This window comes from Phoenix dactylifera, chromosome 6, assembly GCF_051530095.1.
Source record: "Phoenix dactylifera cultivar Ajwa chromosome 6, Ajwa_hap1_PhDact_Kaust_v1.1, whole genome shotgun sequence".
NCBI classification, from domain to species: domain Eukaryota; kingdom Viridiplantae; phylum Streptophyta; class Magnoliopsida; order Arecales; family Arecaceae; genus Phoenix; species Phoenix dactylifera.
The window spans coordinates 21282596-21354684 of record NC_143195.1 but is presented as its reverse complement, the minus strand read 5'-3'; the positions used below and the strand labels follow the sequence as shown (position 1 = coordinate 21354684).

At 39.9% G+C, this 72089-nt stretch overlaps 4 pseudogenes; all 4 read right to left on the bottom strand.

The window, feature by feature from the left end:
- Positions 1-15236: 15236 nt before the first annotated feature.
- LOC148703144 (uncharacterized) lies at positions 15237-21796 on the bottom strand (annotated as a pseudogene).
- Positions 21797-23129: 1333 nt separating this feature from the next.
- Positions 23130-27509, bottom strand: LOC108510771 (uncharacterized; annotated as a pseudogene).
- A 52-nt stretch (positions 27510-27561) lies between these two features.
- LOC149753346 (uncharacterized) lies at positions 27562-33726 on the bottom strand (annotated as a pseudogene).
- A 1043-nt stretch (positions 33727-34769) lies between these two features.
- Positions 34770-39473, bottom strand: LOC149753345 (uncharacterized; annotated as a pseudogene).
- Positions 39474-72089: the final 32616 nt, after the last annotated feature.

Here is a 72089-nt window from a genome sequence, read left to right as displayed (position 1 = left end):
TGGCTCACGGCGACATATGCCGGCCAGATCCGGCGTCAGCAGGGTCAAAGCACCAGTGTTGGCTGCCCCCTCCTTTATCAAAGGGCCAGAAGGTGATGAGATCGCCTCTATGGTGCCAAAGCCATCCAGGGACAACGCAATGGTCGACTCTCGGCACAGTATCCCGGCATCCCAGTGACGGCCGGTCAACATGGCGATGATCAGATCGCCTCTATGCTGGCCAAAACGATCATTGCCTTGTCCCTGTGATCTACCCTTTCACTGTGATCTGGTTCTAGGATGAACCAGGCTCTGATACCACATGTAGGAACATCTATAAAGAGGATCATGAACCAATAATGAAAGGAAGCATACCTGGATCCATGAGTAATCTGCACAACTACAGTCCTCGTTTCTCCCTCTTGACCCTGCGTTAATGACACCCCCTGATGGTTGGTTCTGTGTCGATCAATAGGCAGCGGGTGAGACCCATAAGCCTTATCCTTCTATCAAGGATTAAGGGAGTTTCCACTTCTCTAGGAGTCAGTTACGGGATTCATTCTGTAACTGACCACGTTGTGGTCATGTGGGTCAAAACCCAACAGTCTATTCATTTATTTTCATGCTTCACTAATAGATTTCATAAAAGGATGTCGTCCTCTGATTTTTATAATTGGCACATTTACAAAGAATAAGGATGGAGTCGTACTGCTTAGAGCCACTTCCAAAGATGGAAATGATGATATGTTTCCTATAGCTTATAGTGTTGTAGATACAGAAAGTGATGAAAATTAGGAATAGTTTTGTCGGTTTCTGAAAAAAGCTATTCATAATTGTAGTGAGTATCGTAGTCAACAGTTCACATTTATGACGGATAGACATTAGGAAATTATTAAATCCATGCCGACTTCCTGATTCTTACCACTCATATTGTATACGTCATGTGAAAGAAAACTTCAAGAATCAGGTTTGCATTGTCATATTATGAATAATTTAAACTACAAAGTATCTAAGTAATATAGCATGTGGTATATCTGATTTTAATTATCAATGCAGGTCCTTGTCCATTATCGTGCAGTTGAGAGAAAGAGGCTCATTGATTTACTAAATGCTGCTGCCTATACACCAAGGCTTAGTGTATTCCGAGAGCTAATTGCAAAGCTTACATCAGAAGCCCCTAGTGCTATCACCTTTCTCCTACATGCAAAGCTGGAGCATTGGGCAAATGCTGTATTTTCAGGTCCACGCTGGGCATCATGACATCGAATGTGGCAGAGTGTTTTAATAGTTGGGTTATGGAGGCTCGTCATCTCCCTGTGTCTCAGATGGTTGACCATATAAGGAACCAAATAATGCATATGATGCATGAACAGTGTAATCGAGGATATAACATTGAATCCCAACTTTGTCCGGATACTGAGAAAGTGTTGCATAAAAATGCTGAAGATGGTCGGAGATTAGCTGTATTTACGTCCAACATAATGATATATGATGTAAAGGATACGAACTACTCATGCAAAGTTGACCTGCAGATGTGCAGCTACTCTTATGGCGAGTGGCGAATCTTCCACATGCCATGTAAGCATGCTTGTGCATGCATCGAGAAGGTCGGCAGATCACTATACCAATTCATTGACAATTGCTTCCAAGCTGAATTATATAGAGTAACATATGTTGAAGCAATCAGTCCAATTCCTGACATGGAGAAGCCCCAAAGTGCCTCTGAAGAGATTCATATTCTACCCCCTATCAGAAAGACACATCCTGGCAAGACTAAAAAGAAGAGAAGACCTTCGCAAGTGGAGTCAGTACGTGAAACGAGATGTGGACGATGCGGAAAGGTTGGGCATGTCATCAACTAAAGAATATGGAGATTATGAAGAATGTATCGAGATACCTACCATGTATTTTCATGTTAGTCACAGCATATTAACTGGGAATCTCTTATATTGATGTTAATGAAGTGCAAACTGAATTATATATGTTGATTTTTTGTTAGATTTTGATTTTTGTACTTCAAACCGGAATGCAGTTAAAAAATTGTCCCATTTAATCAACAGTTGGCACACCAGTCCACAACAGCTCTCACAATTACAATCCTTTGGCACGAAACATGATGAATAGTTGTATTTGGCATGGAAAAATATATATTGACACCTAAAATCCCGTTTTCTGGCTTGCCTGCGATTTTAGCCTAACTGTGGAATTATCTGAGACTCGTAACGAGTCGACTCCCAAACTATTGGAGTCGATTCGAGCTATCCAGAGGTCGACTCGGTAGGAAAAGAGGTCGACACTTAGGCTTGGCTGAGATAAAGGCTTTTCTCTATCTTTGTTCTGTCCCACTTAATGGGGTGACTTGCCTTTCACCGGGGTCGACTCGAACTGCCCAGAGGTCGACTTAGGACTTTGTGAGGTCAACACTTAGGCTTCGCTGATTTCGGTTGCTCTCTATCTTTGCTCTGTGTCACGTAAGGGGTCGACTCGCACTGTACAGAGTTCGACTCAAAACTCCGTGAGGTCGATACTTAGGCTTCGCTGATTTCGGCTGCTCTTTGTCTTTGCTCTATGCCACCTAAGGGGTCGACTCGCCTTTCACCGAGGTCGACTTGCACTGTACAGAGGTCGACTCAAAACTTCGTGAGGTCGACACTTAGGCTTCGCTGATTTCGGCTGCTCTCTGTTTTTGCTTTGTGCCACCTTAGGGGTCGACTCGTCTTTCACCGGGGTCGACTTGCACTATACAGAGGTCGACTCAAAACTCCATGAGGTCGACACTTAGGCTTTGCTGATTTCGGCTGCTCTCTGTCTTTGCTCTGTGCCACTTAAGGAGTCGACTCACCTTTAAATGGAGTCGACTCAAAATGCCAGAGTTCGATCCTATTCACTATGGGAACACAGCTAACTTCTCTGGAAATATAGTTAACTTGCTTAGGAACACAGTTAACTTATATAGGAACACAGTTAATCGTCTGCGAACACAGTTAATATAACTATGCACACAGTTAAATGTTCTTCTAAAATTTGTTGTGGAAGTGGTTTGGATGACAGACTACGAGGGAAAATACGCTCAATCATGTTTGGGACATCCCAAAATCAAGATTTACACAGTTAACTTATCTGGGAACATAGTTAACTTGTCTGGAAACACAGTTAACTTGTTCGGAAACATAGTTAAGTTATATGGAAACACAGTTAACTTGTTTGGGAACATAGTTAAGTTGTCTGCGAATATAGTTAATAGCTATCTGGGAACACAGGAACACATTTAATAGCTGTCTGGGAACACATTTAAGTTATCTGCGAATATAGTTAACTTGTCTGGAAACACAATTAACTTATTTGGAAACACAGTTAAGTTGTCTGGGAACACAGTTAATAGCTGTCTGGAAACACAGTTAATAGCTGTCTGGAAATACAGTTAAGTTGTCTAGAAACACAGTTAAGTTATCTACGAACACAGTTAATAGCTGTCTGGGAATATAGTTAACTTATCTAGGAACACAGTTAATTTATCTGGAAACACAGTTAACTTATCTGGGATCACAGTTAACTTGTCTGGGAACACAGTTAAGTAGTTTGGGAACACAGTTAAGTGTCTGCAAGCACAGTTAACTTTTCTGGGAACATAGTTAACTTGTCTGTGAATACAGTTAAGTAGTCTGGGAATACAGTTAAGTAGTTTGGAAACACAGTTAATAGCTGTCTGGAAACACACTTAAGTAGTCTGCAAACACAGTTAACTTGTCTGGAAACACAGTTAACTTCTCTGAGAACATAGATAAGTAGTCTGCGAACATAGTTAAGTTGTCTGGGAATACAGTTAACTTGTTTAGGAACACAGTTAACCTTTTTAGGAACACAGTTAACTCGTCTGCAAACACAGTCAATATAACTATGCACACAGTTAAATGTTCTTCTAAAATTTGTTGTGGAAGTGGTTTGGATGACGGACTACGAGGAAAAATACGCTCAATCATGTTTGGGACATCACAAAATCAAGATTTACACACTTAATTTTGATGAATAGGAAGTTCGAGAAGTCATAAATACAGTTAAGTAGTTTGGGAACACAGTTAAGTTGTCGGGAACACACTTAAGTAGTCTGGAAACACAGTTAAGTAGTCTGCGAACATAGTTAACTTGTTTGGAAACATAGTTAACTTCTCTGGGAACATAGTTAAGTAGTTTGCGAACACAGATAACTTATCTGGGAACACAGTTAACTTCTCCGAGGATACAGTTAAGTAGTCTGCGAACACAGTTAACTTGTCTGGGAACATAGTTAACTTCTCTGGGAATACAGTTAAGTAGTCTGGAAACACAGTTAATAGCTGTCTGGGAACACACTTAAGTAGTCTGCGAACACAGTTAACTGAACTGTGTTCCCAGACTACTTCTGTATTTCCAGAGAAGTTAACTGTGTTCCCATGGTGAATGGGGTCGAACTCTAACATTTTGAGTTGACCCCATTTAAAGGCGAGTCAACCCCTTAAGTGGAACAGAGCAAAGACAGAGAGCAGCTGAAATCAGCGAAGCCTAAGTATCAATCTTACGGAGTTTTGAGTCGACTTCTGTACAGAACGAGTCGACCATGGTAAAGGCAAGTCGACCCCTTACGTGGCACAGAGTAAAGATAGAGAGCGGCCGAAATTAGCGAAACCAAAGGGTCAACCTCACAAATTGTCGAGTCGACCTCGGCACCGATTGAGTCGACCCGAATGCTATGTGGAGTCGACCCCATAACTCTCTCAGAGTATTCCAGAGAGCAGCTGCGTACGCAGCCAAGCTAGGAGTCGACCTCCCATCAAGAGGGTGTCGACTCCATTTCCTAGGAGTCGACTCGGGGAGTTATTCGAGTCGACCCCGAACTCGAATAACGAAATAAAACCTCGATTGAATCGACTCCTTCTTCCCTTCTATTTCTTTGAGTCGACCTAATTTCTTCCTTCCCCGTGCTCCAAAAACTCTTCGTTCCCTCCGATTCCTTGCTTCCCTCCTCTCTCTCTATCATCCATTCTTCGTCATGCCGAGGAAGCAAGTCATGCAGTCTTCAAAGAAGAGAAGCAATATTCTCGTAGCTACCGAGTGAAGGTCCAAGGCAAGAAACGATGTTCCTCCTCCTCCTCATGCTCCACCTTCTCCTCCTAGGCAAGTACCCTTGGTAACCCATCCTGTTTCTCTCGGTAGAAAAATAGATTTCAATTTCTTAGAAATCGAGAGTTTTACCATAGGTCTGAAGCTCAAAGCCATGGGATAGGAAATCCTATGTTCCCTTAACATTCCGACCTAGCCGAACCTTGTTCGCCAATTCTATGCCAATCTCAAAATCGGAATTGCTAGCTTTGAAAGTGTGGTAAATGGAACTCGGATTCTTCTAAACCCGAAAACCCTTGGGAGTGTTGTGAACATGCCAACCTCTGGTTCAACCCAAGATTTTTTAGAACATAGAGAGTTGGGCCTTCAATTTCTTCTAGGTAGAGAAAATGTAAGTCCAATTGAGAAAACTTCAGCCAACTAAATTAGTGTGAAAAATCGACTATTACATCACATTAATGTTAGCCGAATCCTCTTTTCCAAAACAGGTAGGTTTGATTTTGTGTTCGAAAGAGATATTCTTGTTATGTTTCACATTCTGAACGGTAGCCCCCTAAGTTTACCTCACCTCATGATTAGACACATGGTAGAGTCTGCCTCTAGAGCTAAGGCATCCTTGCCATATGGAATGCTCTTAACCTTAGTCTTTGAGGAGTTCGATGTAAATATTGAAAGGGAGTCATCTACAACTCTTTCACGTTGGGATACTTACAATGACCGATCTCTACATCGAATGGGTTTTTGTAAGAAAGACGGTCAATGGATAAGAAAAGATGAAGCGAAGACCAGTGTGTGCCATAGAGAAGAGCAGCGACCTGTCGAAAATGAAGAATCTTTTGATCCTCCCACTGAAGAACCAATTCTCCAACCTCAGCAGCCCACTGAAGTTAGACTTAGTGTTGAGCAGTTCAAAGCACTAAGGAAAGATATCCTGCAAGAGTTAAGAAATTCTAGAGATGTAGCTTCTACAGACTTGGTACATTCCAACGCGACCATCTCTCAATTATTCGCTGATATAAGGGCAGAATTGGTTAGTCTTCGATGTCTTGTTCAAGGATAGTACCAGATATTTGTGGACATAGAAGAGGATACAAAAAAGCTTCAACAATATGTCAGAAAGGACATCAAGAAACTGAATGAAAATGCAGAGGAAGTATGCAACAAACTTCTACAAAGACTTTATAAGAACAATCAGACTTTAGCTCAGCTGAACAAGTCCTATCTCCAGTCCAATTCTGAAGTTGCAGACATTCTACAGAAAGTTTCAAAGGCACTAAGTCTTCTATTGGGGAGACAGGCAGGACCTTCTTTGAGTTTTACTGCCCCTTGATTTCTTCTTTTCCTAGAAATTTAGGTTATTTTGTCTGCAAGAGTTTAATAGGTGTCGAGGACTCTCATTGTAATCTCTTTTTGTAATTTGTATAAGTGCAATGAAAAGTTCTATTTTTTGCCAACATCGCTTGTCTCACATATATTTCTTTGCTGGTAATTGTGTATTTGTAACATCGAGAAGATTGCTAAAAAGGAAAAAAAAAGAGAAGTTAACTTGACTAAAATTTAAAACTTAATTAGGCTGCTCATTACGGAGTCGACCCTAGTAACAGCCGAGTCGACCGCAATTTTCCAGAGTGAAAGAAAACAAGTCCAGTGAAAGGCTGACGAGTCGACCCCTTGATACTCAAGAGTCGACTCAAGCTATTATGGGGTCAACCTCATGCCAAGATGAATCGACCCCAGAAACGTCTTAGGGCAAATACAGAAATCAGCTGAAACAGCCGAGCCGTAGAGTCGGCCCCTCAGTCATTCGAGTCGACCTCAGGAGCCTTAGAGTCGACCCCAGTGAATGACGAGTCGACCCCTTAAGTGGCATAGAGCAAAAATAGAGAGCAGCTGAAATCAGCCAAGCCTAAGTGTCGACCTCAGGCAGACTGGAGTCAACCTCTAGATAGCTCGAGTCGACCCCTATTCTAAGGGAGTCGACCCTTAAGAGTCTCAGAGAAATCTAAAAAAGTCGTTGGTGTGCTAGAGTCGACTCCAGTCTATATATCGAGTCGACTTGTTGTGAACACGAGTCGACCCCAGAAGAATTCAGATGCACATAGTTTCTCAAAATCGGATGCGCTTTATGAACACAGATTTGTTGGTGCTCTTCATTGTTAGTTTAGTGAGGGTTGATAATCCTACCATGAACTGGGTTGGTACAAATTGATTTTCATCCATTCTGAGATTGCATTTGAGTGTGGAGAAATTTCCAAAATGAATTACATGACAACCTGAAAATATGTTCAAGTGGCTCAGCTATAATAAGTCACCATGAAAACACAGTTAAGCAATGTGCATGACAGGAAGTTGAAAAAATTGCCAATCAATATGGACTTAGCAAGGAATAATGATATTATCTGTTAGAATGTTATATTACACAGAACATGAAAATTACAGTTGGGCAAATATCCTTTACAACACATTTACAATCAAGTTTTACAACTCATTTCCAATCATGTGATACAACAAGTAGTCTATGATTTCTTTGTACATGTCTTTGCTCCGTACATTGACCAAAACCTATCAAAGGCAACGCAGCCAGAATGTAATAGAATACTCCCTTCAACCTAGCTCCTGTATAAAGAAGGATCCTTCAATTATTCCTGCAATGGTCTCGTGCTGCCTCGGGTAAGTCCCTCTACAAACATAAGTATGTATGCCCCCAGTCAACACTATCAGTTCGTTGTTGTGCACATTGTCGAATTTCACGATATGCTAATTCAAGGATACGAAATCCGACATAGTCGTTTAACCACGTTCGCACAAAAGATGCCTACAATAATGTAAAGAATGCAAAATTTTAAGAATATACGTATGATAAAGAAGGAAATCAGTAATATCATATTGTACAAGTGATACGAACATATCTAACAGCGTCGTCCGCAACATCGAAACTCCACAAGAAGTTGTAGCATTCGAAATACTGCTCCTTCAAGTCCAGAGAAAGTAGATACTAATGCTATCCCGTATTCATCGGAATGAAGAGATATCTACACTTTTCAAGATCGGCACTACTGAATTTCTGAAGCCATGTTTGAATACTGGGCAGCAATGACTCTATGATTTTTTTGGTAACATTAGTGGTAATTGAGAGGTAATCCAATGGTAGATGCTGGAGCACGGCAGCCTGTATACAATTTATTTGTTACAGCAGCGTTGGCACGCTGAATTTCAATTAGAAATATGTAAGGACGAGACATGATGAGCAATAAGTCAAAACCTGGATCTCGCAGCGCAAATATAAATATGGATTGTCAATAATCTCAGTATACGCTCGAGGAAGAAGCTCCAAAATGCGAAAGTACATATTGATTACCTGTACACAATAAAAGAACATAGCAGTGAATACCAAATTATATTCCTCCAGTAGAAGTGAGGCAGAAGCATACGTCACTCCATAGTGGCTTGTCATGTAGGAGCTGCACTAAGGCATAAGGGATGCATGCAGGTTTGGTACGATCTTCGTCCTCCCATATTATATCCCCACATAATTCAAATGTTTAATCAACTTTCAATGCGATAATTGTGAAAAACAGTAAGTTAATATAATTAACTTACCCAAACTCATGTTCTTCAAAAAAGAAATTAATAGCTTCTTCATAGTAAATAGGGAGTATACCTTCCCCCTACCCATGATAGCTACGTTTTAGTGCAACGCTCTCAAGATCTACCACTTTAGTGGACGACACTATATGCTAAGTTGAATAAATAGTGAAGACAGAAATTTTGGTTAGGAAACTTAACTTTATAGATTTAGCAAATTCAATATGGATACATAAACACATAAGGAGGAGACAACATTTCTATACCGCTCCCGGGGGGAGGTTTTCTCCCATGTTGGAGCAAATTTTTGGAGCTCCATTAATGAATTTGTCGGTGGGTCGAATATGTTGGTTGACCGAGCGGGCAAATCCTCGGTTTGAATAGTAATTCCCGTACAAACCTCACCTATTTGGGCAACTTTCACCTTTTTTTTAGCCCTTTTATAAGTCTTCGGAAGCTGTGATATGGCCTTCGCTTTCTCCGATGGCTTTCGCTCGTGTGCTCCCAGCTTCATGCACTTGCATAAGGAGGACACATATGAGGTCGGAGCTCCAGCTTTCTTCTTAGCTTCAGCATTGGTGGACTAAATAACCTGATAGAAAAATGCATTTGAAGACGATTTATACTACCATTCTAAAATCATATACACTACGTACCAAATAATTACATACCTCCACCGAATCAGCACTATGTTGCATATGATCTTTCTGAAGAGCATCGTCATGAATAGGTGCAGCAACTGTAGTATGCTCCTTCATATAACCAAGGAAGATTATATTTAAGTCAAGCGAGTTGATTCATACTAGAACTGATAGTTAACTTATCAGACCTTATGCAGAGGAAGCATGCTTACCTCAGCGGGAACTATAGCATGCTCCCCAAGTTTGTCATCAACCAAAAGGCCCTTATCTCGTAGGACCTTCTCTATTCTCGACATCCTCTTATAGAGCTGTTCTATGCGGGTATTCTCGACATTCCCAATAGGATAATGGTTAGTGGGTGCATGGAGGTGCAGGGATACATGCACCGGAGCGTGATGCACCAGAGATTGGAGACTCTATCCCTGAGCCTAAGATACCTGCGGATCATCCTACAACACCTTCAGAGGCTGGACCTTCGTTATCCACACCTACAGGATGTACAGAGGAGTTTTGGAGTAGAATGACTGAGCTTGTATCAGCTCAGGTGAGGACCCTCTCTGATGGCATGATGCGCAGGATGGACAGTATGATTGCTGAGATTAGAGGCCTCAAAGACTAGGTGACAGCATTAGAGAGAGAGAGAGGCTCATGGTCCATCTGTGCCCCGAGCAGCTGAGTCAGAGGTTTCGGCACAGAGTCACCCAGCTCACCGAGGTTCACGACAAACTCAGTCCCATCAGGCCAGACCTCCCCTCACCACTTATGCTAAGAGGATGAGGACTAGATCACAACACTTAGATTCCCCCTAGGCCCGATGATAGCACTATAGGAGTCCATCATGATTAGTGCTTAGGATTTATCTAGTTCTCATATGCATTTTGCTTTGTTGATGTACTTTGTACCTTAATTGAAGAATACTGTACTTTTGGTATTAGTGTACTACAATGTTTCATTTTGATCAATGAAATTTGGATTTTATCGTTTATTGCTTCTACCTATCTATTGCTATACATTCTTTTGATGATAACAAAAAGGGGGAGAAGTAAGAAAAGAAAGAAGTTGCGATATAGGGGGAGAAATAAGTTTGCAAATTATAGGAAGAGATGATATTCACTTAAGGGGGAGCAATATGTAACAATAAAAATTTTCAAAACAAGAAAGTCTGAATTTTCAATCAAAATTTCTGAATTTGACATATACTTCTCATGCCTCGATACATAACCTGAAACTCTTGCTTAATCTCAAATTTTTGAAGTTTCATGTTTAATAAAATACAAAAGAAAGGGGGAGAAAATCAAAAGTTCAAATTAGCAATATTTGGATGAAAGAGGGGGAGTCTTCACTTTCAAATTTGAAAAGCTGAAATTCAATAACTTGAGCTCTTTCTAGAACAAAACTCCTAATTTTAGTATAAGTGTCAATCTGCTTATGCTCAATGTTTTGTAATCATCAAAAAGGGGAAGATTGAGGATGATAGTGTTATTTTGATGATTAACTCAACCATTGAGAAAATATCAAATTAATAATATAATTTAACGTGATACATCACTAATGAATACGACACCCTCGATACATTCATAATATATTAAGAGAATGAGATCAAGACGTCTTTCAATGATTAACAACGAGATAAAATTTGTAGTAGAAAAGGGATAGAGAACTCTTAATTCTAATTCAGCAAAGTTTCAAGTGAAATATACTCTTAAGGGCAAAACAGTGATTTTCAATGTTAAGGGTATGTAGCTCTATCATGGCATACTCTCAAAATTGCTTGAAATATGTTTCATTGATTATATAAATTAGTCTAAACTTAAGATGCAGGAAAGTGTGGATTGAGTCGACCCCAAGCTAAGCGGAGTCGATCCTGGCACACCATGGAATCATCTGACACACCCCTGTAAGAATGGCACAGATAAACAGTAAGTGGAGTCGACCCCATGTATCTTTGAGTCGACCCCAGGAGAGGAGCCGACCACAAAGAACCTTGAACCGACCCCAGTTTCAAGCCTCAAGAAAATAACTCTCTGAAATTTACTGAGAGGGCCGACCCCAAGTTTTCTTGAGCCGACCCTAGGAACACTTGAGTCGACCCCAATGGAGCTGACCCTAACTGTACATGAGTCGACCCCAAGGATTTGTGCTAAAAAATCACGTCTCTGAAATCTTTGAGAGGGTCGACCCCAATGGAGCTTGAGTCGACCCCACTGTAGCTTGGGTCGACCCCAAGAAAGGTTGAGTCGACCCCAGTGAAAACAGCCAAAAATGCAAGGTTCTGTGGTTCCTGAGAAGGCCGATCCCACTGTAGCAGGGGTCGACCCTAGTGAAGTTTGAGTCGACCCCAGTGTGAGTTGGAACGACCCCAAGTCCAATGAATAGTAAGTTGAGTCGACCCCAAGAAAGTTTGGGTCAAGCACGGACAAGGGCATAACAGCTAGTTCTGCAGAAGTGCTTCTTGACCTCCCAATGGCTAGTTTTTCAAATCTAACCAATAAGAAGTGACTAATAGAGGTGGGGAAGTATTTAAAGTGACACTATTCATCAGAGAAAGTATCTTTTGCCAAGAAATCAATAGCATATTCAAGAGAAAGCAAGTCCAAGTGTTCTTCATTAAGGTTTTTCATTCAAGTCTCAAAAAGGAGGTGGTTGAGCAATCTGAGAGTGCATTCAACAACTCCACCGATCCATTGTGAAGTGAAGCAACCTTAGCAAAGAAGAGAAGAGGATCCTCAAAGCGATAACTATTTTTCTCCTCTCTTCTATTAGTGTAAAATTGTTTTATTTGCTCTTCTAGGAGTTTCAAACTATTTCTTCTTTATTACTTTGTAAGGTTTGTTGGTGAGCCCGTAAAACCAACGATGAAGGTTTGTTGGTGAGCTCGCAAAACCAACATAGGTTTTTGGTGATCCCGAAAAACCAAAGTGTAAAGATTTTTGGATTGTGAGCCCGAAAAACAATCCAACTGTAATCCGCAGGATTATAGTGAATTTCCAAGGGGACGCTTGGGGAGTGGACGTAGGTGCTTAGGAGAGCACTGAACCACTATACTTCTTGTGTGTTTCTAGTGTGTATTGTTCTAACTTTACTACACGCACTCAATTAATATTAACTAAACCACTCACTCATCAATTGATTTAATTAAAGGATTGAAAAATTTAGAAAAACCAATTCACCCTCTCTCTTGGCTTGTCACCTTGGGCAACAAGTGGTATCAGAGTAAGGTGCTCTCATAGTATTTGTTGATCTCACGATCAAGAGTCAAAGATCATGACAACCCAAGTAGGATGTTCTATGAGCGAGGAGCAATACACAAATAGACCTCCTCTATTTAATGGCACTAATTACACATATTGGAAAGCTAGGATGAGGATATTCATTCAAGCTCTAGAGTATGACTTGTGGAATATCATAACTAGAGGACCACACACACCCACAATTAGTATAGAGGGCACAATCATTCCTAAACCAGAAATAAATTGGAATGATAGTGATAGAAGACATAGCACAATTAAATGCTAAAGCAATTAATGTACTTTACTGCTCTCTAGATGTAAATGAATTTAATAGAATATCTACATGCATCTCCGCGAAAGAAATTTGGGATAAACTAGAGGTTACACATGAAGGAATTAATCAGGTTAAAAAGTCAAAAATAAATATATTAGCACATAGGTATGAATTGTTTAAAATGGAATCCACAGAGTCTATAACTGAAATGTTCACTTGATTTACGGAAATCATAAATAGACTAAAGAGTTTAGGCAAGTCTTATACTAACTCTGAACTAGTTCGAAAAATTCTCAGGTCACTACCAAGAGTTTGGAAGGCCAAGGTAACTGTAATTCAAGAAACAAAGGACCTCAATACACTACAATTGGAAGAACTTTTAGGATCACTCATGAAGCAAAATTCCGAAGAGGTCAAGAAAAAGAAAACCATTGCCTTGAAGTCTACGACTTCAAAATAGAAAATTGAATCAGAGGAGTCTGATGATGAGGAGGAATATGATGAAGAAGGAATGGCCATGTTCGCAAGAAAATTTAGAAAATTTATGAGAAAAAAGAAGAAATTTCATAAAAGGACGCCCTTCATCAAAGGTAGCTCGAGCAAGGAAAATGAAAAGGACAAGGAAAAGAAAAAGAAATGCCAATTTGCTATGAATGTAACAAGCCCGGGCATTTCAAGATAGACTGCCTAGAATTGAAATGGATGGCAAGAAAGCTTAAAAAGAGGAACCTCATGGCTGAATGGAGTGAAAGTGAGGAGTCGAGTTCGGAAGAGAAAAATCAACAAGAGACGGCCCAAATCTGCTACATGGGGTAGATTCTGAACTTTAATGTGATTTTACAGTAGAAGAATTACATGATACATTTTTAGAACTCATGGAAGAATACAAGAAGCTAATCAATAAAAATAAAGTTCTAAAAGATGAAAATCAATCTCTTATCAAAGAAAAGCTGAAACTATCTAATGACTATAAAACATTAAGTAGGAAGTTCACTAATGAAACTAAAAGTCTAATTACTGAAAATTTCAAACTAAAAGAAGATGCAGAAAAATATAAATCGTTAGTGGACAAGTTTACACTTAGCTCAACTAAATTAAATATGAGTCTTGATAGTCAAAAAGCTGTATATGATAAAGCAGGGTTAGGATATAAAACAAATAGAAAGCAAAAATACTTAAAGAACATATTTGTGAAAGCCAAAAATGAAAATATAACTTGTCATTGCTGTAATAAAGTAGGACACAAAGCATATGAATTAATTTCAGAAAGTTCAACTATAACAAATTGAGTGAAAAGAGTAAGCTAAAATCCAAGAAAATTTGGGTTCCAAAAGGAACATCAAGTACTAACCCTAAAGGATCCAACATAGTTTGGATACCTAAAGTACATTCTTGATTTTGATTGCAAGAGTGTCTTAGAGCTAATAAGAGGGATAGACGATGGTATCTAGATAGCGGCTATTCAAGACACATGACCGGTGACATAGAACAATTTGTCACTTTGGAATCTAAGGAGGGTGGAGTGGTAACCTATGGAGACAATGGAAAGGACTTATCATTGGAAAGGATAAAATTTATATTACTCCATCCACTTTTATAGAAAATATTTTATTAGTTAATTGTCTGAAACACAACTTACTTAGCATAAATCAATTTTGTGATAAAGATCTTAAAGTCACATTTGAAGCCTCAGTATGCATAATCACAAATCCTAAAGATAATAGCATTGTACTTATGGGACATAGGCATGGAAACATTTATATGGTAGATCTTCATGACTTAGGCAAGAAAATGGATTATGCTTAATCACTAATGAAGAAAGGAAAAGTGAAACAAGTTGGCTTTGGCACCGTAGACTAGGACATGCTAGTATGGACTTAATATCAAAACTAATCAAAAAGGATTCGATAAAAGATGTGCCAAAATTGAATTTTGAAAAAGATAAAATCTATGGACCATGCTCATTAGGAAAGCAAACAAAATTATCTTTCAAATCAAAGAATGTAGTATCAACCACTAGGCCTTTTGAACTCATACACATAGATCTATTAGGGCCTACTAGAACTGCAAGTCTAGAAGGAAAAAAGTATGGACTAGTTATAGTAGATGATTTCTCAAGATATACATGGGTTTCATTTCTTGCACATAAGAATGAAGCATTTTCAGCATTCTTGAAGTATAATAAAAATATCATAACTGAAAAGAAGCTCACTTTAATTGCAATTCGAAGTGATTCCTTTCTTCTTACAAAACCAAAATTATGAACCTAAAATATTAAATAAGGAAAGTAAATGAGCTGTCTTGAAAAGGTTGCTTGAAATTGCAGCCACTTATTCTCTTTGATGAGTCAAAACGGGAAAGCAACCAAGGATGGAAACGAAGCCCAATAACATGCCAATTGTGCTGCAATCTTTGAGGATTTCTTTCGGACTATCCCACAGCTTGAATTATGGAATTCCAACCTTGTGGAACATGTTCATCACCTTCAATGGACCTCCACAAATTTGCTTGAGCCCAAACTTCTTTAACCAGCCCGTTTAGTGCCTCCTTGAACACTTTAGCTCGTGCTCTTGTAACCGGCCCAGTTGGAACTTGAACGGGTTCTTTTGTAGTTATGCCATTATTTGCATCATTCCCCTCCTCTTGAAAAGGATTTGCCCTCAAATCATCACCTAAATCAAAAGGACTCAAATCAGTAATATTGAAAGCAGCACTAACATTGTACTCACCGAGCAAATCTAGCTTGTAAGTGTTGTCATTGATGCGCTCTAGACTTGGAAAGGACCATCCCCTCTTGGAAGTTTGGAACGTCTTTGCGCCGGAAATCTCTCTTTTCTCATATGCAACCAAACCCAATCTCCGGATTCAAAAATCAGCTTATGTCGCCCTTTGTTGGCTTGTTTTGTATATTGCTCTGTTCTCCTCTCTATATTGAGCTTTGCCTTCTCATGTATCTGCTTCACAAATTTAGCCTTTTTCTTTCCATCCAAATTAACATGCTCAGAAATGGATAATGGAGATAAATCCAATGGAGTCAAAGGATTAAAACCATAAACAATTTCAAACGATGAAAACTTAGTAGCAGAATGAATAGCACGATTATAAGCAAACTCAACGTGTGGCAAATAATCCTCCCATGTTTTGTTGTTCTTTTTAATCATAGCCCTCAACAAAGTAGACAAAGTCCTATTCACTACTTCGGTTTGACCATCAGTTTGTGGGTGACAAGTAGTAGCAAACAAAAGCTTGGTACCTAGCTTACACCACAAAGTCTTCCAAAAGTAGCCCAAGAACTTAGCATCTCTATCCGAAACAATGGTTCTAGGCATGCCATGTAATCTCACAATCTCCCTAAAGAACAAATGAGCAACATGCGAAGCATCATCCGTTTTGTGACATGGAATAAAGTGTGCTATCTTAGAAAATCTATCCACAACCACAAAAATCGAATCTCTTCCAAGTTTAGTCCTAGGTAATCCTAACACAGTCCATTGAAATATTAATCCAAGGCTCACTAGGAATGGGCAAAGGAGTATACAAACCATTGGGCTGCACTCTGGATTTAGCTTGCCTACATGTAACACATCTACAACAAATCCGCTCAACATCTCGTTTCATGTGTGGCCAATAGAAGTGTTCCTACAAAACAGCTAAGGTCTTAGCTACTCCAAAATGTCCCATTAATCCCCCTCCATGGGATTCCTGCACTAACAAATCCCTCAAAGAACAGTTAGGCACACATAACTTATTTTCTCGAAACAAGAACCCAACATGTCTAAAGAACTTACCACAAGCGTTTTTCTCACAAGCCTGGTACTCTTCACAAAATTCATGGTCATCAATGTATAAACTTTTAATGTGTTCAAATCCAAGCAATTTTGCATCAAGTGTAGAGAGTAATGCATACCTGCGAGAAAGTGCGTCGGCGGCCACATTCTCCTTACCTTGCTTATACCAGATGACACATGGAAACATCTCAATGAACTCTACCCAACGAGCATGCCTTTTATTTAGCTTGTGTTGGCCCTTCAAGTGTTTCAAGGACTCATGATCGGTGTGAATTACAAACTCCTTAGGCCATAGTGCTGCCATGTCTCCAAAGCTCGAACCAATGCATACGACTCCTTGTCATAAGTCGGATAGTTTAGGGCTGCCCCGCTTAATTTCTCGCTGAGGTAAGCAATTGGTTGTCCCTCCTGCATAAGAACTGCGCCTATACCAATACCTGAAGCATCACATTCAATCTCAAACGTTTTAGAATAGTTAGGTAAAGACAATAAGGGGGCGTTGGTTAGCTTCTCTTTGATTAGCTGAAACGCCTTCTCTTGTTCTTCCCCCCATCTAAATTCGACGTTCTTCTTGATCACTTCGGTAATCAAAATGGGAAAGTAAATGAGCTGTCTTGAAAAGGTTGCTTGAAATTGCAGCCACTTATTCTCCTTGATGAATCAAAATGGGAAAGCAACCAAGGATGGAAACTAAGCCCCAATAACATGCCAATTGTGCTGCAATCTTTGAGGATTTCTTCCGGATTATTCCACAGCTTGAATTATGGAATTCCAGCCTTGTGAAACATGTTCATCACCTTCAATGGACCTCCACAAATTTGCTTGAGCCCAAACTTCTTTAACCAGCCCGTTTAATGCCTCGAATACTTTAGCTCGTGCTCTTGTAACCGGCCCAGTTGGAACTTGAACGGGTTCCTTTGTAATCATGCTATTATTTGCAACATTCCCCTCCTCTTGAAAAAGATTTGCCCTCAAATCATCACCTACATCAAAAGGACTCAAATCAGTAATATTGAAAGCAGCACTAACATTGTACTCACCGAGCATATCTAGCTTGTAAGCATTGTCATTGATGCGCTCTAGACTTGGAAAGGACCATCCCCTCTTGGAAGCAGTTTGGAACGTCTTTGCGCCGGAAATCTCTCTTTTCTCATATGCAACCAAACCCAATCTCCGGATTCAAAAATCAGCTTATGTCGCCCTTTGTTGGCTTGTTTTGCATATTGCTCTGTTCTCCTCTCTATATTGAGCCATGCCTTCTCATGTATCTGCTTCACAAATTCAGCCTTTTTCTTTCCATCCAAATTAACACACTCAGAAACAGGTAATGGAGATAAATCCAATGGAGTCAAAGGATTAAAACCATAAACAATTTCAAACGGTGAAAACTTTGTAGCAGAATGAATTGCACGATTATAAGCAAACTCAACGTGTGGCAAACAATCCACCCATGTTTTGTTGTTCTTTTTAATCATAGCCCTCAACAAAGTAGACAAAGTCCTATTCACTACTTCGGTTTGACCATCAGTTTGTGGGTAACAAGTTGTAGAAAACAAAAGCTTGGTACCTAGCTTACACCACAAAGTCTTCCAAAAGTAGCCCAAGAACTTAGCATCTCTATCCGAAACAATGGTTCTAGGCATGCCATGTAATCTCACAATCTCCGGCTCAAGAACAAATGAGCAACATGCGAAGCATCATCCGTTTTGTGATATGGAATAAAGGGTTCCATCTTAGAAAATCTATCCACACCCAGAAAAATCGAATCTCTTCCAAGTTTAGTCCTAGGTAATCCTAACACAAAGTCCATTGAAATATTAATCCAAGGCTCACTAGGAATGGGCAAAGGAGTATACAAACCGTTGGGCTGCACTCTGGATTTAGCTTGCCTACATGTAACACATCTACCACAAATCCGCTCAACATCTCGTTTCATGTGTGGCCAATAGAAGTGTTCCTGCAAAACAGCTAAGGTCTTAGCTACTCCAAAATGTCCCATTAATCCCCCTCCATGGGATTCCTGCACTAACAAATCCCTCAAAGAACAGTTAGGCACACATAACTTATTTTCTCGAAACAAGAACCCATCATGTCTAAAGAACTTACCACAAGCGTTTTTCTCACAAGCCTGGTACTCTTCACAAAATTCATGGTCATCAATGTATAAACTTTTAATGTGTTCAAATCCAAGCAATTTTGCATCAAGTGTGGAGAGTAATGCATACCTGTGAGAAAGTGCGTCGGCGGCCACATTCTCCTTACCTTGCTTATATCGGATGACATATGGAAACGTCTCAATGAACTCTACCCAATGAGCATGCCTTCTATTTAGCTTGTGTTGGCCCTTCAAGTGTTTCAAGGACTCATGATCGGTGTGAATTACGAACTCCTTAGGCCATAGGTAGTGCTGCCATGTCTCCAAAGCTCGAACCAATGCATACGACTCCTTGTCATAAGTCGGGTAGTTTAAGGCTGCCCCGCTTAATTTCTCGCTGAAGTAAGCAATTGGTCGTCCCTCATGCATAAGAACTGTGCCTATACCAATACCTGAAGCATCACATTCAAACTCAAACGTTTTAGAAAAGTTAGGTAAAGACAATAAGGGGGCGTTGGTTAGCTTCTCTTTGATTAGCTGAAACGCCTTCTCTTGTTCTTCCCCCCATCTAAATCCGACGTTCTTCTTGATGACTTCGGTAAGTGGTGCAGCTATGCTACTAAAGTCCTTCACAAACCGCCGGTAAAAATTATCAAGTCCATGAAAACTACTAACATTGCCTACACTGTGGGACTCGGCCTCTCTTGGATTGCTCGTACCTTCTCTTCATCAACCAATAAGCCTTGTGCACTAACAACAAATCGCAGAAATACAAGCTTATCGGCGCAAAAAGTACACTTCTTCATGTTAGCAAATAACTTTTCTTTCCTAGGCACATCTAAAACCGATTTCAAATGTACAACATGATCATCCAAGTTTTTGCTATAAATGAGTATATCATCAAAATAGACAACAACAAACCTGCCTATAAATGCACGCAAAACATGATTCATAAGTCTCAGAAAAGTGCTTGGTGCATTAGTCAAACCAAAAGGCATAACTAACCATTCGTACAAACCATATTTTTTTTTAAAAGCAGTTTTCCTTTCATCTCCTTCTTTCATTCTAGTCTGATGATAACCACTCTTTAAATCAATCTTCGAAAACACACAAGAACCATGCAACTCATCTAACATGTCATGTAACCGAGGAATAGGATGACGATACTTTACCGTTATGTTGTGATGGCTCGGCAATCAATGCGCAATCTCCACGTCCCATCCTTCTTAGGTACAAGTAAAACTGGAATGGCGTGCGGACTCATGCTCTCCTTCACGTACCCCTTCTCCAACAACTCACCTACCTGCCGTTGAAGCTCCTTTGTCTCCTCAGGATTGCTCCTATAGGCTGGTCGGTTTGGAATTGTCGCACCGGGAACAAAGTCAATTTGATGTTCAATTCCTCGAATTGGTGGTAATCCATGTGGTGTTTCCTCAGGAAAGACATCCTCAAATTCATGCAAAAGAGAAACAACAGGACTGGGCAAAGCAGGGTCAGGTTCGTTAGTGTTTAAAAATGCCTCCTTGTACAAAACTACAATCATCAGCTGATTTGATTACATTAATCGCTTAATCTCACTCACTTTTGCATAGAAATTCTTTTGTCTTTTCTCTGAATTTCTCTCAATGGCTAAATTTTTATTTTTTTTTTCTCTCTCATTTTGCTCAGCCACTCTCCGATTTTCACTCTTTTTCTTTTGCTCACTCTCTTTTTTTTTATCACTCTCTTTTTGCAACCTCACTTGATCGTCATAAATCAGTTTCGGTGTCATCGGTACAAGAGTGATGGGTTTTTGGTCGAGCACGAACGAGTATTTGTTGGTGAAGTCATCATGCTTAACTCTCCGATCGAATTGCCACGGTCGGCCTAATAGTAAATGTCCAGCTTGCATCGGAGCTACATCACACAAAACTTCATCTTCATATTTTCCGATGCGGAATGAAACCAAAACCTGCTTATTCACCTTTACCTCGCCACTATCATTCAGCCATTGTAACTTGTACGGCCTAGGATGTTTCAGTATGGGCAGTCCTAATTTATCCACCAAGGTTGTGCTTGCAACATTAGTACAACTTCCTCCATCAACAATCATACTACATACCTTGTCTTTGATATAGCACCTAGTATGAAAGATGTTCTCCCGCTGCACTTCTTCCACTTCTTTTGCTTGCAAGCTTAGGAGTCTTCTTGACACCAACAATTCACCTTGGACCGCATATTCTTCATCATCCACGTCCTCCAATGGTGGCATAGAGTCGGTATCGGACTTGTCGTCGGTTTCGATCTCTCCATTACCCCTTATCACCATGACTCTTTTCTTCGGGCATTGACTTGCTATGTGACCCCCGCCTTGACATTTAAAATACTTAATGTCACGGTTTCGAGAAGTGGAAGGGTCAGATTTACCTTGAGTGCCATGGTTGGTTGTTTCTGGTTTTGGCTCGAATTTGGGTTTTGCGGCTGGTTTCTCCTCTTTCTTCACATGACTCGGTTTCCATAGGGAAAAACCCGAATTATGGGATGCACGTGTACCACCCCTCCTCTGGAGTTGTTGCTCCACCTTGATGGCTATGTGCACCATATCCTCCAACTCCACATAATGCTGCATCTCCACCCTATCATGAATTTCTTGATTCAAGCCATTCAAGAACCTAGCCATAGTAGCCTCTCGGTCTTCTTCGATATTAGCCTGGATCAAAGCAATCTCCATGTCTTGATGATAATCCTCCACAATTCGGTTACCTTGTCTGAGCGTTTATAATTTATTGTACGACTCCCGGAGGTAATGGCTGGGCACAAACTGCTTCCTCATCACTATTTTCATCTCTTCCCACGTCTCTACCGGTCGTTCCCTATTTCGCCGCTGGTTCAACACTGACTGATCCCACCACTCAATAGCATAGTCAGAAAATATAATGGCGGCAAGTTTTACCATCTTCATTTTGGAGTAGTTGTGGCAATCGAACACTAACTCTACCTTTTTCTTCCACTCAAGATAAGCCTTGGGGTCGTTTCTTCCTTGAAACGCTGGAATTTTCATCTTAATACTACCCAAGTTGTTATCTTCCCGATTCCTATCTTCTCTAACACGCCCTCCATATCTCCTATTTCCAACAACCGAATCCTGATCTTCTTCTTCATCAAAACCAGCCCCATAATACTCTCCATCTTCATCTCTCGCTCCCCGATGTTGGACTCTTTCCCTCCTACGCAAATTAGGAGCGTTTCGTGGCTGCTCCAAACGTGTATTCTTCATCGGATCCATCCGCTCATGAACCTGCTCTAACTCCAACCTCATTATACGCCTCATCTCACCCATCATCGCCTCCATAAACAGCTTTGGATCAGCCACTCCCGTAACACCTTCGGCACTATTGTGAGACATGATTCCATTCTTCCCTTTTTCCACTCGATAATCCTCTTTCCAGCAACAATTCACCAAGAACCAAGGGAATTCAAGTTCAAAAGTAAGAAAACAAGGGATATGTAATGATTTTTAGGAGCACAATTCAGCAAAATTTCCACGAATTTTTTTTTTTGGTCTTTGGGGTGAGATGATTTTCGGGCTTATTGGAACCAAAATGGGGGAAATCAAACGAAATTTTTTTTGTCAAATCTTTTTTTTTTTGATGATTAGATTCTTTCTTTCGTTAATAACAAAAAAAGATTTCGAAATAAAATTAGAACAAACAGATTACGATCGAAAATGGGTAAAGAAAGAAATTCGGCCAAACTATGATATGTCAAACCGAATTTGGAAAGCTAAAGAACACGGAATTAAGGCACAAAGAAACAACAAAATTCGAACTTAGGGCTAAAACCAATTCGGCCACAACAGATTCGGCCAGACAAGAAAAAGGAAACTAAATTTAAATGGGATTGGCAAACTTGAGACGAGAAATCCTTGGCCCTGATACCAAATGTTGCGAACCGCGTCAAGAATAACGAGACACGTCAAACAATAGGGGAACCCAAGAATGCCCTCGACCCGTTGCTTCAACAAAAACAAGAACCTTGGAATATTTGACCTCAACCCATTGTTTAATGCGAAACAAGAACCTTGGTATAATAAGGAAGACGCCACAAACGGTAGTGGGAATCCGCTTGATAAGTCGATGATGAACGCCACCGAAAATCCGATAAGTTTGAATAGTCCTTCAAAGAACCAAAGAAAATAAAAACTCATAAATTTTCTGAAAAAATATGATGTGCCACTTCCAATAAGCGAAAGGCTTTTTAAATACAAAAGGTCCACGAATTTGCAGCTGCGAAAAAAAAACCCCCCAAAATAGGCTGCCTTAAATTCGCCTAACCAACTAAAAAGGAAACAAGGAATTTTCTGATTCCTTTCTTCTTACAAAACCGAAATTATGAACCTAAAATATCAAATAAGGAAAGTAAATGAGCTGTCTTGAAAAGGTTGCTTGAAATTGCAGCTACTTATTCTCCTTGATGAGTCAAAACGGGTTCCTTTGTAGTCATGCTATTATTTGCATCATTCCCCTCCTCATGAAAAAGATTTGCCCTCAAATCATCACCTACATCAAAAGAACTCAAATCAGTAATATTGAAAGCAGCACTAGCATTGTACTCACTGAGCAAATCTAGCTTGTAAGCGTTGTCATTGATGCGCTTTAGACTTGGAAATGACCATCCCCTCTTGGAAGCAGTTTGGAACGTCTTTGCGCCGGAAATCTCTCTTTTCTCATATGCAACCAAACCCAATCTTCGGGTTCAAAAATCAGCTTATGTCGCCCTTTGTTGGCTTGTTTTGCATATTGCTCTGTTCTCCTCTCTATATTGAGCCTTGCCTTCTCATGTATCTGCTTCACAAATTCAGCCTTTTTCTTTCCATCCAAATTAACACACTCAGAAATAGGTAATGGAGATAAATCCAATGGAGTCAAAGATTAAAACCATAAACAATTTCAAACGGTGAAAACTTTGTAGCAGAATGAATAGCACGATTATAAGCAAACTCAACGTGTGGCATACAATCCTCCCATGTTTTGTTGTTCTTTTTAATCATAGCCCTCAACAAAGTAGACAAAGTCCTATTCACTACTTCGGTTTGACCATCAGTTTGTGGGTGACAAGTAGTAGAAAACAAAAGCTTGGTACCTAGCTTACACCACAAAGTCTTCCAAAAGTAGCTCAAGAACTTAGCATCTCTATCCGAAACAATGGTTCTAGGCATGCCATGTAATCTCACAATCTCCCTAAAAAACAAATGAGCAACATGCGAAGCATCATCCATTTTGTGATATGGAATAAAGGGTTCCATCTTAGAAAATCTATCCACACCCAGAAAAATCGAATCTCTTCCGCGTTTAGTCCTAGGTAATCCTAACACAAAGTCCATTGAAAATATCAATCCAAGGCTCACTGGGAATGGGCAAAGGAGCATACAAACCGTTGGGCTGCACTCTGGATTTAGCTTGCCTACATGTAACACATCTACCACAAATCCGCTCAACATCTCATTTCATGTGTGGCCAATAGAAGTGTTCCTGCAAAACAGCTAAGGTCTTAGCTACTCCAAAATGTCCCATTAATCCCCCTCCATGGGATTCCTGCACTAACAAATCCCTCAAAGAACAGTTAGGCACACATAACTTATTTTCTCGAAACAAGAACCCATCATGTCTAAAGAACTTACCACAAGCATTTTTCTCACAAGCCTGGTACTCTTCACAAAATTCATGGTCATCAATGTATAAACTTTTAATGTGTTCAAATCCAAGCAATTTTGCATCAAGTGTGGAGAGTAATGCATACCTGTGAGAAAGTGCGTCGGCGGCCACATTCTCCTTACCTTGCTTATATCGGATGACATATGGAAACGTCTCAATGAACTCTACCCAATGAGCATGCCTTCTATTTAGCTTGTGTTGGCCCTTCAAGTGTTTCAAGGACTCATGATCGGTGTGAATTACGAACTCCTTAGGCCATAGGTAGTGCTGCCATGTCTCCAAAGCTCGAACCAATGCATACGACTCCTTGTCATAAGTCGGGTAGTTTAAGGCTGCCCCGCTTAATTTCTCGCTGAAGTAAGCAATTGGTCGTCCCTCATGCATAAGAACTGTGCCTATACCAATACCTGAAGCATCACATTCAAACTCAAACGTTTTAGAAAAGTTAGGTAAAGACAATAAGGGGGCGTTGGTTAGCTTCTCTTTGATTAGCTGAAACGCCTTCTCTTGTTCTTCCCCCCATCTAAATCCGACGTTCTTCTTGGTCACTTCGGTAAGTGGTGCGGCTATGCTACTAAAGTCCTTCACAAACCGCCGGTAAAAATTAGCAAGTCCATGAAAACTACGAACATTGCCTACACTGTGGGACTCGGCCTCTCTTGGATTGCTCGTACCTTCTCTTCATCAACCTATAAGCCTTGTGCACTAACAACAAATCGCAGAAATACAAGCTTATCGGCGCAAAAAGTACACTTCTTCATGTTAGCAAATAACTTTTCTTTCCTAGGCACATCTAAAACCGATTTCAAATGTACAACATGATCATCCAAGTTTTTGCTATAAATGAGTATATCATCAAAATAGACAACAACAAACCTGCCTATAAATGCACGCAAAACATGATTCATAAGTCTCAGAAAAGTGCTTGGTGCATTAGTCAAACCAAAAGGCATAACTAACCATTCGTACAAACCATATTTTTTTTTAAAAGTAGTTTTCCTTTCATCTCCTTCTTTCATTCTAATCTGATGATAACCACTCTTTAAATCAATCTTCGAAAACACACAAGAACCATGCAACTCATCTAACATGTCATGTAACCGAGGAATAGGATGACGATACTTTACCGTTATGTTGTGATGGCTCGGCAATCAATGCGCATTCTCCACGTCCCATCTTTCTTAGGTACAAGTAAAATTGGAATGGCGTGCGGACTCATGCTCTCCTTCACGTACCCCTTCTCCAACAACTCACCTACCTGCCGTTGAAGCTCCTTTGTCTCCTCAGGATTGCTCCTATAGGCTGGTCGGTTTGGAATTGTCGCACCGGGAACAAAGTCAATTTGATGTTCAATTCCTCGAATTGGTGGTAATCCATGTGGTGTTTCCTCAGGAAAGACATCCTCAAATTCCTGCAAAAGAGAAACAACAGAACTGGGCAAAGCAGGGTCAGGTTCGTTAGTGTTTAAAAATGCCTCCTTGTACAAAACTACAATCATCAGCTGATTTGATTACATTAATCGCTTAATCTCACTCACTTTTGCATAGAAATTCTTTTGTTTTTTCTCTGAATTTCTCTCAATGGCTAAATTTTGATTTTCTTTTTCTCTCTCATTTTGCTCAGCCACTCTCCGATTTTCACTCTTTTTCTTTTGCTCACTCTCTTTTTTTTTATCACTCTCATGTTGCAACCTCACTTGATCGTCATAAATCAGTTTCGGTGTCATCGGTACAAGAGTGATGGGTTTTTGGTCGAGCACGAACGAGTATTTGTTGGTGAAGTCATCATGCTTAACTCTCCGATCGAATTGCCACGGTCGGCTAATAGTAAATGTCCAGCTTGCATCGGAGCTACATCACACAAAACTTCATCTTCATATTTTCCGATGCGGAATGAAACCAAAACCTGCTTATTCACCTTTACCTCGCCACTATCATTCAGCCATTGTAACTTGTACGGCCTAGGATGTTTCAGTATGGGCAGTCCTAATTTATCCACCAAGGTTGTGCTTGCAACATTAGTACAACTTTCCTCCTTCAATAATCATACTACATACCTTGTCTTTGATATAGCACCTAGTATGAAAGATGTTCTCCTGCTGCACTTCTTCCACTTCTTTTGCTTGCAAGCTTAGGAGTCTTCTTGACACCAACAATTCACCTTAGACCGCATATTCTTCATCATCCACGTCCTCCAATGGTGGCATAGAGTCGGTATCGGACTTGTCGTCGGTTTCGATCTCTCCATTACCCCTTATCACCATGACTCTTTTGTTCGGGCATTGACTTGTTATGTGACCCCTGCCTTGACATTTAAAATTCTTAATGTCACGGTTTCAAGAAGTGGAAGGGTCAGATTTACCTTGAGTGCCATGGTTGGTTGTTTCTAGTTTTGGCTCGAATTTGGGTTTTGCAGCTGGTTTCTCCTCTTTCTTCACATGACTCGGTTTCCATAGGGGAAAACCCGAATTATGGGATGCACGTGTACCACCCCTCCTCTGGAGTTGTTGCTCCACCTTGATGGCTATGTGCACCATATCCTCCAACTCCACATAATGCTGCATCTCCACCCTATCATGAATTTCTTGATTCAAGCCATTCAAGAACCTAGCCATAGTAGCCTCTCGGTCTTCTTCGATATTAGCCCGGATCAAAGCAATCTCCATGTCTTGATGATAATCCTCCACAATTCGGTTACCTTGTCTGAGCGTTTATAATTTATTGTACGACTCCCGGAGGTAATGGCTGGGCACAAACCGCTTCCTCATCACTATTTTCATCTCTTCCCAAGTCTCTACCGGTCGTTCCCTATTTTGCCGCTGGTTCAACACTGACTGATCCCACCACTCAATAGCATAGTCAGAAAATATAATGGCGGCAAGTTTTACCATCTTCATTTTGGAGTAGTTGTGGCAATCGAACACTAACTCTACCTTTTTCTTCCACTCAAGATAAGCCTTGGGGTCGTTTCTTCCTTGAAACGCGGGAATTTTCATCTTAATACTACCCAAGTTGTTATCTTCCCGATTCCTATCTTCTCTAACCCGCCCTCCATATCTCCTATTTCCAACAACCGAATCCTGATCTTCTTCTTCATCAAAACCAGCCCCATAATTCTCCATCTTCATCTCTCACTCCCCGATGTTGGACTCTTTCCCTCCTACGCAAATTAGGAGCGTTTCATGGCTGCTCCAAACGTGTATTCTTCATCGGATCCATCCGCTCATGAACCTGCTCTAACTCCAACCTCATTATACGCCTCATCTCACCCATCATCGCCTCCATAAACAGCTTTGGATCAGCCACTCCCGTAACACCTTCGGCACTATTGTGAGACATGATTCCATTCTTCCCTTTTTCCACTCGATAATCCTCTTTCCAGCAACAATTCACCAAGAACCAAGGGAATTCAAGTTCAAAAGTAAGAAAACAAGGGATATGTAATGATTTTTAGAAGCACAATTCAGCAAAATTTCCACGAATTTTTTTTTTTGGTCTTTGGGGTGAGATGATTTTCGGGCTTATTGGAACCAAAATGGGGGAAATCAAACGAAATTTTTTTTGTCAAATCTTTTTTTTTTTTGATGATTAGATTCTTTCTTTCGTTAATAACAGAAAAAGATTTCGAAATAAAATTAGAACAAACAGATTACGATCGGAATGGGTAAAGAAAGAAATTCGGCCAAACTATGATATGTCAAACCGAATTTGGAAAGCTAAAGAACACGGAATTAAGGCACAAGGAAACAACAAAATTCGAACTTAGGGCTAAAACCAATTCGGCCACAACAGATTCGGCCAGACAAGAAAAAGGAAACTAAATTTAAATGGGATTGGCAAACTTGAGACGAGAAATCCTTAGCCCTGATACCAAATGTTGCGAACCGCGTCAAGAATAACGAGACACGTCAAACAATAGAGGAACCCAAGAATGCCCTCGACCCGTTGCTTCAACAAAAACAAGAACCTTGGAATATTTGACCTCAACCCATTGTTTAATGCAAAACAAGAACCTTGGTATAATAAGGAAGACGCCACAAACGGTAGTGGGAATCCGCTTGATAAGTCGATGATGAACGCCACGGAAAATCCGATAAGTTCGAATAGTCCTTCAAAGAACCAAAGAAAATAAAAACTCATAAATTTTCTGAAAAAATATGATCTGCCACTTCCAATAAGCGAAAGGCTTTTTAAATACAAAAGGTCCACGAATTTGCAGCTGCGAAAAAAAAACCCCCCAAAATAGGCTGCCTTAAATTCGCCTAACCAACTAAAAAAGAAACAAGGAATTTTCTGATTCCTTTCTTCTTACAAAACCGAAATTATGAACCTAAAATATCAAATAAGGAAAGTAAATGAACTGTCTTGAAAAGGTTGCTTGAAATTGCAGCTACTTATTCTCCTTGATGAGTCAAAACAGGAAAGCAACCAAGGATGGAAACTAAGCCCCAATAACACGCCAATTGTGCTACAATCTTTAAGGATTTCTTCCGGATTATTCCATAGCTTGAATTATGGAATTCGAGCCTTGTGGAACATGTTCATCACCTTCAATGGACCTCCACAAATTTGCTTGAGCCCAAACTTCTTTAACCAGCCCGTTTAATGCCTCCTTGAACACTTTAGCTCGTGCTCTTGTAACCGGCCCAGTTGGAACTTGAACGGGTTCCTTTGTAGTCATGCTATTATTTGCATCATTCCCCTCCTCATGAAAAAGATTTGCCCTCAAATCATCACCTACATCAAAAGAACTCAAATCAGTAATATTGAAAGCAGCACTAGCATTGTACTCACCGAGCAAATCTAGCTTGTAAGCGTTGTCATTGATGCGCTTTAGACTTGGAAATGACCATCCCCTCTTGGAAGCAGTTTGGAACGTCTTTGCGCCGGAAATCTCTCTTTTCTCATATGCAACCAAACCCAATCTTCGGGTTCAAAAATCAGCTTATGTCGCCCTTTGTTGGCTTGTTTTGCATATTGCTCTGTTCTCCTCTCTATATTGAGCCTTGCCTTCTCATGTATCTGCTTCACAAATTCAGCCTTTTTCTTTCCATCCAAATTAACACACTCAGAAATAGGTAATGGAGATAAATCCAATGGAGTCAAAGGATTAAAACCATAAACAATTTCAAACGGTGAAAACTTTGTAGCAGAATGAATAGCACGATTATAAGCAAACTCAACGTGTGGCATACAATCCTCCCATGTTTTGTTGTTCTTTTTAATCACAGCCCTCAACAAAGTAGACAAAGTCCTATTCACTACTTCGGTTTGACCATCAGTTTGTGGGTGACAAGTAGTAGAAACAAAAGCTTGGTACCTAGCTTACACCACAAAGTCTTCCAAAAGTAGCTCAAGAACTTAGCATCTCTATCCGAAACAATGGTTCTAGGCATGCCATGTAATCTCACAATCTTCCTAAAAAACAAATGAGCAACATGCGAAGCATCATCCGTTTTGTGATATGGAATAAAGGGTTCCATCTTAGAAAATCTATCCACACCCAGAAAAATCGAATCTCTTCCGCGTTTAGTCCTAGGTAATCCTAACACAAAGTCCATTGAAAATATCAATCCAAGGCTCACTGGGAATGGGCAAAGGAGCATACAAACCGTTGGGCTGCACTCTGGATTTAGCTTGCCTACATGTAACACATCTACCACAAATCCGCTCAACATCTCATTTCATGTGTGGCCAATAGAAGTGTTCCTGCAAAACAGCTAAGGTCTTAGCTACTCCAAAATGTCCCATTAATCCCCCTCCATGGGATTCCTGCACTAACAAATCCCTCAAAGAACAGTTAGGCACACATAACTTATTTTCTCGAAACAAGAACCCATCATGTCTAAAGAACTTACCACAAGCGTTTTTCTCACAAGCCTGGTACTCTTCACAAAATTCATGGTCATCAATGTATAAACTTTTAATGTGTTCAAATCCAAGCAATTTTGCATCAAGTGTGGAGAGTAATGCATACCTGTGAGAAAGTGCGTCGGCGGCCACATTCTCCTTACCTTGCTTATATCGGATGACATATGGAAACGTCTCAATGAACTCTACCCAATGAGCATGCCTTCTATTTAGCTTGTGTTGGCCCTTCAAGTGTTTCAAGGACTCATGATCGGTGTGAATTACGAACTCCTTAGGCCATAGGTAGTGCTGCCATGTCTCCAAAGCTCGAACCAATGCATACGACTCCTTGTCATAAGTCGGGTAGTTTAAGGCTGCCCCGCTTAATTTCTCGCTGAAGTAAGCAATTGGTCGTCCCTCATGCATAAGAACTGTGCCTATACCAATACCTGAAGCATCACATTCAAACTCAAATGTTTTAGAAAAGTTAGGTAAAGACAATAAGGGGGCGTTGGTTAGCTTCTCTTTGATTAGCTGAAACGCCTTCTCTTGTTCTTCCCCCCATCTAAATCCGACGTTCTTCTTGGTCACCTCGGTAAGTGGTGCGGCTATGCTACTAAAGTCCTTCACAAACCGCCGGTAAAAATTAGCAAGTCCATGAAAACTACGAACATTGCCTACGCTGTGGGACTCGGCCTCTCTTGGATTGCTCGTACCTTCTCTTCATCAACCTATAAGCCTTGTGCACTAACAACAAATCGCAGAAATACAAGCTTATCGGCGCAAAAAGTACACTTCTTCATGTTAGCAAATAACTTTTCTTTCCTAGGCACATCTAAAACCGATTTCAAATGTACAACATGATCATCCAAGTTTTTGCTATAAATAAGTATATCATCAAAATAGACAACAACAAACCTGCCTATAAATGCACGCAAAACATGATTCATAAGTCTCAGAAAAGTGCTTGGTGCATTAGTCAAACCAAAAGGCATAACTAACCATTCGTACAAACCATATTTTTTTTTAAAAGCAGTTTTCCTTTCATCTCCTTCTTTCATTCTAATCTGATGATAACCACTCTTTAAATCAATCTTCGAAAACACACAAGAACCATGCAACTCATCTAACATGTCATGTAACCGAGGAATAGGATGACGATACTTTACCGTTATGTTGTGATGGCTCGGCAATCAATGCGCATTCTCCACGTCCCATCCTTCTTAGGTACAAGTAAAACTGGAATGGCGTGCGGACTCATGCTCTCCTTCACGTACCCCTTCTCCAACAACTCACCTACCTGCCGTTGAAGCTCCTTTGTCTCCTCAGGATTGCTCCTATAGGCTGGTCGGTTTGGAATTGTCGCACCGGGAACAAAGTCAATTTGATGTTCAATTCCTCGAATTGGTGGTAATCCATGTGGTGTTTCCTCAGGAAAGACATCCTCAAATTCCTGCAAAAGAGAAACAACAGAACTGGGCAAAGCAGGGTCAGGTTCGTTAGTGTTTAAAAATGCCTCCTTGTACAAAACTACAATCATCAGCCGATTTGATTACATTAATCGCTTAATCTCACTCACTTTTGCATAGAAATTCTTTTGTTTTTTCTCTGAATTTCTCTCAATGGCTAAATTTTGATTTTCTTTTTCTCTCTCATTTTGCTCAGCCACTCTCCGATTTTCACTCTTTTTCTTTTGCTCACTCTCTTTTTTTTTATCACTCTCATGTTGCAACCTCACTTGATCGTCATAAATCAGTTTCGGTGTCATCGGTACAAGAGTGATGGGTTTTTGGTCGAGCACGAACGAGTATTTGTTGGTGAAGTCATCATGCTTAACTCTCCGATCGAATTGCCACGGTCGGCCTAATAGTAAATGTCCAGCTTGCATCGGAGCTACATCACACAAAACTTCATCTTCATATTTTCCGATGCGGAATGAAACCAAAACCTGCTTATTCACCTTTACCTCGCCACTATCATTCAGCCATTGTAACTTGTACGGCCTAGGATGTTTCAGTATGGGCAGTCCTAATTTATCCACCAAGGTTGTGCTTGCAACATTAGTACAACTTCCTCCTTCAATAATCATACTACATACCTTGTCTTTGATATAGCACCTAGTATGAAAGATGTTCTCCCGCTGCACTTCTTCCACTTCTTTTGCTTGCAAGCTTAGGAGTCTTCTTGACACCAACAATTCACCTTAGACCGCATATTCTTCATCATCCACGTCCTCCAATGGTGGCATAGAGTCGGTATCGGACTTGTCGTCGGTTTCGATCTCTCCATTACCCCTTATCACCATGACTCTTTTGTTCGGGCATTGACTTGTTATGTGACCCCTGCCTTGACATTTAAAATACTTAATGTCACGGTTTCGAGAAGTGGAAGGGTCAGATTTACCTTGAGTGCCATGGTTGGTTGTTTCTAGTTTTGGCTCGAATTTGGGTTTTGCAGCTGGTTTCTCCTCTTTCTTCACATGACTCGGTTTCCATAGGGAAAAACCCGAATTATGGGATGCACGTGTACCACCCCTCCTCTGGAGTTGTTGCTCCACCTTGATGGCTATGTGCACCATATCCTCCAACTCCACATAATGCTGCATCTCCACCCTATCATGAATTTCTTGATTCAAGCCATTCAAGAACCTAGCCATAGTAGCCTCTCGGTCTTCTTCGATATTAGCCCGGATCAAAGCAATCTCCATGTCTTGATGATAATCCTCCACAATTCGGTTGCCTTGTCTGAGCGTTTATAATTTATTGTACGACTCCCGGAGGTAATGGCTGGGCACAAACCGCTTCCTCATCACTATTTTCATCTCTTCCCAAGTCTCTACCGGTCGTTCCCTATTTCGCCGCTGGTTCAACACTGACTGATCCCACCACTCAATAGCATAGTCAGAAAATATAATGGCGGCAAGTTTTACCATCTTCATTTTGGAGTAGTTGTGGCAATCGAACACTAACTCTACCTTTTTCTTCCACTCAAGATAAGCCTTGGGGTCGTTTCTTCCTTGAAACGCGGGAATTTTCATCTTAATACTACCCAAGTTGTTATCTTCCCGATTCCTATCTTCTCTAACCCGCCCTCCATATCTCCTATTTCCAACAACCGAATCCTGATCTTCTTCTTCATCAAAACCAGCCCCATAATACTCTCCATCTTCATCTCTCACTCCCCGATGTTGGACTCTTTCCCTCCTACGCAAATTAGGAGCGTTTCGTGGCTGCTCCAAATGTGTATTCTTCATCGGATCCATCCGCTCATGAACCTGCTCTAACTCCAACCTCATTATACGCCTCATCTCACCCATCATCGCCTCCATAAACAGCTTTGGATCAGCCACTCCCGTAACACCTTCGGCACTATTGTGAGACATGATTCCATTCTTCCCTTTTTCCACTCGATAATCCTCTTTCCAGCAACAATTCACCAAGAACCAAGGGAATTCAAGTTCAAAAGTAAGAAAACAAGGGATATGTAATGATTTTTAGAAGCACAATTCAGCAAAATTTCCACGAATTTTTTTTTTTGGTCTTTGGGGTGAGATGATTTTCGGGCTTATTGGAACCAAAATGGGGGAAATCAAACGAAATTTTTTTTTGTCAAATCTTTTTTTTTTTTTGATGATTAGGTTCTTTCTTTCGTTAATAACAGAAAAAGATTTCGAAATAAAATTAGAACAAACAGATTACGATCGGAATGGGTAAAGAAAGAAATTCGGCCAAACTATGATATGTCAAACCGAATTTGGAAAGCTAAAGAACACGGAATTAAGGCACAAGGAAACAACAAAATTCGAACTTAGGGCTAAAACCAATTCGGCCACAACAGATTCGGCCAGACAAGAAATAGGAAACTAAATTTAAATGGGATTGGCAAACTTGAGACGAGAAATCCTTGGCCCTGATACCAAATGTTGCGAACCGCGTCAAGAATAACGAGACATGTCAAACAATAGGGGAACCCAAGAATGCCCTCGACCCGCTGCTTCAACAAAAACAAGAACCTTGGAATATTTGACCTCAACCCATTGTTTAATGTGGAACAAGAACCTTGGTATAATAAGGAAGACGCCACAAACGGTAGTGGGAATTCGCTTGATAAGTCGATGATGAACGCCACGGAAAATCCGATAAGTTCGAATAGTCCTTCAAAGAGCCAAAGAAAATAAAAACTCATAAATTTTCTGAAAAAATATGATCTGCCACTTCCAATAAGCGAAAGGCTTTTTAAATACAAAAGGTCCACGAATTTGCAGCTCCGAAAAAAAACCCCCCAAAATAGGCTGCCTTAAATTCGCCTAACCAACTAAAAAGGAAACAAGGAATTTTCTGATTCCTTTCTCTTACAAAACCGAAATTATGAACCTATAATATCAAATAAGGAAAGTAAATGAGCTGTCTTGAAAAGGTTGCTTGAAATTGCAGCTACTTATTCTCCTTGATGAGTCAAAACGGGAAAGCAACCAAGGATGGAAACTAAGCCCCAATAACACGCCAATTGTGCTACAATCTTTAAGGATTTCTTCCGGATTATTCCATAGCTTGAATTATGGAATTCGAGCCTTGTGGAACATGTTCATCACCTTCAATGGACCTCCACAAATTTGCTTGAGCCCAAACTTCTTTAACCAGCCCGTTTAATGCCTCCTTGAACACTTTAGCTCGTGCTCTTGTAACCGGCCCAGTTGGAACTTGAACGGGTTCCTTTGTAGTCATGCTATTATTTGCATCATTCCCCTCCTCATGAAAAAGATTTGCCCTCAAATCATCACCTACATCAAAAGAACTCAAATCAGTAATATTGAAAGCAGCACTAGCATTGTACTCACCGAGCAAATCTAGCTTGTAAGCGTTGTCATTGATGCGCTTTAGACTTGGAAATGACCATCCCCTCTTGGAAGCAGTTTGGAACGTCTTTGCGCCGGAAATCTCTCTTTTCTCATATGCAACCAAACCCAATCTTCGGGTTCAAAAATCAGCTTATGTCGCCCTTTGTTGGCTTGTTTTGCATATTGCTCTGTTCTCCTCTCTATATTGAGCCTTGCCTTCTCATGTATCTGCTTCACAAATTCAGCCTTTTTCTTTCCATCCAAATTAACACAATCAGAAATAGGTAATGGAGATAAATCCAATGGAGTCAAAGGATTAAAACCATAAACAATTTCAAACGGTGAAAACTTTGTAGCAGAATGAATAGCACGATTATAAGCAAACTCAACGTGTGGCATACAATCCTCCCATGTTTTGTTGTTCTTTTTAATCATAGCCCTCAACAAAGTAGACAAAGTCCTATTCACTACTTCGGTTTGACCATCAGTTTGTGGGTGACAAGTAGTAGAAAACAAAAGCTTGGTACCTAGCTTACACCACAAAGTCTTCCAAACGTAGCTCAAGAACTTAGCATCTCTATCCGAAACAATGGTTCTAGGCATGCCATGTAATCTCACAATCTCCCTAAAAAACAAATGAGCAACATGCGAAGCATCATCCGTTTTGTGATATGGAATAAAGGGTTCCATCTTAGAAAATCTATCCACACCCAGAAAAATCGAATCTCTTCCGCGTTTAGTCCTAGGTAATCCTAACACAAAGTCCATTGAAAATATCAATCCAAGGCTCACTGGGAATGGGCAAAGGAGCATACAAACCGTTGGGCTGCACTCTGGATTTAGCTTGCCTACATGTAACACATCTACCACAAATCCGCTCAACATCTCATTTCATGTGTGGCCAATAGAAGTGTTCCTGCAAAACAACTAAGGTCTTAGCTACTCCAAAATGTCCCATTAATCCCCCTCCATGGGATTCCTGCACTAACAAATCCCTCAAAGAACAGTTAGGCACACATAACTTATTTTCTAGAAACAAGAACCCATCATGTCTAAAGAACTTACCACAAGCGTTTTTCTCACAAGCCTGGTACTCTTCACAAAATTCATGGTCATCAATGTATAAACTTTTAATGTGTTCAAATCCAAGCAATTTTGCATCAAGTGTGGAGAGTAATGCATACTTGTGAGAAAGTGCGTCGGCGGCCACATTCTCCTTACCTTGCTTATATCGGATGACATATAGAAACGTCTCAATGAACTCTACCCAATGAGCATGCCTTCTATTTAGCTTGCGTTGGCCCTTCAAGTGTTTCAAGGACTCATGATCGGTGTGAATTACGAACTCCTTAGGCCATAGGTAGTGCTGCCATGTCTCCAAAGCTCGAACCAATGCATACGACTCCTTGTCATAAGTCGGGTAGTTTAAGGCTGCCCCGCTTAATTTCTCGCTGAAGTAAGCAATTGGTCGTCCCTCATGCATAAGAACTGTGCCTATACCAATACCTGAAGCATCACATTCAAACTCAAACGTTTTAGAAAAGTTAGGTAAAGACAATAAGGGGGCGTTGGTTAGCTTCTCTTGGATTAGCTAAAACGCCTTCTCTTGTTCTTCCCCCCATCTAAATCCGACGTTCTTCTTGGTCACTTCGGTAAGTGGTGCGGCTATGCTACTAAAGTCCTTCACAAACCGCCAGTAAAAATTAGCAAGTCCATGAAAACTACGAACATTGCCTACACTGTGGGACTCGGCCTCTCTTGGATTGCTCGTACCTTCTCTTCATCAACCTATAAGCCTTGTGCACTAACAACAAATCGCAGAAATACAAGCTTATCGGCGCAAAAACTTGTAGCAAATAAGTTTTCTTTCCTAGGTACATCTAAAACCGATTTCAAATGTACAACATGATCATCCAAGTTTTTGCTACAAATGAGTATATCATCAAAATAGACAACAACAAACCTGCCTATAAATGCACGCAAAACATGATTCATAAGTCTCATAAAGGTGCTTGGTGCATTAGTCAAACCAAAAGGCATAACTAACCATTCGTACAAACCATATTTTTTTTTAAAAGCAGTTTTCCTTTCATCTCCTTCTTTCATTCTAATCTGATGATAACCACTCTTTAAATCAATCTTCGAAAACACACAAGAACCATGCAACTCATCTAACATGTCATGTAACCGAGGAATAGGATGACGATACTTTACCGTTATGTTGTTGATGGCTCGGCAATCAATGCGCATTCTCCACGTCCCATCCTTCTTAGGTACAAGTAAAACTGGAATGGCGTGCGGACTCATGCTCTCCTTCACGTACCCCTTCTCCAACAACTCACCTACCTGCCGTTGAAGCTCCTTTGTCTCCTCAGGATTGCTCCTATAGGCTGGTCGGTTTGGAATTGTCGCACCGGGAACAAAGTCAATTTGATGTTCAATTTCTCGAATTGGTGGTAATCCATGTGGTATTTCCTCAGGAAAGACATCCTCAAATTCCTGCAAAAGAGAAACAACAGAACTGGGCAAAGCAGGGAGGGTCAGGTTCGTTAGTGTTTAAAAATGCCTCCTTGTACAAAACTACAATCATCAGCAGATTTGATTACATTAATCGCTTAATCTCACTCACTTTTGCATAGAAATTCTTTTGTCTTTTCTCTGAATTTCTCTCAATGGCTAAATTTTGATTTTCTTTTTCTCTCTCATTTTGCTCAGCCACTCTCCGATTTTCACTCTTTTTCTTTTGCTCACTCTCTTTTTTTTTATCACTCTCTTTCTGCAACCTCACTTGATCGTCATAAACCAGTTTCGGTGTCATCGGTACAAGAGTGATGGGTTTTTGGTCGAGCACGAACGAGTATTTGTTGGTGAAGTCATCATGCTTAACTCTCCGATCGAATTGCCACGGTCGGCCTAATAGTAAATGTCCAGCTTGCATCGGAGCTACATCACACAAAACTTCATCTTCATATTTTCCGATGCGGAATGAAACCAAAACCTGCTTATTCACCTTTACCTCGCCACTATCATTCAGCCATTGTAACTTGTACGGCCTAGGATGTTTCAGTATGGGCAGTCCTAATTTATCCACCAAGGTTGTGCTTGCAACATTAGTACAACTTCCTCCATCAACAATCATACTACATACCTTGTCTTTGATATAGCACCTAGTATGAAAGATGTTCTCCCGCTGCACTTCTTCCACTTCTTTTGCTTGCAAGCTTAGGAGTCTTCTTGACACCAACAATTCACCTTGGACCGCATATTCTTCATCATCCACGTCCTCCAATGGTGGCATAGAGTCGGTATCGGACTCGTCGTCGGTTTCGATCTCTCCATTACCCCTTATCACCATGACTCTTTTGTTCGGGCATTGACTTGCTATGTGACCCCTGCCTTGACATTTAAAACACTTAATGTCACGGTTTTGAGAAGTGGAAGGGTCAGATTTACCTTGAATGCCATGGTTGGTTGTTTCTGGTTTTGGCTCGAATTTGGGTTTTGCAGCTGGTTTCTCCTCTTTCTTCACATGACTCGGTTTCCATAGGGAAAAACTCGAATTATGGGATGCACGTGTACCACCCCTCCTCTGGAGTTGTTGCTCCACCTTGATGGCCATGTGCACCATATCCTCCAACTCCACATAATGCTGCATCTCCACCCTATCATGAATTTCTTGATTCAAGCCATTCAAGAACCTAGCCATAGTAGCCTCTCGGTCTTCTTCGATATTAGCCCGGATCAAAGCAATCTCCATGTCTTGATGATAATCCTCCACGATTCGGTTACCTTGTCTGAGCGTTTACAATTTATTGTACGACTCCCGGAGGTAATGGCTGGGCACAAACCGCTTCCTCATCACTATTTTCATCTCTTCCCACGTCTCTACCGGTCGTTCCGTATTTTGCCGCTGGTTCAACACTGACTGATCCCACCACTCAATAGCATAGTCAGAAAATACAATGGCGGCAAGTTTTACCTTCTTCATTTTGGAGTAGTTGTGGCAATCGAACCCTAACTCTACCTTTTTCTCCCACTCAAGAGAACCCTTGGGGTTGTTTCTTCCTTGAAATGCTGGAATTTTCTTCTTAATACTACCCAAGTTGTTATCTTCCCGATTCCTATCTTCTCTAAACCGCCCTCCATATCTCCTATTTCCAACAACCGAATCCCGATCTTCTTCTTCATCAAAACCAGCCCCATAATACTCTCCATCTTCATCTCTCACTCCCCGATGTTGGACTCTTTCCCTCCTATGCAAATTAGGAGCGTCTCGTGGCTGCTCCAAACGTGTATTCTTCATCCGATCCATCCGCTCATGAACCTGCTCTAACTCCAACCTCATTATACGCCTCATCTCACCCATCATCGCCTCCATAAACAGCTTTGGATCAGCCACTCCCATAGCACCTTCGGCACTATTGTGAGACATGATTCCATTCTTCCCTTTTTCCACTCGATAATCCTCTTTCCAGCAACAATTCCCCAAGAACCAAGGGAATTAAAGTTCAAAAGTAAGAAAACAAGAGATATGTAATGATTTTCAGAAGCACAATTCAGCAGAATTTCCACAAATTTTTTTTTTTGGTCCTTGGGGTGAGATGATTTTCGGGCTTATTGGAACCAAAATGGGGGAAATCAAACGAAAATTTTTTTGTCGAGTCTTTTTTTTTTTGATGATTAGGTTCTTTCTTTCGTTAATAACAGAAAAAGATTTCGAAATAAAATTAGAACAAATAGATTATGATCGGAATGGGTAAAGAAAGAAATTCGGCCAAACTATGATATCTCAAACCGAATTTGGAAAGCTAAAGAACACGGAATTAAGGCACAAGGAAACAACAAAATTCGAACTTAGGGCTAAAACCAATTCGGCCACAACAGATTCGGCCAGACAAGAAAAAGGAAACTAAATTTAAATGGGATTGGCAAATGTAAGATGAGAAATCCTTGGCCCTGATACCAAATGTTGCGAACCGCGTCAAGAATAACGAGACACGTCAAACAATAGGGGAACCCAAGAATGCCCACGATTAGGTTTGGTTGGGAGATCTCGACCCGTTGCTTCAACAAAAACAAGAATCTTGGAATATTTGACCTCAACCCATTGTTTAATGCGAAGCAAGAACCTTGGTATAATAAGGAAGATGCCACAAACGGTAGTGGAAATCCGCTTGATAAGTCGATGATGAATGCCACGGAAAATTTCGATCAGTTCGAATAGTCCTTCAAAGAACCAAAGAAAATAAAAACTCATAAAATTTCTGAAAAAATATGATCTGCCACTTCCAATAAGCCAAAGGCTTTTTAAATACAAAAGGTCCGCGAATTTGCAGCTGCGAAAAAAAGAAAACCCCAAAATAGGCTGCCTTAAATTCGCCTAACCAACTAAAAAGGAAACAAGGAATTTTCTGATTCCTTTCTTCTTACAAAACCGAAATTATGAACCTAAAATATCAAATAAGGAAAGTAAATGAGCTGTCTTGAAAAGGTTGCTTGCAATTGCAGCCACTTATTCTCCTTGATGAGTCAAAACAGGAAAGCAACCAAGGATGGAAACTAAGCCCCAATAATACAACAATTGTGCTACAATCTTTGAGGATTTCTTCCGGATTATTCCACAGCTTGAATTATGGAATTCCAGCCTTGTGGAACATGTTCATCACCTTCAATGGACCTCCACAAATTTGCTTGAGCCCAAACTTCTTTAACCAGCCCGTTTAATGCCTCCTTGAACACTTTAGCTCGTGCTCTTGTAACCGGCCCAGTTGGAACTTGAACGGGTTCCTTTGTAGTCATGCCATTATTTGCATCATTCCCCTCCTCATGAAAAGGATTTGCCCCCAAATCATCACCTACATCAAAAGGACTCAAATCAGTAATATTGAAAGCAGCACTAACATTGTACTCACCAAGCAAATCTAGCTTGTAAGCGTTGTCATTGATGCGCTCTAGACTTGGAAAGGACCATCCCCTCTTGGAAGAAGTTTGGAACGTCTTTGCACCAGAAATCTCTCTTTTCTCATATGCAACCAAACCCAATCTTCGGGTTCAAAAATCAGCTTATGTCGCCCTTTGTTGGCTTGTTTTGCATATTGCTCTGTTCTCCTCTCTATATTGAGCCTTGCCTTCCCATGTATCTGCTTCACAAATTCAGCCTTTTTCTTTCCATCCAATGGAGTCAAAGGATTAAAACCATAAACAATTTCAAACGGTGAAAACTTTGTAGCAGAATGAATAGCACGATTATAAGCAAACTCAATGTGTGCCAAACAATCCTCCCATGTTTTGTTGTTCTTTTTAATCATAGCCCTCAACAAAGTAGACAAAGTCCTATTCACTACTTCGGTTTGACCATCAGTTTGTGGGTGACAAGTAGTAGAAAACAAAAGCTTGGTACCTAGCTTACACCACAAAGTCTTCCAAAAGTAGCTCAAGAACTTAGCATCTCTATCCGAAACAATGGTTCTAGGCATGCCATGTAATCTCACAATCTCCCTAAAGAACAAATGAGCAACATGCGAAGCATCATCCATTTTGTGACATGGAATAAATGGTGCCATCTTAGAAAATCTATCCACAACCGCAAAAATCGAATCTCTTCCACGTTTAGTTCTAGGTAATCCTAACACAAAGTCCATTGAAATATCAATCCAAGGCTCACTATGAATGGGCAAAGGAGCATACAAGCCGTTGGGCTGCACTCTGGATTTAGCTTGCCTACATATAACACATCTACCACAAATCCGCTCAACATCTCGTTTCATGTGTGGCCAATAGAAGTGTTCCTGCAAAACAGCTAAGGTCTTAGCTACTCCAAAATGTCCCATTAATCCCCCTCCATGGGATTCCTGCACTAACAAATCCCTCAAAAAATAGTTAGGCACACATAACTTATTTTTTAGAAACAAGAAACCATCATGTCTAAAGAACTTACCACAAGCATTTTTCTCACAAGCCTGGTACTCTTCACAAAATTCATGGTCATCAATATATAAACTTTTAATGTGTTCAAATTCAAGCAATTTTGCATCAAGTGTTGAGAGTAATGCATACCTGTGAGAAAGTGCGTCAGCGGCCACATTCTCCTTACCTTGCTTATACTGGATGACATATGGAAGCGTCTCAATGAACTCTACCCAATGAGCATGCCTTTTTAAAAGGCATGATCGGTGTGAATTACAAACTCCTTAGGCCATAGGTAGTGCTGCCATGTCTCCAAAGCTCGAACCAATGCATATGACTCCTTGTCATAAGTCGGGTAGTTTAAGGCTGCCCTGCTGATATGATCCAGCACAAGGACTTTGACAAGGATAAAGAAGATGCTCAAGATGATATGGAGATTCCAATTGGGCCAATCACAAGAGCTCGGGCCAAGAAACTTCAAGAAGCTGTCCAAACTTTATTAACTCATGCCCAAGGAGAAGGTTCTAGTCCACATGAAGATTTGAACTTGAAGATGGTTAATATGTGGCAAGTCCATTTTGACAATATCCAGTCTAATTAATTATTTAAACGTGGAAAAGAAGAGTCTAATCCTTTCAAATTCGGATTCCTCTTTATGGTGCATTTATCATAGGCTTTTGAAAGGCTGAAGGACATTTTTGAGGCTTGCAAATGAAGGATGAACCTAGTCAAAATGGTTGGGAGTTTTGCTGCAACTTCCCAAGGTTAATTAATTGCTACCAAGACTTTAAGTAGTATTCCTTTCATCTTCACCAACTTTCATTTAATGTTTTTCTAGTTGGTTCAATGCACCATAAATACTTGGTGTTTTTACTTGTAATCAAGCAATTCCGAAATATAATCTTTTTGTGAGAATTTTCTCTCTATTGTTCTTGTGTAGAACTTACGGTAGTTTCAAGTACAACCACTTGAACCTCCAACCCTTGATAATATTGGTCTCACGGGGTCAATATTCCTAATCCTTTGATAATATAGGTTTCTTGCTCTTTATAGCAACGGGGTCTATATTCCTTCCCTTTTAACCTTTTTGGACGATCTGTGAATTCATTTTCCAAACTATTGTTGTTGGGTCTCACGGCAGGTTCGTTGAGGTTTGCATCATTTGGTATCGGAGCCAAGGTTTCCAATCAGGTTACCTATCCCTTATTTGCTTTTATATTCTATCATTTATATTTTTTTCATCCTTTTGCATCGTTTGATATCATTTCATCCATAACCATTTCATTCCTATTCTCTCCCATTTTTTTTCGTGCTTCATCTTTGTTGATATTGCTATTGGTTCCATTATTGAAAGGAAAACATAAAAAGAGGAGACTGAAGTTGTAAAAAAAAAGAAGAAAAAAAGAAAAAAAAAGACAATAAAAAGGAGATCAAAAGGAGTTAGAAGGTTAAATGTTTTGAAAGAAAAGAAGAAGGAGAAGTTTGCCTTTTATTATCATCTATTTCTTATGTTTCATCTCTATATATCCATCATTCAACTTTTCATATCCATTTGCTTTCTATTCATATTCTTTGCTTTTCTTTTCAAAACCATTTCTTCTCATCATTTATGTTCTGAAACTCTTCACACTTGTTGCTTCCATATTGACTCCACTCAAAAATTTGTATTTTTAAGTGTGTTGGTTTTTCATTTGCTTTGCTATGAAATTTACCTTAGTTTTCTCAAGAACTTTTAAGAGAAAATTGAGTAGTAAAAGGCAAGAGTGTGTGAGATCATCATAGGGAAAAAGCCAAATCATTGTGTGCAAATACGAGTGATTGAGTGAAATATATTTGAGTGAAACACGTGAGGGAGTGGTGAGGTTCTTTTCATTTTTACAACATGTCTCAAGGCGGAAGTGAGGAAGCACCAATAGACACCAAATTGAACATTCAAGCTCTGCAACAACAATTCCAGCGGATGAATGCCCAACTTGAAGAAATCCGAGAACGATTAGATCATAATGACCAACAAGTGAATCAAATACAGCAAGGCGCTATGCCACGAGGGAGAAGGCAAAACAGACGTCCCTCCATTCCTCCAGCTGATCATGTTGATACTTATGAAGGTGAAAATGAAGAATTTGATGATGAAACCTCCCTAGCTTCCATACGAAGACAAAGAGATCATAGACCAAGACGACATCGCCAGCACATGCATCAAAATAGAGATGTTGTTGATCGCAACACAGGTTCGATTAAACTTTCTCTCCCACCTTTTCAAAGTAAAAATGATCCTGATGCTTACATTGAATGGGAAAGAAAAGTGGAACTTGTTTTCGATTGTCATAACTATTCGGAGGAAAAAAAAGTTAAGCTTGCAGCTGTTTCTTTGACTGACTATGCAATTGTTTGGTGGGACCAATTGGTTCTAAATCGAAAAAGAAACCGAGAGATTCCAATTGACAATTGGGATGACATGAAAGCTGCCATGAGGAGAAGGTTTGCTCCTTCACACTATTATAGAGACTTACATTTGAAGTTCCAAAGTCTTAAACAGGGAACAAAATCTATTGAAGAATACCATAAGGAGATGGAAATAACCATGATTCGTGCCAATGTTGAAGAAGATAGAGAGGCAACAATGGCTAGATTCAGTTGTGGTCTCAACCGTGAGATTGCGAATGTTGTGGAACTACAACATTATGTGGAAATTGAAGATGTGGTCCACATGGCTATGAAAGTTGAGAGGCAACTTAAAAGAGGAGGAAGATCATCATCCAAGCATGAAGCTGCTGGTTCATCTAATTGGAAGTCCAAATGGAGTCCTACTCCAAAACAAGAAGAAAAGCCTACTTCTAGGCCTAAAGAAGAAAAAAACTATGACCAAACAATCTGAAAAAGGTACTTCTTCCAACCAAACTCAAAAAAATCGTGATATTAAATGCTTCCGATGTCAAGGCTTTGGTCATATTTCTTCTCAATGCCCAAACAAGAGAACCATGATTTTGCTAGATAATGGGGATATTGTTTCTGAAGAAGAAAATGATAAAGAGTCTATGCCACAACTTGAAGATGCTAGTGATATAGAACAGGCTGTTGTTGGTCAAGCCTTAGTTGTTCTTAGAGCCCTCCATGTTCAAGCTCAAATAGACAATGATGAACAACAACGTGAGAATATCTGAATATCTTTTACACTCGCTGCCATGTCAAAAAAGAAAGAGTTTGTGGTTTGATAATTGATGGTGGAAGTTGTATGAATGTGGCAAACAAGCTGATGGTGGACAAGCTAGGGTTGAAGACTCAAAAGCACCCTCATCCATATCGACTTCAATGGCTTAATGATAGTGGAGAATTAAAAGTCACAAAACAGGTACTTCTATCTTTTTCCATTGGAAGATTTTCTGATGAAGTCCTTTGTGATGTGGTTCCAATGCAAGCAAGTCACATATTGCTTGGAAGACCTTGGCAATTTGATAGGCGTACCCTCCATGATGGTTACAAAAATAAGTACAGCTTTACCAAGAATGGCAGAAACATCACTTTGGCTCCTTTACCCCCTCATCAAGTTCTTGAAGAGCAAAATCAAATTAAGAAATCCGTAGCAACCAGTGCTAAACAAAGTAAGGATGAAAATGAGAGTTCAAAAGAAATTGTGACAAAAGAATCTGATAAGAAAAGTGAGAAAAAGAAAGAGGAAAAAAAAGTAAATTTCTATACAAAAGAAAGAGAGATTAAGAGAGCTATGGTTTCACAGAAGCCAATGATGTTGATCTTGTATAAGGAAGCTTACCTCTCAACAACTAACCTTGATGATTCTTTGCCTAGTACAGCCATATCTCTTTTACAGAAATTTCAAGATGTTTTTCCAGAAGAGATGCCACCAGGATTGCCACCAATTAGAGGCATTGAACATCAAATTGACCTAGTTCTGGGTGCCCAAATTCCAAATAGACCAACTTATAGATGCAGCCCCGAAGAAGCAAAAGAATTGCAAAGACAAGTTGAAGAGTTAATGAACAAAGGTCATGTTAGAGAGAGCATGAGCCCATGTGCTGTTCCAGTTTTGCTAGTTCCCAAGAAAGATGGAACTTGGAGGATGTGCATTGACTGCCGTACTATCAACAAAATAACGGTAAAGTATCGTTATCCTATTCCCCGTCTTGATGACATGCTTGATGAACTCCATGGTTCCACTAGCTTTTCTAAAATTGATTTGAAATCTGGATATCATCAAATTCGAATGAAAGAGGGAGATGAGTGGAAAACTACTTTTAAAACAAAACATGGACTTTATGAGTGGTTAGTTATGCCTTTTGGATTAACTAATGCACCCAGCACTTCTTGCGTAAGTTTATTGGAAAATTTGTGGTTGTCTACTTTGATGACATATTGATTTACAGCAAGAACTTGCATGAACACTTAGGGCATTTAAAGAATGTTTTACTTGAGCTAAGAAAAGAGCAATTGCATGCTAACCTTAAGATATGTACATTTTGTTTGGACAAAATTGTGTTTCTTGGCTTTGTTGTAAGCACTAGAGGTGTAGAAGTTGATGAAGAGAAGGTAAAGGTGATCAAAGACTGGCCTACACCAACTACCATCACCGAAGTTAGGAGCTTCCATGGCTTGGCGGGATTCTACCGAAGGTTTGTTCCAAAAGCACTATAGCTGCTCCATTGACAGAAATCATCAAGAAAAGTATTGAATTCAAATGGGGTGAAGCACAAGAGAAAGCATTCAACACCTTGAAAGAAAAGCTAAGTTGCAGCCCATTATTACTTTTACCAGATTTCTCTAAAACTTTTGAAATCGAATGTGATGCTTCTGGTATTGGTATAGGTGCTGTCCTAATACAAGACAAGAGACCCTTGGCTTACTTTAGTGAGAAGTTGAGCGGAGCTGCCTTGAACTACTCCACCTATGACAAAGAACTCTATGCATTGGTGAGAGCATTAGAGACGTGGCAACACTGTCTATGGTCAAAGGAGTTTGTTATTCACACCGATTATGAATCTTTGAAGCATTTGAAGAGCCAAGGTAAGCTTAATCGAAGGCATGCTCGTTGGGTTGAGTTTATTGAGATGTTCCCATATGTTGTCCAATACAAGCAAGGTAAAAATAATATTGTTGCTGATGCTTTATCAAGAAAGTATATTCTTCTATCTGGTCTTTCAACAAATTTTTTGGGGTTTGAACATATCAAGGAGTTGTACCCACAAGATTCTGAGTTTTCAACAGTTTTTGAAGCTTGTGAAACAAAACCTTTTGAAAATTTTACAAGCAAGATGGGTACTTATTTCGGGAAAATAAGCTTTGCGTTCCGAAGTGTTCTTTACGTGAGCTTCTTGTCAGAAAGTCTCATGAGGGAGGATTAATGGGACATTTTGGTATTTTTAAAACTCTGGAAATTTTGAAAGAACATTTCTTTTGGCCTCACATGAAAAGAGATGTTGACAGAATTTGCAACAGATGTGTCACTTGCAAAAAGGCCAAATCAAGAGTGAAACCACATGGATTATATAAAGCTTTACCTATTCCTAGTCACCCTTGGACTGATGTTTCTATGGATTTTGTTTTAGGTTTACCTAGAACTAGAAGGGGAAAAGATTCAATTTTTGTTATTGTAGACCAATTTTCTAAAATGGCACATTTTATCCCTTGTCATAAAACTGATGATGCCGTTCATATTGCTGAATTGTTTTTTAGGGAAGTTGTTCGTCTTCATGGTCTTCCTAAGACAATTGTTAGTGATAGGGATGTTAAGTTCCTTAGTCATTTCTGGCGAATTTTGTGGGGTAAGTTGGGAACAACTTTGTTATTTTCTGCTACTTGTCACCCTCAAACAGATGGTCAAACAGAGGTTGTGAATCGGACTTTAGGTACTTTGTTGCGTGCTATAATTAAAAAGAATTTGAAGACTTGGGAAGATTGCATTCCTTTTATTGAATTTGCTTATAATAGAACTGTGCATTCTTCTACTTCTTATTCACCATTTGAAGTTGTTTATGGTTTTAACCCATTAACTCCATTGGATTTACTTCCTTTACATGTTAACAAGATTACCAGTTTAGATGGGAAGAAGAAAGCTGAAAAGGTGAAGAAAATCCATGAAGAAGCATGCCAACATATCCTTAAACAAAATGAGCAAGCTACTGCCCATGCCAATCAAGGAAGAAAGGAAGTCATTTTTCAACTAGGAGACTTGGTTTGGGTACATTTTTGCAAAGAGAGATTCCCTAGCCAACGAAAATCAAAGCTCAATCCACGTGGGAATGGTCCTTATGAAGTACTGGAAAAGATCAATGACAATGCCCACAAGATTGATCTTAAAGGTGAGTTTGATATTAGTTCTACCTTTAATGTTTCTGATCTTTCTTCCTTTTATGCAGATCTTGATTCGAGGACGAATCCTTTTCAAGAAGGGGGGAATGATATGATCCAGCTCAAGGACTTTGACAAGGACAAAGAAGATGCTCAAGATGATGTGGAGATTCCAATTGGGCCAATCACAAGAGCTCGGGCCAAGAAACTTGAAGAAGCTGTCCAAACTTTATTAACTCAAGCCCAAGGAGAAGGTTCTAGTCCACATGAAGATTTGGACTTGAAGATGGTTAATATGTGGCAAGTTCATTTCAGCAATATCCAGCCCAATTAATTATCTAAACATGGAAAAGAAGAGTCTAATCCTTTCAAATTCGGATTCCTCTTTATGGTGCATTTATCATAGGCTTTTGGAAGGCTGAAGAACAATTTTGAGGCTTGCAAATGAATGATGAACCTAGTCAAAATGGTTGGGAGTTTTGCTGCAACTTCCCAAGGTTAATTAATTGCTGCCATGACTTTAAGTAGTATTCCTTTCATCTTCACCAACTTTCATTTAATGTTTTTCTAGTTGGTTCAATGCACCCAAGGCTTGTTTTGCCTATAAATACTTGGTGTTTTCACTTGTAATCAAGCAATTCCGAAATATAATCTTTTTGTGAGAATTTTCTCTCTATTGTTCTTGTGTAGAAACGGTAGTTTCAAGTACAACCACTTGAACCTCCAACCCTTGATAATATTGGTTTCTGACTCCCTATAGTCACGGGGTCAATATTCCTAATCCTTTGATAATATAGGTTTCTTGCTCTTTATAGCAACGGGTCTATATTCCTTTCCTTTTAATCTTTTTGGACGATCTGTGAATTGATTTCCGAACTATTGTTGTTGGGTCTCACGGCAGGTTCGTTGAGGTTTGCATCATTTGGTATCGGAGCCAAGGTTTCCAATCAGGTTACCTATCCCTTAGTTGCTTTTATATTCTATCATTTCTATTTTTTTCATCCTTTTGCATCGTTTGATATCATTTCATCCATAACCATTTCATTTCTATTCTCTACCATTTCTTTTCGTGCTTCATCTTTGTTGATATTGCTGTTGGTTCTATTACTGAAAGGAAAACATAAAAAGAGGAGACTGAAGTTGTAAAAAAAAAAAAAGACAAAAAAAAGGAGATCAAAAGGAGTTAGAAGGTTAAATGTTTTGAAAGAAAAGAAGAAGGAGAAGTTTGCCTTTTATTATCATCTATTTCTCATATTTCATCTCTATATATCCATCATTCAACTTTTCATATCCATTTGCTTTTTGTTCATATTCTTTGCTTTTCTTTTCATATCCATTTCTTCTCATCATTTATATTCCTAAACTCTTCACACTTGTTGCTTCCATATTGACTACACTCAAAAATCTGTATTTTTAAGTGTATTGATTTTTCATTTGCTTTGCTTTGAAATTTACCTTAGTTTTCTCAAGAACTTTTAGGAGAAAATTGAGTAGTAAAAGGCAAGAGTGTGTGAGATCATCAGAGGGAAAAAGCCAAATCATTGTGTGTAAATACGAGTGATTGAGTGAAATATATTTGAGTGAAACACGTGAGGGAGTGGTGAAGTTCTTTTCATTTTTACAACATGTCTCAAGGCGGAAGTGAGGAAGCACCAATAGACACCAAATTGAACATTCAAGCTCTGCAACAACAATTCCAGCGGATGAATGCCCAATGTGGAGTGATTGATTAAAACCCTATTTGATTTTGATGAGCTCAAAGCATTAGAGTATATATGTTGTTTACTAATGAATTCAATTGAGTGTTTCAGTGAAAATCTTGTCTAAGTGTCTCAAGACTTGGTTCATAATATTTTGGATAAGTTAAGAAGTCAGTTTGAACCAAAGTCTGAGACTCGAGTCGACTCCAGAGTATTACGAGTTGACTCCAAGCGTATCAGGATCACTGGCACGGGCTCGAGTCGACTCCTGACCATTACGAGTCGACTCCAACTGAGAACAGACAGACAAACAGAAAGCATCAACTCAAAATCTGTCAGCGAGTCGACTCCTGAAGTGCGCGAGTCGACTCCGATGTTTACCGAGTCGACTCCGGAGAAGTATGAGTCGACTCCAAGGAGTTACAGGCAGAAAAGTCAAAGAGCGGTTTTCGACCCTGAGATTCGAGTCGACTCCTGTGGAACGCGAGTCGACTCCGATGGTTGGCAGGTCGACTCCAAAGATAGTGAGAGTCGACTCTCAGCAGTTCACAAGGCAAAAGTCAGAGAGCGTTTTTCGGACTCTGAGATTCGAGTCGACTCCCGCATTGCACGAGTCGACTCCGAGACACCGCGACCCCAAAGAAGACAGAAGACCAATTTGCTGTCTCTGAGATTCAAGTCGACTCCCAGACAGCTCGAGTCGACTCCAAGGCAGCGCTTCACTAAAAACACAGAAGACTAAGTTTCGGAAACTGAGAGCCGAGTCGACTCCGGAACAGTTCGAGTCGACTCCAAGACTGGACGAGCCAAAAGACAATAGATCGAGAGTTCGGGCTCTGAGCGCCGAGTCGACTCCCAGGATTGTCGAGTCGACTCCCAGGATTGTCGAGTCGACTCGAGTGGACCAACTTCAAAAATAGATCCACGGACTCCATGGGATGAGCCGACTCCGAAAATGCCAAGTCAGCTCCAGAAGTTGACGAGTCGACTCCGGGTCAAGTCGAGTCGACTCCCAGTCGAAGAGGCGACTTTAATTCAAATCCGGAACAGTTGCCGAGTCGACTCCAGAAAAGCATGAATCGACTCCCGCTACAGCCGAGTCGACTCCTGAACGCGCGAGTCGACTCCAACCCACCAACGGACATATTGTCAGGCTGTGCAGAGTGTGCAGAACGGGCAGAAAAAGGTCTCTAACGGCTAGTTTCCATGGGGGATGGCTTAAATAGCCACAGAAGACTGTAGCAAGGTAGAGAACAACCATTCCACTCAAAGTAATCAAGCTTTCAATCTCTGCAACCTGGTTTTCAACGGAAAAGAGGAAAGAGCAACATTAACTGCATCCACCTACTTCTTCCCAACATTGAAAGAGATCTCCTCCTGCATTCAAGTCGACCAGACATTCAAGAGGAGACCCGAAGTTCAAGAAGCCCTACTCTACTCCAACTCAAACGTGTTTGAGGGCTTCTAACTTCTCTTTTGTTTATATTGTTATTTATCTGCTTTTGAGAAGCTCTATTTTTCTGTTACTCCTTTTTACTTCCATCTTGTCTTTGCTTGGTTCAATCGGGGGATTGAATCAAGGGTATTGAGGTTGGTTGGTGAGCCGAGTGTAAAACCAACGTGTAAGGGTTCGATTGTGATCCCGGAAAAACAATCGGGTTGGTTCTAGTCGGTGAGCCTGGGAAAACCGACCGAGTTCATTGTGAGCTCGTAAAACAACAAGTTTGGTTGTGAGCTTGGAAAACAACCGGCTGTAATCCAAGGGGTTATAGTGAATTCCCAAGTGAGACTTGGGGAGTGGACGTAGGAGCAAGGGTTAGCTCCGAACCACTATAAAACATTGTGTTTGTGATTGTTTGTCTCTCTCTATCTCTCGCATTTCATTCACCGCACATAGAAACTAATTAATCATCTCGCAAAAGTATTAATTAGTTATCCACAAAAGTTTTAATAGCCAAATTATTTTAAAACCCAATTCACCCCCCCTCTTGGGTTGTCTATCTGGGCAACAAGTGGTATCAGAGCCTAAACTCTTCTACCCTAAGAGTCAAAGATCAAAATGACAACCCCATTTGGATCTTCCCACATTGAGGGTCAGTCCACCCAAAGACCCCCATTCTTTAATGGATCTGACTACTCATATTGGAAGGCTAGGATGAGAATATTCATCCAAGCCCAAGACTATGAGATGTGGACCATTGTAGCAAATGGGCCATACATCCCATCCATTTATGTAGAGGGGGTCACTGTACCCAAACTCGAAAAGGATTGGGATGAACACGACATGAGAAAGGCACAACTCAATTCTAAAGCAATGAATGTGCTTTACTGTGCACTAGATAGGAATGAATTCAATAGAGTCTCTACTTGCAATTCTGCAAAAGAGATTTGGGATAGACTTGAAGTGACCCATGAGGGCACGAATCAAGTCAAAGAATCCAAAATAAATATATTGGTTCATAAGTATGAACTATTTAAAATGGATTCTAATGAAACAATCACTTGCATGTTCACTAGATTCACTGACATTGTCAATGGCCTAAAAAGCCTTGGCAAAAACTATACTAACAGTGAGCTTGTCAGGAAGATTCTTCGATGTCTACCAAGGTCATGGGAAGCCAAGGTGACGGCAATCCAAGAAGCTAAGGACTTGAACAAGCTTCCACTTGAAGAGCTCCTTGGATCCCTAATGACTCACGAGCTAACCATGAAGCAACACAGCGAAGAAGAGTCCTCACATAAGAAAAAGGTAATAGCTCTTAAATCCACATCATCTAACAAAGATTTGTCCTGCAGTAGCAGCAGTGAATAAGAAGATCATGAGGGAGATGATGATGAGGCTCTTCTTGTGCGCAAGTTCAGAAAATTCATCAACCACAAGAAGTCCTATCATCAAAGGAGAGGCCCCTCAAATTTCTATCGCAAGGATAAAGGTAAGGAAAGGGAAAATGAGGGGATTGGATGCTATGAGTGCAAGAAGCCGGGACACATCAGAGCTGAGTGTCCCTTACTTAAGAAGGGCAGTAAGTACAAGAAGAAGAAAGCCCTTGTCACCACCTTATCGGACTCCGACGCATCATCTTCATCATCGGATGAGGAACAAGAAGAAAAGGCCAATTTCTGCTTCATGGCCAACGAAAATGAGGTAACATCCGAAACGCATCTAGATTTTACTTTTGATGAACTTTATGATGCATTTAATGAACTAATGATTGAATATAAGGCTATAAACATTAAGAATAAAGAGCTAAAACTAGCTAATCAAACTTACATACATAAATATGATAAACTAGTTAAGGATAAGGACTGTATCACCAAAGAAAATCTAGAACTTAAGACAAGCAACCAACTCTTAATTAAAAAAACTAACACCTTAAGTAAAGATAATGAAAAACTAACTAAGGAAATTTCAGAACTTAAAAACAATAAACAAATCTTAAACGAAAATCTCATAAAAGACTTGAATACTCTAAAAACGGAAAAACAAACTCTAACTAAAGAACTTAGAAAATACAAACCTTTGGTTGAGAAATTAACTTATAGTTCTGAAAAATTAAATATGATACTTAATAGTCAACGTGCAGTATTCAATAGAGCAGGTTTAGGATATAAACATAAAAATAAGCAAAAACTTCTTAGTAACTTCTTTGTTAAAGCAGGAGAAAGTAAAACTAAGAAAATAACATGTTTTTGTTGTGGAAAATTAGGACATAAGGCAAATGTGTGTAATTATAGAAAAGAAAAAACAAAAGGAAAAATTAAAAGGGTATGAGTTCCAAAAGGAACCAACATGACTAACCATGAAGGACCCAAGAAAACTTGGGTACCTAAGATTACATGATTTGCTTGTGTAGGAGTGTCTTGCAGCCAAGGTCAACAAAAATTGCTGGTACTTGGATAGTGGCTGCTCAAGACACATGACGGGTGACAAGGATCAATTCTTCACCCTTGAAGCTAAGAAGGGAGGTGCTGTGACTTTTGGAGACAATAACCAAGGTCACATCATTGGTATAGAATTTGCTAACTTGATGCAGAGTGAATTTGAGATGAGCATGATGGGAGAGCTGAATTACTTCCTTGGACTTCAAATCAAACAATCTGAAGGAGGCATCTTCATCAATCAAGCCAAATACATCAAGGAGATGCTCAAGAAGTTTGATATGGAGGAAAACAAATCAATCAGCATCCCCATGAGCTCATCATGCAAATTAGACCAAGATGAATCAGGTAAATCTGTAGATCAGAAACTATATAGAGGTATGATAGGATCTTTATTGTATCTTACTGCAAGTAGACCTGATATCATGTTTAGTGTTTGCATGTGTGCTAGATATCAGGCTAATCCTAAAGAATCACATCCAATTGCAGTAAAGAGAATCTTTAAATACCTAATAGGAACAAAGAATATAGGGTTATGGTATTCTAAAGAATCTAGCCTGAACTTAATAGGTTATACAGATTCAGACTTTGCTGGATGTAAACTTGATAGAAAAAGCACCAGCGGGTCATGTCAATTCCTAGGAGAAAACTTAATATCATGGTTTAGCAAGAAACAAAACTCGGTTGCATTATCTACTGCTGAAGCTGAATATGTTGCAGCCGGGAGTTGTTGTGCTCAAATCTTATGGATCAAACAACAATTATAAGATTATGGCATTAAACAAGATGAAATACTCATTAATTGTGATAATACAAGTGCCATTAATCTAACTAAAAATCCAATTCAGCATTCAAGAACTAAACATATTGAGATAAGACATCACTTCATAAGAGAGCATGTACTGAATGGTGATGTGACACTCCAATTTGTTTGTACTGATGATCAATTAGCTGACATTTTTACAAAACTCCTAAGTGAAGAGAGATTTAGTGTGCTTAGGAGGGGATTAGGAGTGATTGATCCATCCTAGTGGTAGTTTCCACTAGATTCATTGATTTTGATGATTAGATTGTGGTTAAAATAGAGTTTCTTTTCAATGATCATCAAATCAGATCATAATTTAGTGATTCTTCCTCATTCGGCACGAACATAGCATGATTTTTAGGTGCGTGCCAAAGTTCGAGACGACTCGAGTAAGTTTTAGAGTCGGCTCGTAAGGGGGAGTCGACTCGCGCTTAGTCGGGAGTCGACTCGAGGTCGATGGCAGCAGAGGTGGAGTCGACTCGCATACAGTCGGGAGTCAACTCGCGCATAAGGAGAATCGGGGTCAATAGGCGCATAAGGAGAGTCGACTCGCGCATACTTTGGAGTCGACTCGAGGTCGAGTCGACTCGCGACTCAGAGGAGTCGACTCGCAGTCGGGATCCGACTTTTTAACCCTAGCTCCATCGTTTTCAAAATATTTCTATTCTCCGCCGCCACTGTTCACAAGCCCTAGAGCCGACTCCTAGGTCGTCCCCGGTCGTCCCCAAGCTTTTTCCGTCGACTTTTCACCGTCCATTAGGGCTTTTCCTCCCATTCTAGGTCACTATGCCTCGTAAAGCCGTCGTCCGGAAGAGGCCCCAACCCGAGGCCGGTCCCGAGAGGCGCTCCAAGGCTCGGCACGATCCCGCGAGGTCACAACCTCCGGCTCGTTCCCCGCCGAGGGCGGTTCCCACGAGGCCGTGCGCCGGGAAGGCGGTCTCCATCGGGAGATACGTCGATTTCGACTATCTCTCCCGGGAGGGCTTCACCATAGGTGAGAGATTGCGTGTCCAGGGCTTAGAGTATTTCCTTACATTAGATCTCCCCACTTACCCTGGATTAGTTAGAGAGTTTTACGGTACCGTCCATCGGGGAGATGGGGGTATCGAGGGCATGGTAGCCGGTGTCCCTCTGTTCGTTACGGAGGATCTTATTGCCCACATCCTCCACCTTCCACAAGTAGGGGTGGCTCCCACACACCCCGAGGACAGGACTGAGGCCCTTACGGCCATACTAGGATATCCTCCTCAGTCCCCTTTAGATGAGGTATCCGCTAGCTCACTTCCTGTTGAGGTGCGGATCCTCCTGAGTATTTTGTCTAGGTCCATTTTCCCGAAGACTGGCCGCTTCGATTTTGTGTCTGAGAGGGACCTCGCCCTTATGTTTTATATTCTTCAGGACACCCCAATCAACTTCCCCAAACTCATTTATAGATATCTGTGTGAGCCCCTAGATAGACCTAGGCTCACCCTCCCCTACGGTATGATGTTCACTCTGTTGTTTAGGGAGTACGAGATTCCCATTCCTGAGGGGGAACCCTCTAAGGCATTGCGATGGACTGATCGCATGCGTCCGGGGACCCTACACAGGATGGGGTTTCGGAAGGTAGAGGGAACATGGGTTAGGAAGTCATCCACCTCCACACATACCTCCAGACACTCTCCTAGCCCTGAGCCAGATTCTGACTATCCTGACTTTTCCTCCACTTCTGCTCTTACCACCTCAGTCGGACCTTCCTCCTCAGCTCCACCACCTATGGAGGTCCGGATCGCTCCTAAGCAGCTCCTGGAGTTGCGGCAGGAGATTGTTAGAGACCTGCGAGATGAGCTACTTCGGGAGCTCCGAGGTTCAGTGCCAGCTCCCACTCCTGCACCCACATCTTCTGAGTTGGTCCCTTCCTTGACAGCCGTGACTGACATGACGGCCCATGTACGGGAAGAGATCTACAACGTGAGGAGTTTGATTCAGGCTCAGTTCTCCAGTATGAGTGAGGTCACGGGCATCACTCGGAAGATGCGCGATGACATCCGGAAGGACATGAGCACCACTACCCAGGGGGCCGAGCGCTTGTCGAATGTGCTCATCGACAAGCTGGACGCACTGCAGAAGTCGGTCCTCGAGCTCGATACGACACAGAGCAGGGCCATTCAGGCCGTTATCCGACAGCTCGAGAACGTCACCAATGCGGTCAAAGCACTGGTTGAGCACATGCCTCGGGGAGCCACATCCTCGAGAGGAGGAGATACATCCTCGAGAGGAGGAGATACATCCTCGAGAGGGGGAGCCACATCCTCGAGAGGAGGAGCTACATCCTCGAGGAGACCGTAGCTGCTTTTGTGTTTTATTTTTACATGTACTGTTTTGCTTTACTTATTGTATTCTCAAATATATTCACATACACATCAATACAATGAGTAGACATCTTATCTTCATTTCTGTGCAATTTGATCTATGATTGATTGTGTGTTCTGCTTACCTCCTTTTTTTTGATAAGATGACAAAAAGGGGGAGAAATATTGAATAGATATGTAAATGGAATCAACATAAAAGAAATCAAAATGAGAATCAAAAATTAAAACATAATTTGTTCTTAGTGGATTTGGTACCTCGAGGCTCATTATCTCTCTTTTGGGGCTCCTAATGGAGTAATCTCCAGAATCTATTCAAGGGATATTCGGAGATTAGCTGAATCCAACTCAAGAACAAATTGACAGATTTTTCCTCTAAATACCAAAATTTAAAATTCAAAAACTTCAATATACTAAAAGGAAATTCAGAGAATCAAAACATAGTAGAATGCATATGTTGAGGGGGAGAATCTGAATTTTTAAGAAAGCCAAATCATTAAATATATATAAGCCAAACAATTGATTGCATGATATGAAGGCTTATATAATTCCAAATGAAAGGAGGAGCTTTAACTCCAAAATTTATTGTTTCACACCTTTCAAGCTTGGATATATTAAATTACCAGACATATGAACTCATTTATGGATTTTATTTCCTTGTTTATTGAGCAATTCACTTTACATATACTCAAAGTTTTGTCATCATCAAAAAGAGGGAGATTGTAGAGTGATTGATTAAAATCCTATTTGATTTTGATGAGCTCAAAGCATTAGAGTATATATGTTGTTTACTAATGAATTCAATTGAGTGTTTCAGTAAAAATCTTGTCTAAGTGTCTCAAGACTTGGTTCATAATATTTTGGATAAGTTAAGAAGTCAGTTTGAACCAAAGTCTGAGACTCGAGTCGACTCCAGAGTATTACGAGTCGACTCCAAGCGTATCAGGATCACTGGCACAGGCTCGAGTCGACTCCTGACCATTACGAGTCGACTCCAACAGAGAACAGACAGACAAACAGAAAGCATCAACTCAAAATCTGTCAGCGAGTCGACTCCTGAAGTGCGCGAGTCGACTCCGAGACCCTTGGCTTACTTTAGTGAGAAGTTGAGCGGAGCTGCCTTGAACTACTCCACCTATGACAAAGAACTCTATGCATTGGTGAGAGCATTAGAGACGTGGCAACACTGCCTATGGTCAAAGGAGTTTGTTATTCACACCGATTATGAATCTTTGAAGCATTTGAAGAGCCAAGGTAAGCTTAATCGAAGGCATGCTCGTTGGGTTGAGTTTATTGAGATGTTCCCATATGTTGTCCAATACAAGCAAGGTAAAAATAATATTGTTGCTGATGCTTTATCAAGAAAGTATATTCTTCTATCTGGTCTTTCAACAAAGTTTTTGGGGTTCGAACATATCAAGGAGCTGTACCCACAAGATTCTGAGTTTTCAACAGTTTTTGAAGCTTGTGAAACAAAACCTTTTGAAAATTTTACAAGCAAGATGGGTACTTATTTCGGGAAAATAAGCTTTGCGTTCCGAAGTGTTCTTTACGTGAGCTTCTTGTCAGGAAGTCTCATGAGGGAGGATTAATAGGACATTTTGGTATTTTTAAAACTCTGGAAATTTTGAAAGAACATTTCCTTTGGCCTCACATGAAAAGAGATGTTGACAGAATTTGCAACAGATGTGTCACTTGCAAAAAGGCCAAATCAAGAGTGAAACCACATGGATTATATAAAGCTTTACCTATTCCTAGTCACCCTTGGACTGATGTTTCTATGGATTTTGTTTTAGGTTTACCTAGAACTAGAAGGGGAAAAGATTCAATTTTTGTTGTTGTAGACCGATTTTCTAAAATGGCACATTTTATCCCTTGTCATAAAACTGATGATGCCGTTCATATTGCTGAATTGTTTTTTAGGGAAGTTGTTCGTCTTCATGGTCTTCCTAAGACAATTGTTAGTGATAGGGATGTTAAGTTCCTTAGTCATTTCTGGCAAATTTTGTGGGGTAAGTTGGGAACAACTTTGTTATTTTCTGCTACTTGTCACCCTCAAACAGATGGTCAAACAGAGGTTGTGAATCGGACTTTAGGTACTTTGTTGCGTGCTATAATTAAAAAGAATTTGAAGACTTGGGAAGATTGCATTCCTTTTATTGAATTTGCTTATAATAGAACTGTGCATTCTTCTACTTCTTATTCACCATTTGAAGTTGTTTATGGTTTTAACCCATTAACTCCATTGGATTTACTTCCTTTACCTGTTAACAAGATTACCAGTTTAGATGGGAAGAAGAAAGCTGAAAAGGTGAAGAAAATCCATGAAGAAGCACGCCAACATATCCTTAAACAAAATGAGCAAGCTACTGCCCATGCCAATAAAGGAAGAAAGGAAGTCATTTTTCAACTAGGAGACTTGGTTTGGGTACATTTTTGCAAAGAGAGATTCCCTAGCCAACGAAAATCAAAGCTCAATCCACGTGGGAATGGTCCTTATGAAGTATTGGAAATGATCAATGACAATGCTTACAAGATTGATCTTAAAGGTGAGTTTGATATTAGTTCTACCTTTAATGTTTCTGATCTTTCTCCCTTTTATGCAGATCTTGATTCGAGGACGAATCCTTTTCAAGAAGGGGGGAATGATATCATCCAGCTCAAGGACTTTGACAAGGACAAAGAAGATGCTCAAGATGATGGGGAGATTCCAATTGGGCCAATCACAAGAGCTCGGGCCAAGAAACTTGAAGAAGCTGTCCAAACTTTATTAACTCAAGCCCAATGAGAAGGTTCTAGTCCACATGAAGATTTGGACTTGAAGATGGTTAATATGTGGCAAGTTCATTTCAGCAATATCCAGCCCAATTAATTATCTAAACATGGAAAAGAAGAGTCTAATCCTTTCAAATTCGGATTCCTCTTTATGGTGCATTTATCATAGGCTTTTGGAAGGCTGAAGAACAATTTTGAGGCTTGCAAATGAATGATGAACCTAGTCAAAATGGTTGGGAGTTTTGCTGCAACTTCCCAAGGTTAATTAATTGCTGCCAAGACTTTAAGTAGTATTCCTTTCATCTTCACCAACTTTCATTTAATGTTTTTCTAGTTGGTTCAATGCACCCAAGGCTTGTTTTGCCTATAAATACTTGGTGTTTTCACTTGTAATCAAGCAATTCCGAAATATAATCTTTTTGTGAGAATTTTCTCTCTATTGTTCTTGTGTAGAAACGGTAGTTTCAAGTACAACCACTTGAACCTCCAACCCTTGATAATATTGGTTTCTGACTCCCTATAGTCACGGAGTCAATATTCCTAATCCTTTGATAATATAGGTTTCTTGCTCTTTATAGCAACGGGTCTATATTCCTTTCCTTTTAATCTTTTTGGACGATCTGTGAATTGATTTCCGAACTATTGTTGTTGGGTCTCACGGCAGGTTCGTTGAGGTTTGCATCATTTGGTATCGGAGCCAAGGTTTCCAATCAGGTTACCTATCCCTTAGTTGCTTTTATATTCTATTATTTATATTTTTTTCATCCTTTTGCATCGTTTGATATCATTTCATCCATAACCATTTCATTTCTATTCTCTACCATTTCTTTTCGTGCTTCATCTTTGTTGATATCGCTGTTGGTTCTATTACTGAAAGGAAAACATAAAAAGAGGAGACTGAAGTTGTAAAAAAAAAAAAGACAAAAAAAAGACAAAAAAAAGGAGATCAAAAGGAGTTAGAAGGTTAAATGTTTTGAAAGAAAAGAAGAAGGAGAAGTTTGCCTTTTATTATCATCTATTTCTCATATTTCATCTCTATATATCCATCATTCAACTTTTCATATCCATTTGCTTTTTGTTCATATTCTTTGCTTTTCTTTTCATATCCATTTCTTCTCATCATTTATATTCCTAAACTCTTCACACTTGTTGCTTCCATATTGACTACACTCAAAAATCTGTATTTTTAAGTGTATTGATTTTTCATTTGCTTTGCTTTGAAATTTACCTTAGTTTTCTTAAGAACTTTTAGGAGAAAATTGAGTAGTAAAAGGCAAGAGTGTGTGAGATCATCAGAGGGAAAAAGCCAAATCATTGTGTGCAAATACGAGTGATTGAGTGAAATATATTTGAGTGAAACACGTGAGGGAGTGGTGAAGTTCTTTTCATTTTTACAACATGTCTCAAGGCGGAAGTGAGGAAGCACCAATAGACACCAAATTGAACATTCAAGCTCTGCAACAACAATTCCAGCGGATGAATGCCCAACTTGAAGAAATCCGAGAACGATTAGATCATAATGACCAACAAGTGAATCAAAGGCAGCAAGGAGCTATGCCACGAGGGAGAAGGCAAAACAGACGTCCCTCCATTCCTCCAGCTGATCATGTTGATACTTATGAAGGTGAAAATGAAGAATTTGATGATGAAACCTCCCTAGCTTCCATACGAAGACAAAGAGATCATAGACCAAGACGACTTCGCCAGCACATGCATTAAAATAGAGATGTCGTCGATCGCAACATAGGTTCGATTAAACTTCTCTCCCACCTTTTCAAGGTAAAAATGATCCTGATGCTTACATTGAATGGGAAAGAAAAGTGGAACTTGTTTTCGATTGTCATAACTATTCGGAGGAAGAAAAAGTTAAGCTTGCAGCTGTTTCTTTTACTGACTTTGCAATTGTTTGGTGGGACCAATTGGTTCTAAATTGAAAAAGAAACCGAGAGATTCCAATTGACAATTGGGATGACATGAAAGCTGCCATGAGGAGAAGGTTTGTTCCTTCACACTATTATAGAGACTTACATTTGAAGTTGCAAAGTCTTAAACAGGGAACAAAATCTATTGAAGAATACCATAAGGAGATGGAAATAACCATGATTCGTGCCAATGTTGAAGAAGATAGAGAGGCAACAATGGCTAGATTCATTTGTGGTCTCAACCGTGAGATTGCGAATGTTGTGGAACTACAACATTATGTGGAAATTGAAGATGTGGTCCACATGGCTATGAAAGTTGAGAGGCAACTTAAAAGAGGAGGAAGATCATCATCCAAGCATGAAGCTGCTGGTTCATCTAATTGGAAGTCCAAATGGAGTCCTACTCCAAAACAAGAAGAAAAGCCTACTTCTAGGCCTAAAGAAGAAAAAAACTATGACCAAACAATCTGAAAAAGGTACTTCTTCCAACCAAACTCAAAAAAATCGTGATATTAAATGCTTCCGATGTCAAGGCTTTGGTCATATTTCTTCTCAATGCCCAAACAAGAGAATCATGATTTTGCTAGATAATGGGGATATTGTTTCTGAAGAAGAAAATGATAAAGAGTCTATGCCACAACTTGAAGATGCTAGTGATATAGAACAGGCTGTTGTTGGTCAAGCCTTAGTTGTTCTTAGAGCCCTCCATGTTCAAGCTCAAATAGACAATGATGAACAACAACGTGAGAATATCTGAATATCTTTTACACTCGCTGCCATGTCAAAGAAAGAGTTTGTGGTTTGATAATTCATGGTGGAAGTTGTATGAATGTGGCAAGCAAGCTGATGGTGGACAAGCTAGGGTTGAAGACTCAAAAGCACCCTCATCCATATCGACTTCAATGGCTTAATGATAGTGGAGAATTAAAAGTCACAAAACAGGTACTTCTATCTTTTTCCATTGGAAGATATTCTGATGAAGTCCTTTGTGATGTGGTTCCAATGCAAGCAAGTCACATATTGCTTGGAAGACCTTGGCAATTTGATAGGCGTACCCTCCATGATGGTTACAAAAATAAGTACAGCTTTACCAAGAATGGCAGAAACATCACTTTGGCTCATTTACCCCCTCATCAAGTTCTTGAAGAGCAAAATCAAATTAAGAAATCTGTAGCAACCAATGCTAAACAAAGTAAGGATGAAAATGAGAGTTCAAAAGAAATTGTGACAAAAGAATCTGATAAGAAAAGTGAGAAAAAGAAAGAGGAAAAAAAAGTGAATTCTATACAAAAGAAAGAGAGATTAAGAGAGCTATGGTTTCACAGAAGCCAATGATGTTGATCTTGTATAAGGAAGCTTATCTCTCAACAACTAACCTTGATGATTCTTTGCCTAGTACAGCCATATCTCTTTTACAGGAATTTCAAGATGTTTTTCAGAAGAGATGCCACCAGGATTGCCACCAATTAGAGGCATTGAACATCAAATTGACCTAGTTCTGGGTGCCCAAATTCCAAATAGACCAGCTTATAGATGCAGCCCCGAAGAAGCAAAAGAATTGCAAAGACAAGTTGAAGAGTTGATGAACAAAGGTCATGTTAGAGAGAGCATGAGCCCATGTGCCGTTCCAGTTTTGCTAGTTCCCAAGAAAGATGGAACTTGGAGGATGTGCATTGACTGCCGTACTATCAACAAAATAACGGTAAAGTATCGTTATCCTATTCCCCGTCTTGATGACATGCTTGATGAACTCCATGGTTCCACTAGCTTTTCTAAAATTGATTTGAAATCTGGATATCATCAAATTCAAATGAAAGAGGGAGATGAGTGGAAAACTACTTTTAAAATAAAACATGGACTTTATGAGTGGTTAGTTATGCCTTTTGGATTAACTAATGCACCCAGCACTTCTTGCGTAAGTTTATTGGAAAATTTGTGGTTGTCTACTTTGATGACATATTGATTTACAGCAAGAACTTGCATGAACACTTAGGGCATTTAAAGAATGTTTTACTTGAGCTAAGAAAAGAGCAATTGCATGCTAACCTTAAGAAGTGTACATTTTGTTTGGACAAAATTGTGTTTCTTGGCTTTGTTGTAAGTACTAGAGGTGTAGAAGTTGATGAAGAGAAGGTAAAGGTGATCAAAGACTGGCCTACACCAACTACCATCACCGAAGTTAGGAGCTTCCATGGCTTGGCGGGATTCTACCGAAGGTTTGTTCCAAACTTTAGCACTATAGCTGCTCCATTGACAGAAATCATCAAGAAAAGTGTTGAATTCAAATGGGGTGAAGCACAAGAGAAAGCATTCAACACCTTGAAAGAAAAGCTAAGTTCTGCCCCTTTATTACTTTTACCAGATTTCTCTAAAACTTTTGAAATCGAATGTGATGCTTCTGATATTGGTATAGGTGCTGTCCTAATACAAGACAAGAGACCCTTGGCTTACTTTAGTGAGAAGTTGAGCGGAGCTGCCTTGAACTACTCCACCTATGACAAAGAACTCTATGCATTGGTGAGAGCATTAGAGACGTGGCAACACTGCCTATGGTCAAAGGAGTTTGTTATTCACACCGATTATGAATCTTTGAAGTATTTGAAGAGCCAAGGTAAGCTTAATCGAAGGCATGCTCGTTGGGTTGAGTTTATTGAGATGTTCCCATATGTTGTCCAATACAAGCAAGGTAAAAATAATATTGTTGCTGATGCTTTATCAAGAAAGTATATTCGTCTATCTGGTCTTTCAACAAAGTTTTTGGGGTTCGAACATATCAAGGAGCTGTACCCACAAGATTCTGAGTTTTCAACAGTTTTTGAAGCTTGTGAAACAAAATCTTTTGAAAATTTTACAAGCAAGATGGGTACTTATTTCGGGAAAATAAGCTTTGCGTTCCGAAGTGTTCTTTACGTGAGCTTCTTGTCAGGAAGTCTCATGAGGGAGGATTAATGGGACATTTTGGTATTTTTAAAACTCTGGAAATTTTGAAAGAACATTTCTTTTGGCCTCACATGAAAAGAGATGTTGACAGAATTTGCAACAGATGTGTCACTTGCAAAAAGGCCAAATCAAGAGTGAAACCACATGGATTATATAAAGCTTTACCTATTCCTAGTCACCCTTGGACTGATGTTTCTATGGATTTTGTTTTAGGTTTACCTAGAACTAGAAGGGGAAAAGATTCAATTTTTGTTGTTGTAGACCGATTTTCTAAAATGGCACATTTTATCCCTTGTCATAAAACTGATGATGCCGTTCATATTGCTGAATTGTTTTTTAGGGAAGTTGTTCGTCTTCATGGTCTTCCTAAGACAATTGTTAGTGATAGGGATGTTAAGTTTCTTAGTCATTTCTGGCGAATTTTGTGGGGTAAGTTGGGAACAACTTTGTTATTTTCTGCTACTTGTCACCCTCAAACAGATGGTCAAACAGAGGTTGTGAATCGGACTTTAGGTACTTTGTTGCGTGCTATAATTAAAAAGAATTTGAAGACTTGGGAAGATTGCATTCCTTTTATTGAATTTACTTATAATAGAACTGTGCATTCTTCTACTTCTTATTCACCATTTGAAGTTGTTTATGGTTTTAACCCATTAACTCCATTGGATTTACTTCCTTTACCTGTTAACAAGATTACCAGTTTAGATGGGAAGAAGAAAGCTGAAAAGGTGAAGAAAATCCATGAAGAAGCACGCCAACATATCCTTAAACAAAATGAGCAAGCTACTGCCCATGCCAATAAAGGAAGAAAGGAAGTCATTTTTCAACTAGGAGACTTGGTTTGGGTACATTTTTGCAAAGAGAGATTCCCTAGCCAACGAAAATCAAAGCTCAATCCACGTGGGAATGGTCCTTATGAAGTATTGGAAATGATCAATGACAATGCTTACAAGATTGATCTTAAAGGTGAGTTTGATATTAGTTCTACCTTTAATGTTTCTGATCTTTCTCCCTTTTATGCAGATCTTGATTCGAGGACGAATCCTTTTCAAGAAGGGGGGAATAATATGATCCAGCTCAAGGACTTTGACAAGGACAAAGAAGATGCTCAAGATGATGGGGAGATTCCAATTGGGCCAATCACAAGAGCTCGGGCCAAGAAACTTGAAGAAGCTGTCCAAACTTTATTAACTCAAGCCCAATGAGAAGGTTCTAGTCCACATGAAGATTTGGACTTGAAGATGGTTAATATGTGGCAAGTTCATTTCAGCAATATCCAGCCCAATTAATTATCTAAACATGGAAAAGAAGAGTCTAATCCTTTCAAATTCGGATTCCTCTTTATGGTGCATTTATCATAGGCTTTTGGAAGGCTGAAGAACAATTTTGAGGCTTGCAAATGAATGATGAACCTAGTCAAAATGGTTGGGAGTTTTGCTGCAACTTCCCAAGGTTAATTAATTGCTGCCAAGACTTTAAGTAGTATTCCTTTCATCTTCACCAACTTTCATTTAATGTTTTTCTAGTTGGTTCAATGCACCCAAGGCTTGTTTTGCCTATAAATACTTGGTGTTTTCACTTGTAATCAAGCAATTCCGAAATATAATCTTTTTGTGAGAATTTTCTCTCTATTGTTCTTGTGTAGAAACGGTAGTTTCAAGTACAACCACTTGAACCTCTAACCCTTGATAATATTGGTTTCTGACTCCCTATAGTCACGGGGTCAATATTCCTAATCCTTTGATAATATAGGTTTCTTGCTCTTTATAGCAACGGGTCTATATTCCTTTCCTTTTAATCTTTTTGGACGATCTGTGAATTGATTTCCGAACTATTGTTGTTGGGTCTCACGGCAGGTTCGTTGAGGTTTGCATCATTTGGTATCGGAGCCAAGGTTTCCAATCAGGTTACCTATCCCTTAGTTGCTTTTATATTCTATCATTTATATTTTTTTCATCCTTTTGCATCGTTTGATATCATTTCATCCATAACCATTTCATTTCTATTCTCTACCATTTCTTTTCGTGCTTCATCTTTGTTGATATTGCTGTTGGTTCTATTACTGAAAGGAAAACATAAAAAGAGGAGACTGAAGTTGTAAAAAAAAAAAAAGACAAAAAAAAGACAAAAAAAAGGAGATCAAAAGGAGTTAGAAGGTTAAATGTTTTGAAAGAAAAGAAGAAGGAGAAGTTTGCCTTTTATTATCATCTATTTCTCATATTTCATCTCTATATATCCATCATTCAACTTTTCATATCCATTTGCTTTTTGTTCATATTCTTTGCTTTTCTTTTCATATCCATTTCTTCTCATCATTTATATTCCTAAACTCTTCACACTTGTTGCTTCCATATTGACTACACTCAAAAATCTGTATTTTTAAGTGTATTGATTTTTCATTTGCTTTGCTTTGAAATTTACCTTAGTTTTCTCAAGAACTTTTAGGAGAAAATTTAGTAAAAGGCAAGAGTGTGTGAGATCATCAGAGGGAAAAAGCCAAATCATTGTGTGCAAATACGAGTGATTGAGTGAAATATATTTGAGTGAAACACGTGAGGGAGTGGTGAAGTTCTTTTCATTTTTACAACATGTCTCAAGGCGGAAGTGAGGAAGCACCAATAGACACCAAATTGAACATTCGAGCTCTGCAACAACAATTCCAGCGGATGAATGCCCAACTTGAAGAAATCCGAGAACGATTAGATCATAATGACCAACAAGTGAATCAAAGGCAGCAAGGAGCTATGCCACGAGGGAGAAGGCAAAACAGACGTCCCTCCATTCCTCCAGCTGATCATGTTGATACTTATGAAGGTGAAAATGAAGAATTTGATGATGAAACCTCCCTAGCTTCCATACGAAGACAAAGAGATCATAGACCAAGACGACTTCGCCAGCACATGCATTAAAATAGAGATGTCGTCGATCGCAACACAGGTTTGATTAAACTTCTCTCCCACCTTTTCAAGGTAAAAATGATCCTGATGCTTACATTGAATGGGAAAGAAAAGTGGAGCTTGTTTTCGATTGTCATAACTATTCGGAGGAAAAAAAAGTTAAGCTTGCAGCTGTTTCTTTTACTGACTATGTGATAGAGACGCAACCAATGATAGAGACGCAACCAGCCCATCTAAAGATCCTTTGCATGGAATTGAAGGTCCTATGACTAGGGCCAAGACTAAGAGGATGAAACAAGCTTTGGAAAGCCTGATCATAAAAATCAAAGGAAAAGAAGACCAACGTGAGATAGAGGCTGCACCTAATTGGGTCACTTTCATACAATTGGGTGAAGATGCTTTGAGTCCAACCTGAAGACAACAAGAGTGTATCGATTTTTGTACCCATCATGAATAACCCTTCTATCAAATTGCCACAGACGCCCAAGAAGTAGATGTCCTGCATGCATAGGTGCCACATCACAAAGAACTTCATCCTTGTATTTACCGATGGAAAATGAAATCATCACTTGCTTAGTCACCCTTATGTCTCCACAATCATTCAGCCACTGAAGTCTATATGGATTAGGGTGCTTTAATGTGGGCAAACTCAATTTTTCAACCAACAAGGTGCTAGCAACATTAGTGCAACTCCCACTATCAATGATTAAGCTGCATACCTTGTCGTTTATATGGCATCTTGTATGAAATATATGCTCACGTTGCTCCTCATTACCACCCGCCTTAGGTTGCATGTTGAGAGCACGCCTAGTAACAAGCACATCTCCAACAACAGGTTCAGCAACTTCAATATCACTACAATCCTCCAATGGTGGCATGTCATCATCACTTGAGCTCACACTCTCTATGTCTCCATTATCCAGCAGTATCATGGCTCTTTTATTTGGACATTGAGGAGCAATATGTCCAACTCCTTGACACCTGAAACATTTGATATCACGAGATCTAGAGGATGAATTAGTTTCCATTTTACCTTTAGGTGCAGCAATCGAATTTTTGGCCTTTGCATCTTCTTTTGGCTTTGACACAGATTTGTTCTTTTGCCAATTCGATTTTCATGAGGAACTAGTAGTAAATTTGGAAGTACTCTTAGCTTTCAATTGCCTTTCCACTAGAATAGCTTTGTGCAGCAAATCCTCCATCTCTATATAATGTTGCAATTCTACCACATCAGCTATCTCCTTCTTTAAACCTCCAATGAATCTAGCCATAGTTGCCTCTCGGTCTTCTTCAACATTGGCTCTAATCATGGCTATTTCCATCTCCTTATAGTAATCTACCACACTCATGGAGCCTTGAGTTAGACTTTGCAATTTCCTGTGCAAATCTCTATAGTAGTGGCTGGGTACAAACCTTTTTCTCATGACAGCCTTCATCTCATCCCATGTACCAGTAGGCCTCTCCCCATTTCTACGTCTACTAGTCACCATTTGATCCCACCAAATACTAGCATAATCATGGAACTCAACAATGGCTAGTTTAACCCTCTTCTCCTCGGAATAATTATGACATTCAAACACATGTTCAACCTTTCTCTCCCACTCTAAATATAATTCAGGATCATTTTTACCTTGGAATGCAGGGATTGTCATCTTAATACTTCCCAAATGACTGTCTTTTCTTGATTCATCTCTTTGCCTCCTTCCATTACTTCTTCCATCCGAATACTCCTCTTCTTCTTCTTCTTCAAACATCCGCCCCCTCAAAGGTTTGAGTCTGCTTGGTGATTCCAAATCATTCATTCGTGCACCGAGCTTAGTAAGTTGATCCGCAATGGCTTTCATCCATAACTTCATATCAACATCTGGTTGTTTACTACCTTCACTACTCATCTTTGTATGCTGCAATCAAAAGATTAGTATAAACAGAATAGGTCCTCACACACTCCTCTCTCTGGTGGACACTCTTTTATGGCTTTTTCTTGATGATGATCTCACCCTCTTGCCTTTTACCACTTAGCTTCACCTTATGAGCTCTTAAATAAGAACCTTTTGGATGTTTCTACACAACAGAAAACAGTAAGGAGTCGATAATAACCTTAGGGAACAAGAACTCGCAAGGAACAATTTAATTGGAACCAACAAAGGGTTCAAGGAAGGTTTGAATTGAGAACAATTCAATGGAAGCGTTAAAGAACCCACAAGGAAATTAGAAGCAAAATCTGCCCCGAATTTTTCTTTTTTTTCTTTTTTTCTTCCTTCTCTTTTTTTTTTTTTTGAAATAGCAGAACAGAAAGGAACAAGGACGATGACACAAACCGATTAAAGGAAGATGTCACCAAGGATATAGAGATAAACAACAGCGGAACACCTTTTTTTTTTGAATTAAACAAGATAAACACACAAAGGATAGATAACACCTGATTTCAGGAACCGGGCTCTGATACCAAATGATAAGAGCACACTTCGGACCGTCCTGGAAACAGGTAGAGAAAGAGGAACTTGACCCTAACCGCGACCTGCCGGTAGAACCAAAGTTATCAAAAGAAGCGTGACCCTAACCGCGACCTGCCGGTAGAACCAACACTATCAAGTTCTAATCCAAGAACAAAGGTGAAGCTCTCACATAAGAGAAACTCTCAAATTTCATTCATGCTTTTCTCCCCCTCTCAAGTACAATCAGGTGCTATTTTAAGGCTGAAATGGCTTCAAAGAGAAGCAACTCCTAGGAAATTACATAGCACTACTTGTCATGCATTTTCCAAGGCTGCATTTACCAAGGCTTGGAAAAGATGCATGTTACACCTACTCCTAGAAAAGTAACCAGAACTTAGGAAAAAGATCCCAAAGTAATTATAGTGACTTTGGGAACTACAAGAAAGTCTGAATGTGACTTGGGGAATACAAAACATCATCTGAAAAATCACCCCAAAAGTATGCACGAAAATCCAAATACAATAGGAAAGTTGGCCTTCCCATGAATGCTTCTTGTCATGTGATTTGGACTTTCCAAAGTGTTGTCTTCAGGTTGGACTCAAAGCATCTTCACCCAATTGTATGAAAGTGACCCAATTAGGTGCAGCCTCTATCTCACGTTGGTCTTCTTTTCCTTTGATTTTTATGATCAGGCTTTCCAAAGCTTGTTTCATCCTCTTAGTCTTGGCCCTAGTCATAGGACCTTCAATTCCATGCAAAGGATCTTTAGATGGGCTGGTTGCGTCTCTATCATTGGTTGCATCTCTATCAAATTGTCTCTTTCTCTCACTTCACTCACTGCATCTAGTAATCTAAGTAATCTGCTTGCATTAGATTTAGTTAATTACTCATTATATTTTTAATTGATCAAGATTTAATTAAAATCCAATTCACCCCCCCTCCTCTTGGGTTGTCTCCTTGGGCAACAAGTGGTATCAGAGCAGGTGCTTTTATATCAATTGGTGTTTGCAATCCTTAAAAAGAGTTAGAGATTAAGATGACAACCCCTTTTGGATCTTCCCTTAGTGAGGGGCAATCCACCAATAGGCCTCCATTGTTCAATGGAGCTAACTATACCTATTGGAAGGCTAGAATGAGGATATTTATCCAAGCCCAAGATTATGATGTGTGGAGCATCATAATTAATGGACCACATATTCTTTCTATCTATTTTGATAACATTGCTATACCCAAGCTTGAAAAAGATTGGGATGATAATGATAGAAGGAAGGCACAACTAAATGCCAAAGCAATGAATGTTCTTTATTGTGCCTTGGATCCTGATAAGAGCACACTTCGGACCGTCCTGGAAACAGGTAGAGAATGAGGAACTTGACCCTAACCGCGACCTGCCGGTAGAACCAAAGTTATCAAAAGAAGCGTGACCCTAACCGCGACCTGCCGGTAGAACCAACACTATCAAGTTCTAATCCAAGAACAAAGGTGAAGCTCTCACATAAGAGAAATCCTCAAATTTCATTCATGCGTTCTCCCCCTCTCAAGTACAATCAGGTGCTATTTTAAGGCTGAAATGGCTTCAAAGAGAAGCAACTCCTAGAAAATTACATAGCACTACTTGTCATGCATTTTCCAAGGCTGCATTTACCAAGGCTTGGAAAAGATGCATGTTACACCTACTCCTAGAAAAGTAACCAGAACTTAGGAAAAAGATCCCAAAGTAATTATAGTGACTTTGGGAACTACAAGAAAGTCTGAATGTGACTTGGGGAATACAAAACATCATCTGAAATATCACCCCAAAAGTATGCACGAAAATCCAAATACAATAGGAAAGTTGGCCTTCCCATGAATGCTTCTTGTCATGTGATTTGGACTTTCCAAAGTGTTGTCTTCAGGTTGGACTCAAAGCATCTTCACCCAATTGTATGAAAGTGACCCAATTAGGTGCAGCCTCTATCTCACGTTGGTCTTCTTTTCCTTTGATTTTTATGATCAGGCTTTCCAAAGCTTGTTTCATCCTCTTAGTCTTGGCCCTAGTCATAGGACCTTCAATTCCATGCAAAGGATCTTTAGATGGGCTGGTTGCGTCTCTATCATTGGTTGCATCTCTA